This window comes from Rhinoderma darwinii, chromosome 5 (genome assembly GCF_050947455.1).
Source record: "Rhinoderma darwinii isolate aRhiDar2 chromosome 5, aRhiDar2.hap1, whole genome shotgun sequence".
Lineage (NCBI taxonomy): Eukaryota > Metazoa > Chordata > Amphibia > Anura > Rhinodermatidae > Rhinoderma > Rhinoderma darwinii.
Genome location: NC_134691.1, coordinates 195,969,414 through 196,041,502, shown reverse-complemented (window position 1 = coordinate 196,041,502; position 72,089 = coordinate 195,969,414). Strand labels below are relative to the sequence as shown.

Genomic DNA, 72,089 nt, shown 5'->3' with positions numbered 1-72,089 from the left:
AAATAGGCCGTGTGAACATACCCTTACAGTGCTGAGTGTGTGTGTATATGTATGTAGCAGTGCTGAGTGTGTGTATGTATGTAGCAGTGCTGACTGTGTGTGTAGCAGTGCTGTGTGTGTGTGTGTGTGTGTGTGTGTGTGTGTGTGTGTGTGTGTGTGTGTGTGTGTGTGTGTGTGTAGCAGAGTGGAGTATGCACGGGCGCCGCTGATACTTCATAGCCGCTTATCAGCTGTTTTGAAGAATCAGCGGAGTATGCATACACACCCCCCCCCCCCCCACACACACACACACACACACACAAATCCCCCCAAACATGCAAAATCAAGTGTAATCACGCGTAATCAAGCGTTTTTTTATGCGGTTTTTGGCATGTAAAATGCGCAAAAAAAACGTGTCAAATACTCGCCGTGTGAACCGATCAACTGAAAAGTAATTCACTTCACTTTCATCATTCTAAGGGTATGTTCACACGCAGTGTTTTCAGACGTTTTTCGGACCGTAAACGACCCGAAAGACGGCTTAAAAATCGGAAACAGAACACCTACAAACATCTGCCCATTGGTTTCAATGAGAAATACGGCGTTCTGTTCCGACGAGGCGTTTTTTACGTGGCTGTTTTCCAAAAACGGCACGCAAAAAGACGGCCGCCAAAAAGAAGTGCATGTCACTTCTTGGGACGTGTTTGGAGCCGTTTTTTACTGACTTATAAAGAAAAACAACTCCAAAAACGGGCGTAAAAAACGCTGCCAAATACACATTTGATTAAAAAATGGCTGAAAATCAGGAGCTGTTTTCCATTTGTTTAGTAAGCGTGTGAACACACCCTTAGCATTTTGGTGTGTCCTAAAGCTTCTGCCAGCTGCAGAATCGCACACTGCTTAGCAGTTTGAAGACACCTTTTCCTGGCTTGCAGGAGGGGGGGTGAGATTCAGGTTGCTTTGCGTTATTCACTTTGCTGTAATTCTGGGAAATGCTCCCTCTGGTGGCCAACATAGGAAAACATGTCAAATTATAATTTTATTTTTAATACTAATACATACCATGTGGAAGAAAAAAAAAATACAGCAAAAAAACGTAAAAAATATAATAGAAATAAGTAATTTACTTTAAAAAAAAAAGTTTAATTCGCGACACGTTCCCTTTAATCCTCACTGCCTCTTGGGTGATAAGACTCTGCTCTTTACACACCATAGCTCACAGCGCAGGTGACTTCCCCACGATCCACAGACAGCCTCCCCACATTGGGATTCCTCCTGCATTCGACTCTGCAAGAGAGCTGCCTAATTCTCGTCTCCTCCGTGCCTCCACTCTCAGCTGCTCTCGTATACTTATGCGGGTTGACCCTGGCAAGTAGGCGTGTCGCGCTCCAGAGCTAAATCAGCAGCGGCATTCAAACATGCAGCTTTCCCGCAGCTTCATAGCGCGACGGGTGGGAGAATGACACGACAAGGAGTTAGGTGCACGTCATCACACTAACCCCTCAAAAGGACAACCCTTCTTCAGTTTGAGTTTTACTTTACAACATTTAGAACATTCATGCTCATTTTATTGATCAATAAAATTCCTCTGAAGTGCTACCATGGGGCAAATGAAGCATTACACAGTTCACAGTTCCCATCAAATTCAATGGGCTGGTTGTGTAATGCAAAAACATGCCAGGTCCTCAAGAGAAAGAGAAACATTTTGTAGCTGTTCTCCACTCTGGCTAACAGAGGAGGATACTGAACTGCGGACAGACAACTTTTTTAACATTGTGTTTAACTCAGAAAAATGCTGAGATGTATGTATTATGTATGTATTATGTATGTATAACTGCTCTGACAATAACTCTAAGTCTACTGTAATGTCACTTAAATATGTATATTAGTCTCTTAAACTAACACTTTTATAATTATCACATGTTGGAACTCACTCTGCATTTGCCGCTACTAATGGTTGACTGTTCTAACAGCCTATGCATTATTTTGAAAACCAAGAACTTGCAAAACATCAATCAAGACGCTTTATAAAACACAAACTAAATGTGGAAATGTTACCAAATTCCAAAAAGGATATTGATCCAAAAAGGAAACAACGTTTTTACAATTTAAAAATGATAGTCCAAAATGATTTAATATTTTACACACGACTGTATTGTTTTTTTAAGAAATATCATTGAAATGAATACATAGGGTAATATAGATAGACCTGAAATAATACATATCTATTTTATATGTTGCCGCTTGTATAGAACCGTTGTTTCCCATGTTTTCTTTATGTTTAGGGTATGTGCACACACACTAATTACGTCCGTAATTGACGGACGTATTTCGGCCGCAAGTCCCGGACCGAACACAGTGCAGGGAGCCGGGCTCCTAGCATCATACTTATGTACGATGCTAGGAGTCCCTGCCTCGCTGCAGGACCACTGTCCCGTACTGTAATCATGTTTTCAGTACGGGACAGTAGTTCCACGGAGAGGCAGGGACTCCTAGCATCGTACATAAGTATGATGCTAGGAGCCCGGCTCCTGCACTGTGTTCGGTCCACTACTTGCGGCCGAAATACGTCCGTCATTTACGGACGTAATTAGTGTGTGTGCACATACCCTAACTCTAAGATACTATTCTAATACAGTAAGGGTCAGTTCACACAGTCTTTAAGTGTCGATTTTGACTTGGAAACTACATCGTAATCAGTGCCATAAAACGTCAGAAATCACACCCCATTTTTCTTTTTTGCCATGGTCTCTGCTTCTGACCTCCCATTGGAAACAATGGGAGGCAGAAAAAAAACCTTGTTTCTCAGCATTTTTTACAGCATTTTTGTCCGTGGTCCTTGCATTAGATTCAATGACTGCATACAAAAAAAAACATTGCAAAAAAACTTGCGAAAATCAGTTCAAAATTCCTGAAGGAATCCTGAGGCAGATTTTATCTGCCACCAAAAAACTTTGTGTGAACAGGGCCTTATGCTGCCAAACCCATTAACAAAATTGTATTTATGTGCATGCTATAAGCATAAAGGATAAATGATATATATGTAATTGAAAAAATGTTGCTTGAGACTTTTGCGTTTGTTTTGCAGGCATTCTGCCCTCTCAGATCAGTAGTTACACAGATCTTTTAAGCTGCTTTATTTGTTTTGTATTTCATGTTAGCAGTAACTTTATTTGTTAGCTGTAACTTTCCTATGTAAAGTCCGTTAAAGAAAGCACATTCCTTATAGGTACCATGTATAAATTATAATTCTATAGCAGTAATGTTCTATATGCCAAGTCAAGCAACCACAGTTCACAGAATATACCAGGCAGTTCAACTAATGTATACACCAAAGAATAGGTAACTCCTAGCTAAATGTAAAGATATAAAGCTTGATAAAGCTATAAAAGAGGGATCAGTAACAATAAAACATTCTGCAATAATCAAAGGGATTATTAAATCCATTGCCTTTTACTAATAAACTTCCACATATATGTATAGTCTGAATACTACCAATGCAGTGCATTTAAGTAACCATTCTTTGAATTAGAAATTCTACCAGCCAGCACACCAAATACTATGTAATGCAGAACAACAAATACATACATGGGAGAATAGAATAAAAGACTTTAAAGGATACTTACCAATCGATGCTTTAGGTAGCAGGACAAATTCTATGTAGTCAACACATATTGCAGTCCGAAGCTCCTAGTTTAGCATAGTAGGATAAATTGTTTGATGGAAGGTTTAGCTCTTTGTGATATTTCATTGTGCCTTTCATTCCTACCATCAAGAGAATTCAGTCTCATTTAGCAACTTATTTCAGTTACTTCTTGCTAAATTAAAGTAATAAGACCACTGACGCAACAAAATGGTTATCTGCTGTAAACTGTCTACATGTTGTTGAGAATCCGCTGTATGGGTAGCTGATTTGCCATCCTCATTCCTCTTCTTCCTGTCTGATTTCTTTCTATCCATGCATTGAAGTGATATTGGTGTAGTACTATACTATACATTATTGCCCTCTAGTGGTCACTCTTAAGAGTATCATGAGCATTACAGTAAATTCAGGACCATGGAAAGCGTCATTTTGGTGTATAATGCATTATATAATAGACATACAATCTGTTGTAAAGACTTTACTAAAAGAGGTTGTCCACCTTTTGACAACTGATGACCTATCCACCGGCTAGGTCATCAGTATATCATCAATGCGGGTCCGACACCAGCCTGCGGGCACCGGATGTTATGGCACATAATGCTATGTACGGAGGCCGGAAGCAGCTGGCTCCTTATATAGTATAGCAGCCGTCCTGCAGAACTGCAGGTCCGCTCCTATTCACTTGAATAGGAGCAGAGCTGCACTACTGCAGCTCGGCCGCTCTACCGTGGCCAGGGCTAAGTGCTTCCGGCATGTATGTCCGGTGCACGGAGGCACCGGACCAGCTGATCTGTGCAGGGTTCGGGTGTCGGACCGCCAGAGATCATGTACTGATGACCTATCCGGTGGATAGGCCATCAGTTGTCAGAAGGTGAAAAACCCCTTTTAAGGTGCGATAGGTATAATACTGTGTTTGTGAAAGTCTGAATTTACTTACGTAATTCTTCTTTCCTGTGACCGAGCAGAAGCACATACATATGGGGTTAATTCCCCCTGCTATGAATTTGGAACAGGACAGAAGTTGTCAAACTAACCTAATCTGTTTTTATGAAGAGGTGAGCAGAAGTCTAGACAGAGGGGCCGCTGTGGATTTAGTGTTTTTGGACTTTGCAAAGGCATTTGACACTGTCCCCCATAGACGCCTAATGGGTAAATTAAGGACTATAGGTTTAGAAAATATAGTTTGTAATTGGATTGAGAATTGGCTCAAGGACCGTATCCAGAGAGTTGTGGTCAATGATTCCTTCTCTGAATGGTCACCGGTTATAAGTGGTGTACCCCAGGGTTCAGTGCTGGGACCACTATTATTCAACTTATTTATTAATGATATAGAGGAAGGGATTAATAGCACTATTTCTATTTTTGCAGATGACACCAAGCTATGTAATATAGTTCAGACTATGGAAGATGTTCATGAATTACAGGCAGATTTAAACAAACTAAGTGTTTGGGCGTCCACTTGGCAAATGAAGTTTAATGTAGATAAATGTAAAGTTATGCATCTTGGTACCAACAACCTGCATGCATCATATGTCCTAGGGGGCGCTACACTGGCAGATTCACTTGTTGAGAAGGATCTGGGTGTACTTGTAAATCATAAACTCAATAACAGCATGCAGTGTCAATCAGCTGCTTCAAAGGCCAGCAGGATATTGTCGTGTATTAAAAGAGGCATGGACTCGCGGGACAGGGATGTAATAATGCCACTTTACAAAGCATTAGTGAGGCCTCATCTAGAATATGCAGTTCAGTTCTGGGCTCCAGTTCATAGAAAGGATGCCCTGGAGTTGGAAAAAATACAAAGAAGAGCAACGAAGCTAATAAGGGGCATGGAGAATCTAAGTTATGAGGAAAGATTGAAAGAATTAAACCTATTTAGCCTTGAAAAAAGAAGACTAAGGGGGGACATGATTAACTTATATAAATATATTAATGGCACATACAAAAAATATGGTGAAATCCTGTTCCTTGTAAAACCCCCTCAAAAAACAAGGGGGCACTCCCTCCGTCTGGAGAAAAAAAGGTTCAAGCTGCAGAGGCGACAAGGCTTCTTTACAGTGAGAACTGTGAATTTATGGAATAGCCTACCGCAGGAGCTGGTCACAGCAGGGACAGTAGATGGCTTTAAAAAAGGGTTAGATAATTTCCTAGAACAAAAAAATATTAGCTCCTATGTGTAGAAATTTTTCCTTCCCTTTTCCCTTCCCTTGGTTGAACTTGATGGACATGTGTCTTTTTTCAGCCGTACTAACTATGTAACTATGTGCCATGATTAAACTAATCAGATCCTATAAAAAGACCAGACAAGTACATACATATGGAGAAGTAATAAGACATCTCAAGGATAGGATAACACATTGTAAATCTGAACGTCCAAAATTAGCTTCCTCTGAAATTGCATAATCAATTATCTAATGTTTAATGAACGAATGCGGAGACCTCCACGAAGCAGCTTTGCAGATGCTGGAGATTGGTACCTGAGCCCTCTCCATCCAGGATGCGGCTGTGGCTCTGGTAAAGTGAACTTTGACCCCCTGCAACCTGTTTTTTCATTACATGTAGCAATAATTTCTCTAGCAATTGAAAGCTTAGACGCTCTGGTACCTCTCCTTAAGCCGCCACATGTGATAAAGAGATTATTCGATTTTCTGAACCCCTGGGTTCTGGATAAAAAAATGCTGAGATATCTCCCAACATCAAAGGTCTGCATTCTTTGGCACTCAAGGCGGACTCCATGAGGAATGTAGGCAACGTGATTTCCTGGTTGATATTCTCAAAGAACGGTGTCTTTGGAGTAAAAGATGGTACTGTCCTAAGAACCACTCTTTCTGCTGAGATAGACACATACGGTTCTTTTGAGGCTATCGCTTGTATCCCGCTGACCCTTTTATCTGATCTGACATCAACTAGAAAAGCCACTTCATATGATAGCATAGCAATATTTGCCTCCTAGAGAGGCTGAAATGGCTCCCAGAATAGTTGGATGAGATCCAAAAGGAAGATCCCAGCTTGAAAAGTGATTTAATTTTCTTGGCCTGCTCTTTTTAATGGCTATCAGAAATCTTATTATAAGAGGTTAGCTTGCACAAAAAATTTCAACAAAGGCTGAGATTGTGAAGATCTGTACCTTAAAAGTATTAGACTTGAGTCTTCTGCCTACCACATACTGGAGGAACTGCAAGATAGTTTGCAGGGTCTACTTCTCCAGGGAAAGACACTTGGCCAAGCACCATCTTCTGAAAATGGCTAGAATTCAGGCGTAAGTTGTTTAGTAACAGGACTTCTGGACTGCATAAGGGTATAGATGACCAAATCTCCATGCAGTCAATTTGAACGCTCTGAGAATTTGTGACACCAGTTCCGATCTGAGTAGTAACTTCTAGTCAGGGGCGGATTACAATGAGGGCAATATGGTCAAATGCCCTGGGCCCGAGGCTGGAAGGGGGCCCAGTTCGCCCCGGTTCTCCCTTACCGGCTGTTAAAATTACAGCCGGTTCAGAGAACCGGAGTGAAGTGGGACCGCTCACCCAACCAGTGGCTATACACTACACTACGCACTACACAATAAAAAAGTTACTATAGTAACGGGAGCCGCGGCCCGTTACTATAGTAACGGGAGCCGCGGCCCCAATACTATAGTAATTACAGTACTTACCTTCCTGTTTCCGGTGAACAGCACATGACGTCACCACCATCCTGAGTCAGGACATCCGCCGCGGCTGAAGAGCAGGGTAAGTTTGATACCCCTTCTGCTTGAAGCTGATGGCTTGGGGTCCGACTCCCAGGACTCCCGCCAGTCACCTGTTTTCAAGGGGACGCAGCGCTCGTACGAGAGCTGGTGCTTCCCCTTCATTCCGGTCACTTGCTCACACTGAATCCGTGTGGGCGATTCACAGTGTAAGCGAGTAAGTGAAATGAAGGGGAAGCAGCTGGCGTACGAGTGCTGTGGCCCCTTCAAAACAGGTGATTGGGGCTATTGATGGCCTATCCTGAGTATAGGCCATCAATGTTTAGGGACTGGACAATCCCTTTAAGCCTAGAGGGCCCATGCAGGCTTAGAGGGCCCATGAGACAGGATCACAGATTGTGTGATGTTGTCTGCTGGGCCCTGTATCTAAGCCAATCACATGGTAGGCTTAGATACAAGGCCCATGTGTGATCCTGTCTGTTAGGCCCAGTGTCTAAGCATCTTACATAAGCACATGGTAGGCTTAGATACAGGGTCCCACAGACAGTATTACACATGGGCCCTGTATCTAAGCCTACCACACGTGTTACTAATCGTTTTTTGTGTGTTTTCTTACAGGTTTGGTCGTTGGACTACGTCGGATTCCAGGACTACTTCGATGATGGCGTTTTTATTATCAATAAAATGGTTAATGAGGGTTGTCTCGGTGGTTTTTATTTCAATAAAATATTTTTTCTATGTCTTTGTTTGTTTTTTAAACTTTATTACTACCGCCTTAGTAATGGACGCCGGCTGATTGACAGCGTCCATTACTAAGGCAAGGCTTAGCTTTAGCCAGTACAGAGGCTAACACTAACCCCCATTATTACCCCGGTACCCACCGCCACCAGGGGTGCTGGGAAGAGCCGGGTACGATCCAGTACCTGACCATCTGTAGTGATGGTCGGGCAATGGGGCGGCCGCAAGCTGGTATTATTAGGCTGGGAAAGGCCAAAAACTGTTGCACTTCCCCCCTGGTAATGTTAACCTGCTGCTGCTGGCTGGTTATGAAAAATGGAGGGGACCCCGCCAGATACAACAGCAGCAGCCTAGCATTACCAGGGGGGGAAGGGTCACTGTTTTTGGCCTTTCCCAGGCTGATATTACCAGCCTGCGGCTGACCCAGTACCCGACCATCACTACAGATGGTCGGGTATTGGTTCGTACCCGGCTCTTCCCAGTACCACTGGTGGCGGTGGGTACCAGGGTAATGGGGGTTAGTGTTAGCCTCTCTGCCTGCTAACATTAAGCCTCGCCTTAGTAATGGATGTTGTCAATCAGCCAGCAGCTATTAATAAGGCGGTAAAAGTAAAGTCTAAAAAAATACAAGGACATAGAAAAAATATTTTATTGAAATAAAAAAACAAACACAACCCTCATTAACCATTTTATTGAGAATAAAAACGCTGTCATTGAAATAGTCCTCGAATCCGACGTAGTCCAACAACCGAACCTGTAAAATAACACATACACACAAAAATAATCAGTAACACATAAAAAAGCAAAACAATTCTTATACTTACTTTTTCTGGGTCCAGCGCTGGAACCACAATGTCAGCGAGCTGGTCCCTATATCTATTCCTATCATGTGTGATACTGTCTGTTGAGCTACCGTATCTAATTCTATTATGTGTGATACTGTGCTCAGCCACTGTATCTAATCCTATCCATAGTAGAAAAAAGAGAGGGTTGAATCCAGCGTAGATTTAAGTAAAACGGAAACTGGTTCCAAGTTTAATTCAATCGAGTTAAAACAGGATCAGAAAAATATTGTCCTGGAGTGTAGGGAGAGATATCGATTGTAGGAAGCCTACGCGTTTCAGACGTCTCCTGCGTCCTTAGTCATCAGCCATGACTAAGGACGCAGGAGACGTCTGAAACGCGTAGGCTTCCTACAATCGATATCTCTCCCTACTCTCCAGGACAATATTTTTCTGATCCTGTTTTAACTCGACTGAATTAAACTTGGAACCAGTTTCCGTTTTACTTAAATCTACGCTGGATCCAACCCTCTCTTTTTTCTACTATTCACCCATCGTGTGCCGACACGAGGATCCGTGCGGAGTTATCAGTGCAAGTCTATACTCAAGGTGAGCTGGAGGTTTCCTCTATCTTTTTTCTATAATCCTATCCATAGTTTGTAGGGTCTCAGTGCTATAGATATGCTGTCTCCTATACACACACACACACACACACACACACACACATATTCAGGGGCACAGTGTATAGTACTATTATATTCAGGAACACAGTGTATAGTGCTATTATATTCAGGAGTACAGTATATAACACTATTATATTCAGGGGCGCAGTGTATAGTACTATTATATTCAGGGGAACAGTGTATAGTACTATTATATTCAGGAGCACAGTGTATAGTACTATTATATTCAGGAGTACAGTGTATAGTACTATTATATTCAGGAGCGTAGTGTATAGTAATATTATATTCAGGAGTGCAGTGTACAGTACAATTAGATTCAGTAGTACAGTGTATAGTACTATTATATTCAGGGGTACAGTGTGTAGTACTATTATATTCAGGAGTACAGTGTATAGTACTATAATATTCATTGTATGATACTATTATAGTTAGAAGCATAGAGTGTGGCATCATGAGAATTTTATCTTCGTTTACAGGTGCGGAAATGTTGGAATAGTGAGGAGCCAAAGACATCTGAGCTGCAAACTGCAGAAATGGGCCGTGCCCGGGAGAAGTCATCATAGAGGTTTGGACCGGATGGAGAAGAAAAGAGAAAAAGAACGAAAAACAATCTGAGGCGTCACCGGTGAGTCACTCAATATAAATGTTTATTCTACCTGTGACTGATCAGTACTGTAGTTACTGTATGATCTGCAGCAAGATGACGGATGGTAGCATTCTCTTTGTTAAACAGCAACTCCCAGCATATCCTAACCATTGTTCAGGCTATACTGGGAGCTGTCGTTTTATGATGTACAAATTTATATGACAGGGGTTTAACTGAATTTGCAAATGATCTCTGTACTGAACTGTATTTGTTCTGGTGCTGTATATATGTACTGAGCTTGATTCTGGTGGTGTGTGTGTGTGTGTGTGTGTGTGTGTGTGTGTGTGTGTACTTATATATATGTACTGAGCTTGGTTCTGGCGTTGTATATATGTACTGAGCTTGGTTCTAGTGCTGTATATATGTACTGAGCTTGGTTCTAGTGCTGTATATACATACTGAGCTTGTTTCTGGTGCTGTATTTATGTACTGAGCTTGGCTCTAGTGCTATATATATGTACTGAGCTTGGTTCTGGTGTTGTATATATGTACTGAGCTTGGTTCTGGGGCTGTATATATGTGCTGAGCTTGGTTCTGGGTCTGTATATATTTACCTTCTCTTAAGGTAAAAGTATATGTTAAATCTACTTTTACCTTAAGAGAAGGTAAATATATACAGTAAAAACTAAATCCAAAAAACCATGGAGGAATCTCAGTTTTTTTCCAATTCACCCATTATATGGTACTTTACATGGTGCCAATAAAAACTATAACTCCTCCCGCAAAAAAATAATCCTTCACACACCACTCCTTTGACGTAAAAATAAAAAAGTTATAAAGCTCCTGACCACTTCAGTGTCTCAAAGTATTCTGCTTTCTTTCTTCTATATGGCTCGTTCTGCTTTTACAGCTAAATTAAAACCGTGCCAGGTCTGTGGCCGCCTAAACAGAAATCTGCAAATATATACGGTACAGCGTCTTCGGAGTTCGCAGGGGGAGGGGCCCAGACCTGAAAAAGTGCCCGGGGCCCATAGTACCCTTAATCCGCCCCTAGCTTCTAGTAATTTCCCTGCTCATCCTTAAAGGGGTTGTCCGGGAATACATTTTATTTCAATTTTAACTTAATTAGTCATATTTAATAACATTTCCAATATAGTGTCTGCTTACCTGTGCCAGCGTTACCGTGTTCCGATCTGCTGTCACGTGACCGCACCCAGGGTAAATTTTTTATTTCCTGTGAGGTACCATGTCTTTGCTCAGCCAGCACTTCCGGCTGAGAAAGGCACGGCGTGTCATCAACTACATTTACAGGCAGTGGGCCAGGCGGATGTTTCATGAGCTCCTCAGAACTCCGCCTTCACTGGTCCCGCCGCCTGTAGATGTAGTTGATGACGCGCCATGTCTTTACACAGCAGGAAGTGCTGGCTGAGCAAAGACACGGAGCGTCATTAATCTTAGTACACGCCCCCTCCTTCTATCTCGTTGTCCACGCCTCTTCAGCCCTCTTCACACTCGTAGATCCCGCACTGCATGGCCGACTTGTCTCTTCCCTAACACGCCCCCTTCTCCTTTTATCTTGTCCTCCATGCTCCCTCCTCCTCCTCTATTGTCCTCCTAACGCTAATGGCCTTTTTTTTTATCTATTAGCCTAATTAGTGTCTGCAACAACATTTGTTAATTGAATAAAGTGTTCAAACTGTTTTCATCTATCTGTTGGACTGGTTTATTTCTCTACAAACCACAGCACTACATTATACTTTGCTCAACACAAACCATTCATGTAAGTATAAATGGATGTGCCCTATCTCTCTTTATACTGTATTGTGTGTAACAAGATGTCTGAAATAGTTGGACTGGGCAGAATTACATTTATCAGTCAGTGAAAGGGGTAGGGGAGGGAGATGGGTGCCTGTAATTAGATCAGGGATAGATGGAGGCACAAAGGATAATGATGATTATTAGTGTGTAAGACAGTGTGGAGGGAGCTGGGTGCCTATAATAAGAGCAGGGAATCACACTGTGAACATAGAGGGGTGTGGTAGTATGCAAATAGCTGAGATGCTTTGGAGGAAGGGGGATGTAAGCTGTCGCCTCAGATGCAGCAGGAGATCATGGGTATGGTGGGTTAAAAGACAGGAAACAGCCAGGACCAGAAGCAAGGGATGTAAACCAACAGAAACAGCAGCAGTGACGATTTAGATCAAACTGAAACTGGTTAGAAGGTTAATAGGGTGTATTAGGGAAGCCAAACCAAGGTTGGGGGACAGATTTTAGAAAAAAATAATTCTGGACAACCCCTTTAAAGGAGTAAGGGAAACCAGGCTCTATCAGGCAGGAGCCGTATGAACACTATGATTAAGGATTTGTCTTGTCTGACCTATGCATCAGCACTGGTGGAAATACATACATTAGGTTGAAATTTCATTGAATGGAAAAAGTGCCCAGGACATACGGATTGTTGTAACGGAACAGCAGCCAGACCTTTTGTACTTTTACAATGTTCCTTGTGGCAACAGGTCTATCTTCTGGCAGAACCCAGCTGTCTACCAGCTGAGAAAAGATCTCAGGATGTAATGACCACTTTCCTGGGGTCCTCTGGAAACGACTGAGGTGATCTGCCCAAACATTCGAACTGCCCTTAATGTGAACAGCCGTGATTTCCTCCACATATGCCTCCTCCCAATTCTGGATCTGTGCTACTTTTTCAAGAAGGGCTTGAGATCTTGTTGCACCTTGCCGATTTACGTATGTCACTATGGTGTTGTTGTAAAACTACCTGGACACACCTGCATTGAATACCTGATCTCTATAATTTTACAAAATCTTCCGAACGGTTTGAGAAAATTGGAGTGTACACTCATGCAGGCTCTGCTTTGGGTACATCTTGGATAACCTAGTTCAGAACAAACTCTCCTACCGCATCCAAGAGAGCTTTCCTTCTTATCGGTTGCGAGGAGCCTCTTGGCTGATGCTGAGGTCAGAATGAAGTTGCCTCTGGGCAGGTAACGAAGTATATACAATAGTTACACTCTATTAGTGCTAGAACGCACTTGTCTTAGATTTGGGCTTGTCATTGATGGAAGAAAATGAAAAGTCTTCCACCTATAGACCTGCGGCAATAGAAGTCATGTTTGCTAGTAGAGGAAGCAGGAAGTTTGCCTTTGCCCTGAGACGTGTACTTCACATGTTTTTGGCCTTGGGAAGGACCAGGGGCCTTGATTTCAAACTGAGAAAGGAAAATTAGGAGGAATAGATCCTCTCCTTGGATTTATCCATCTATATGTCTGTTTTTTATCAGACAAGTTCGGTCGTCCAATTGGAAACCAAAACGCTAACTGGCTAAAATTTCCTGGCACAAAGCGTGTTTTTGGATGCACTATCCACTTGCCATAGCTATAACCACATGGCCCTATGGCCAGCAGTAGAAAAATCCATAAATTTAGCCACTAATTTTGCCCACTAATCCGCGGCATCACCGAGAAAATCCAGTGCTAGGTAGAGAGATCTAAATGACCTTGCCAAATCATCCCAGTGGACTCAATCGAGAATATCATATTGCAACTTCAGGAGTCAAATCCTAATGGGCCTTAGACACTTTGGAAGAGGCAATCGCCACCCTGACTTGATCCAACTGTATAGGCGTGTTGAAAGCCAGATCCACTTCTCTGTCCATAGCATCCTTCAAGCTGGTGCTATCGTCCGAAAGGACCAGCTTAATGAGTTATTGGATGTTTTCCAGAGGGAAAAGAGAGGTTTTAAGGTCGTCCTCCTCCTCAAAAGAGGCGGCTTTATTGACAACTCTAAGGTTCTGTCAAGCTGCTCCTGCCTCTGCTGCACCTCCGAGCACAAGACCTTTGGCCCTCATATCCATCCGGCAGGTCCAAAACACAATAAGATGGCTGATATATCTTCTTGTTGGAGCTTCTAGAGAGAAAAAGTTCTCTTGGCCTGCTGCACACTTGGTTACTGCAGTACAAATCTACCTTCATATTTCACTGTAAATTCACTGCGAATCCATAACAGAAATTAACAGGTCAACCTCGGCTGAAAAATTCTGCAGCATGTAGAGGAGATTGGTTGAAATCCTATCTACATGGCTGATACTGTATTCTGCTAAAGGTTTGCTATCGGAAAATCTGTGCGGATGTCAGCTAACACAATACGTGCAGATGGCAGCATTCAGACTCCTGGCTAGAAAGTTGAGGAAAGAGAAGTGCAAACACTTGCCTTAAAAACAATAGAGGTAGGACGAAAAGTCTGCTTAACCTGAAATATACATGTCAGCAGCTCCACACTCAGAAAGACACGAGCAAGAGCACACAGTATGGGGATAGCTTCCTTCTAAAGCAGAAGCCCCACATACCCCGGGGAGTCAAATCTAAACAAATATACATGCAAGTAAACATGGCAGGAGACAGAACACCCAGCGTAGTGCGCCAAGCATCAGGCCACTTCTCTTTCAGCGGGGCAAAGGATTAATTCCATAAGGTCTGAGTTACAGCTGCAGCGGCTGCAATTGCAAACGCTGATTCCACAAACTAACGCTAAGGGCAAAACAGAAACCAGCGCTAGCCAAAGAAAGCCACAAAAATCTAGGGAACAATGGGAGAGAGGGCATCTGAACCTAGCCTGGCCATGTAGGAATAAAACAACAGTGGTAGAAGGATGATCTGGTCTTTTTGTAGGATCTGATTCGTTCATTTGTGGCACCTGTTCCTAACTCACAGCATGGTGAATTAACCCAATATGTATGGTTGCTTCAAGGACAAACTGGAATACTTATTGGGGTTTATTTTTTTAAGGGCCTGTGCACATCAGCGTTCGGGTTCCATTCAACCTTTCCGTCAGAGGAACCAATGAATGGAAAGTCGAACGGAAACTGTTGCTTCTGTTTGCATTACCATTGATTTCAATGGTAATACTTCAGTTTCAGTAGGTTTCAGTTTGTTTCCGTACCGTAAAGTTTCTATTTTTTTCACAGAAACCATAGCACAGTCGACAGCACTGTTTCCGTGAAAAAAACTGGCGGGAAGGTTAAAAGGTACCGATGAAGGGAACCTGAACGCTGATGTGAACAGGCCCTAAATAGATCACAACTAGTTCTGTTTCATTATTTCATTATTTGTGTTATTTTACTTAAAAAAATATATATTAAAGGAGTTTTTCAGTCCCTAAAAATTGATGGCCTAGCCTCAAGATAGGCCATCAATAGCTCAACGCTCGGGGTCTGAGTCACGGGACCCCCGCCAATCTGCTGTTTTGAAGGGGGTGCTTCCCCTTAATTTCTACTTGCTCACTGTTTATCGTCGACACAGATGTAGCGGCGATTCACAGATATTGCAGCCTTCTTCTCCGACTCACTTCAATGAGAGATTGCTGAATTATTGTGAATCGCCGCTACTTGTGTGTCAACGATTCACAGTCAGCAAGTAAAAATAAAGGAACCGGGTGTCAGACCCTTAGCGATCAGCTATTGACGGCCTATCCTGAGGATAGTCCATCAATTTTTAGGGACTGGAAAACCCCTTTAAGTGATTATGTTTTACCATTTTAGTGCATTGTTTTTTTAAGAAAAATATAACATAGTAAAGGTGGAATTCAAAATATACCTTATTGAAAATTCATAGAGTTCCCAACGTCTAAAAAAAAAAAAGTGTGCCAGGAAATCAACACTACACAAACAAAAGCACAGGGCAACAGTAATCCATGATTGGTATTGCACCATACAAAAGTATAATATAATTCTTACCACATAAGGAAACACGGATTACAAATAGCAGCTACATAAGTACAGCATAGCTTCAAAAAGTAATCAATCAAATATAATGACCATATGTATAACAATGAACATCACAAAGCAAAAATACCCATATTGTGTTTACCGCAAAGCATAACAGGGGAGGTAACACTGGAGAACTGTTTCCCGGCTCCGACCTGTCTTTCACCCACCCTGAACGGCTTAGTGTAGGCTCTCGCAACAGTGTGTGACCTGATGATTAAATAGCATGTTACAGCCAATCAAGATAGTCCCGTAGTTAGCATTATGGTCTGCCGTATCGTGCATGTCCTTGGAGCTGCAAAGACCTGGAAGGTCCAAAATGCCAGGAATGCTGGGAATGCGCTCAAGAACCTGCCCAAAATAACAATTAGTAATGTTGAAAAAGAAACATATTGTTGCGACTGCGAACCACGGCCGCTCCCCATCAGCTGATGGCCGAGACCGCAGCCTACTGGCCGTGTGCCAGCAATTCCCTCCCTGGAGACACGAGCTAGCGTGGCCTTCCCGCCCCGGACTGAGCATTAGGGTGCGCGTGCGCTCGTCCCTGGTCTTAAAGGGCCAGCGCGCACACTTACTAAAGTTTCCCTAACCTATCCTTAGTTGTATCCTGTATACCCAGTGATCCCGTGCCCTGATACCAGTTGTCACGATGCGGGGTGTGGACCCACTGGGCCGTACCGCATAGCGGGATGGCAGCTGGCCAAACAGGTATGGTACAGAGTCTATAGTCCAGAAATCTTACCTGTGGCAATGTAGACAGTAGCAAGGCAGGATCGGCTGGGACCAGTCGGCAGGTAGACGTCAGGCGTGGAGTAGCAATGCAGGTGTGGAAATGCAGCACAGCACGACAACAGCTCAGCACTGCAGTAGATCAGGATAGTACTAGATAGCACGGGATATAGGATACAGGTACGGGGAACACTGGGAAGCTGGAAGACACTAAGGAAGCCATTTGCAAGACAGACTTTGGGAAACAACAACAACGCTCAGGCGAGGATTAGAAGGGCGGTGGCCTTCTTATAGTCCAGGAAATCATGCGAGTTGATGATGATGATATTCATGCGCGCGCTGGCCCTTTAAGAGTGGACACGAGCACGCACACCCTCCGGGAGACAGTCTCAATACCCGGAAGTGAGTGCCGGCGCCTCACAGGGGGACAACGCAGCACAGCAGCAGGATGTCCATGGCCGCAGTCGTCGAGGGTTAAGTTAGAACGACGGACCACGTCCATAGACATTACAGTATCCCCCCTCTTACGCCCCCTTTTCTTGGGGCCAGAGCAGGAGAGAAACTTCCTCATGAGGACAGGGGCATCAATGTTCTCCTCTGACTCCCAAGACCTCTCTTCTGGACAGAATCCCCTCCAATCCACCAAATAAAATAAATTGGTGGCTAGAATCTCCCTTACCTCGAAAGTCCCTGACGAGCCGCCAGGAGCCACTGCGGAAATAGGAGTCCTAGAGTAGAGGTTCAGGACCACGGGCTTCAGCAAGGAGACATGGAAGGATTTAGGGATCTTGAGGGTAGGAGGCCGCTGCAGTTTGTAAGAGACCGAGTTAATTTTAGCAGGATCTTGAAGGGTCCGAGTAACCTGGGAGCAAATTTGCAAGATGGCAGCCTCAGCCGGGTATTCTTTGAGGACAACCAGACCTTCGTGCCTGGAAGCAACTGAGGAGGATCCCGTCTTCTAGTATCTGCTTTTTTCTTCGTGCGGTCAACTGCCAGAAGAATAGAAGATCGGGACTGTTGCCATATTTGCAAAAAGTCCCTGAAGTTCGAGTCAGCTGCAGGCACCTGGGACATAGTAGAGATGGGAAAAGGTATTCGAGGATGTTGGCCGGAGACTATGAAGAACGGGCTGGAGGTGGTGGACTAGTATGGTTATTATAGGAGAATTCTGCCCACGGGAGCAGCTGCACCCAGTCATCATGTCGCCTGGAAACAAAGTAACGTAGATAGTTCTCCATAATTTGGTTAATACTCTCAACTTGCTGATTGGACTGGGGATGACAGGCCAAAGAGAAGTCCAACTTTACACCAAGGAGGCCGCAGAGTGCTCTCCAAAACTTTGAGGTGAACTGGACCCCTCGATCCGAGACAATATACAGAGGCAAGCCGTGCAGACGAAAGATGTGTTGTATGAAGAGGTCGGCCAGTCGAGCAGCAGAAGGCAGGCCAGTCAGGTGAACAAAATTAGCCATTTTAGAGAATCGATCCACCACCACCCAGATCACATTGCATCCCGCAGAGAGAGGCAGATCTATGACAAAGTCCATAGCAAAACCGCCAGGGGGCATCGGGCACACGCAGTGGTTGGAGCAGACCGGCTGATCTGGAGTGGGCAACTTTGTTTGCTGCACACACCGTACAGGAGGAGACAAAGTCCATGACGTCTTTGGGCAGCGTGGGCCACCTGAACTGATGGGCGATTAGATCTCGGCTCTTACGGGCTCCCGCGTGACCTGCCAGCTTGGAACTGTGACCCCGGACACACAAAAGTTCTTCCAGGAGGAATGTCACTAACCTACAGAGGGTTCACAGAGAAGATGCAGGAAGGATCAATAATGTTCTGTGGGGACTCCACAGTGTCCTCAGTTTCAAACAACCTAGACAAGGCATCGGCCCTCACATTCTTGTCGGTAGTGGAGTTCGAACCGGAACCGAGCAAAGAACAACGACCACCTAGCTTGACGAGGGTTCAACCGTTGAGCCGTCTGTAAATAGGTCAGATTCTTGTGATCCGTGAAGACCAGGATAGGATGGACTGCGCCTTCCAGTAGATGTCTCCACTCCTGCAGGGCCAGCTTGATTGCCAGTAACTCCCGATCCCCAATCAAGTAGTTGCGCTCTGCGGAAGAAAACAGTTTGGAATAGTAGCCACATACCAGAGTCTTGCCTATAGAACCTCTCTGGAACAACAGTGCACCTGCACCAACAGAGGAAGCGTCCACCTCTAAAGAAAACTGTAGGGACACATCAGGATGGTGAAGAATAGAGGCTGACGTAAAGGCTTTTTTTAAGGTCTCAAATGTGGCTTCAGCCTCGAGTCCACATTTTGGCACTCATACCCTTTTTTGTGAGGGTAGACATGGGGGCTGTCAATGACGAGAAGTTGGGAATAAACAGCCGGTAGAAGTTGGCGAATCCCAGGAAGCGTTGTATGGCCCTTAAGCCTTGGGGGCGTGGCCACTCCAGGACAGCTTTTACCTTCTCAGGGTCCATCTTGAGGCCCTGATCGGAGATGATATAGCCCAGGAAGGGAAGAGATCTTTTTTCAAACATGCACTTCTTCAGCTTGGCATAAAGAGGATTCCCCCTTAAACGAAGCAACACCTGGCAGACATGACTTTGATGAGTTGCCGGATGTGGGGAAAAAATTGAAATGTCATCGACATACACCACAACACAGATATAGAGGAGATCACGAAAAATGTAATTGACAAATAATTGAAACACAGCGGGGGCGTTACACAGGCCGAAGGGCATAACTAGGTATTCATAGTGCCCCTCACGTGTATTAAATGCGGTCTTCCACTCATCACCCTGACGAATCCGAATCAGAGTGTAAACCCCCCGCATGTCCAGTTTAGAAAAAAAAATTGACCCCCGTATGCGATCAAACAGTTCCGAAATCAAAGGCAATGGGTGCCTGTTCTTCACCGTGATCCGATTGAGGCCCCGGTAGCCAATGAAGGGTCAGAGGGATCCATCCTTCTTTTTGACAAAGAAGAACCCAGCTCCGGCCGGGGATGAGGACTTACGAATGAAGCCCCCTCTCCACATTCTCATTGATGTTGGTCGACATAGACTGAGGCTCTAGCAGGAAGATAGGGTATACTCTACCGCGAGGAGCAGATGGATCAGGTACCAAGTCGATCGGACAATCATATGCTCGATGTGGCGGCAAGGTCTCCGTTTCCCTTTTATTGTACACATCAGAGAACATAGAGAAACAAGAAGGCAACCGTGCCAATGACTGATGTTACTATACTGGTAACTGTAGTCTCCATACTAAAGGTGTAAACACTGTGCAAACACAGAAAGATACGAGCAATTACTAAAAGTGTGTAATACTAGTATGAATGAAAATAATGTACAAATAAATGACTAATGTTAAACAAAGTTTCATGACAAAGAGGTAGGTAAGGAAAAAAATGTGTCTTGATAAAATTTGATCATATGAACTGTAAAAAAAAGTGAATCAAACAATATATTATATATATATATATATATATATATATATATATATATAACATTAGCGCATATAAATCTAGATACAATATTTCATATGATTATAAGTATAATGCAAGAAAGGGGGAAAGAAGAAGGATAAGAATAACAGCATGATAAACCAACAAAAGATTCCTGCATAAAAACACAAAACTCAAAAGTTACTTTACTTTTTCTAATCTCCGGTAGTTTCTTAACTTCAACAACAACTTCATATACCAAACCTATGAATATAATTATATGAAGTCACACACAAAATTTTAGAAACATGTCTAATAAAATTAAAGGATTACACCTAAAATCCCAAGTCTCATTAAGGCCTTTAGGAAACATGGTTTTAAGTATTAAGATCCACCTACAATCAGTATGTGCAAGCTTTCTCATGATGTGATCTCCAAGGATCCCCAACACTTAAGTGCATTCGAAAAGTCTTCAGACCCTTTCACTTTTTTCACATTTTGTTATCTTGAGGCCTTGGGCAAAAATATTTTAAAAAAAATCAACATTTTCCCCATCATTCTGCACTCAATACCCCATAATGACAAAGTGCAAACAAATTTTAGAAATTTCAAATGGACATAAGTATTCAGACCTTTTACTATGACACTTGAACTTTAGCTCTTGGGGCCTCCTATTCCTCTATATAATCTTTGAAATGTTTCTACACCTTGATTGGAGTCCACCTGTGGTAAACTCCTTTAATTGAACATGATTTGGAAAGACACACCCCTGTCTATATAAGGTCTCACAGCTGACAATGCATAGCAGAGCAAAAACCAAGCCAAGAGGAGGAAAGAACTGCCTGTAGAGCTCAGAGGCAGGATTGTGTTTAGGACAAAGGAAGAAAAATGCATGCAGTGTTCTGGTCACGGCGCCTTGCTGGTAAGTAGTAGACGTAGCTTTTTACTGGTCCCTTCATCAAAACATATAGTTTGCACATGGATAGTACACCATTTAATACAATAAAAAAACGGCAAAGACAGGGAAGAGGCCGTTACACTTTATAAAAGAAAAACAAAAAAAACGGGGGGAGTGAACATGTTCTGACATCATAAAATGCTTTGTGTAAAATCTTTGTCTTAGATTAATGTTGATGGAAGGATAATTGGTATCGTATTCCACAATTTGTGTTCAGCTTATTTATTGTTTGTAAAGTATTTGTTGTATTGTCTGTTTCACGATTTGTATTTATCAGGATTCCATTCGCTGTTCTGGCTTCCCTGGTTGCAATAGAGATGATCCTGAGAGGTCATTATATAAGTTGCCTTTGATAGGAAATAGGCCTGACTAGAACCCAAAGGCAATTAATTTTATTTTTTAATTTTTTTTCTCTTTTCCTTTAAGATTGTAAAACTTTTCTGGAGAAGAAGAAATCTCTACATTGTGGCATGTAGTATTGTGGAACTGTTTATGATAGCAGTTAGGCTCCGCCCACTAGCTCAGAGGCAACTAAGAATTAGAAATAGAGCCTGCAGAGGGGAAACCATGCTCTCTCCAGCAGACTGTCTAGGACCGGTGCCGTCGCCTGTGTTTAGGTACAGATCTGTAGAAGTGTCCAAAAAATTTTTCTGCTGCACGGAAAGTTTCCAAGAACACAGTGGCCTCCATAACTCTAAATAGAAGAAGTTTGGAACAAACAGGACTCTTCCTAGAGCTGTCCGCCCTACCAAACTCGGGGGAGAAGGGCCTTGGAAAGAGAGGTGACCAAGAACCCAATGGTCACTCTGGCTGAGTTCCAAAGATCCTTTATGCAGATGGAAAAAACCTCCAGAAGGTCAGCCATCACTGCAGCACTTCACCAATCTGGGCTTTATGGCAGAGTGGCCAGAAAGAAGCCTCTCCTCAGTAAAAGACACATGAAAGCCCACCTGGAGTTTGAAAAAAAGCACCTAAAGGACTCTCAGACTGTGAGAAACAAGATTCTGTGGTCTGATGAAACCAAGATTGACATTTTTGGCCTCAATTCTAAGCGCCATGTCTGAAAGAAACCAGGCACTGCTCATCACCTGCCCAATACCATCCCTCCAGTGAAGCATGGTGGTGCCAGCTGTAGCATCCCTGGTCGTGGACTGTTGGGTTTACTCACCCCCGGCGGCCGCAGCCATGGATCTGTGAGCACTGGCTCGCATCTCCTTCCCAGGAGACGCCAGCGCTCACTTACGCTCTGGTCCGCTGTGTCCCGTAGGGTGCGTGCGCATGGACGTGCCCGGCCTTAAAGGGCTAGAGTGCCCACAAATGGAGTCATCAACTGCCCATGATTCCCTGGACTATAAAAAAGGGCCCTGCCCTTCTAATCCTTGCCTGAGCATTGTTAGTGTATCCCACGTCAGTCTTGAAAATGGTCTCTTAGTGTTATCCCATTCCTGTTGTTACCCGTGCCCTGCTACCTGTATCCAGTGCTGTGTTCCTGAGCTTATTAGTGTTGGAGTCGTGTCCTACTGCACTCGCTGTCATCTGCCACGTCCAGTGTCGTCTGCCACGTCCAGTGTCATCTACCACTTCCCGTGTTATCCGCCATGACTGGCTAAACCTGCTGCACCCACCTCCATCCGTGCTGAAGCCTCAGTCACTGTCTGGACTATCTCAGGTACCCGAGAGCTACGTACTGTTATAGACTCTTGCATAGACCGTGACTAGGCCAGCTGCCTCTCCGCTACGGCGGAGCGGCCTAGTGGGTCCACATACCGTGTGATTGTGACAGCAGCCTCATTCTGTGGGGGTGTTTTTCAGCGTGTGGGACAGGGAGACTGGTTAGGGTTGAGGGAAAGATGAATGGAGCAAAGTACAGAGATATTCTTAATGAAAACCTGATCCAGAGTGCTCTGAACCTCAGACTGGGCCGAAGGTTCACCTTCCAACAAGGTAATGACCCTAAGCACACAGCCAAGACAACACAGGAGTGGCTTAGGGACAACTCTGTGAATGTCCTTGAGTGGCCCGGCCAGAGCCCTGACTTGAACTCAATCGAACATCTCTGGAGAGACCTGAAAATGGCTGTCCACCAATGGTCTCCAACCAAACTAACAGAGCTTGAGAGGATCTGCAGAGAAGAATGGCAGAAAATCCTCAAATCCAGGAGTGTATACCTTGTGGCATCATACCCAAGAAGACTAGAGGCTGTTATCGCTGCCAAAGGTGCTTCAACTATGTACAGAGTAAAGGGTCTGAATACTTAGGTCAATGCAATGTTTTAGTTTTTCCTTTTTAATAAAGTAGCAAAGATTACTAATATTCTATTTTCACTTTGCCATTATGGGGTATTGAGTGTAGAATGATTTTTTTTTTATTTTAGTACAAGGCCTCAACATAACAAAATGTGACAAAATTGAAAGGGTTTGAAGACTTTCCGAATGCATTGTACATGATCTATTTAATACCTTGGAATTGCAACTATTTTATGAAACCATTGAAAAATGTTGTGGGATTTGACTGAGTTTGTTAATAACCTCAATGTCCTGAGCATTCATATCTCTCAAACATGTTCACGAACTCTGACACATAATTCCCTCAAGGTAAATCCAATTAAAATTTTAATGCAGGGAGATGTCGCATTATAAATGACGCTGCTTGTGGAACAATTAATATGATGGGTAATCTTGTATTCTGTCCATCCATCTGAATCAATAAAATTTATGCTGCGTTCATTGTTCTCACTGTGGGCCCCGTGTACCTAATGGTCTTGAAGATGATGTGATGATCAGAAAACTGCCTATGCACAACAAAGTCCCATAAATGTATTCATCAAAATGCTGTTCCCAATGGATAGTCAGATATACAGTACATCTTGTCAAAAGTGGGTCAAAAAGTAGAAAGGGCCAAAACTTTTTCAATGCTAGTTTTATGTTAGAGAATGGAATTTCGCAAGAATCAATGGGATTTGCATTATGTTAAGAAAGCAAAAAACCGGTAGCGAAAAATGATCAGCCTTCTTGGTACTTAAAGAACCCTTTTCGATGGTCCAATTACCATATTTAGCGTCCACGGCCGCGGACCATCGGGATTACTCACCCCCTGACGGCTGCAGCCATGGATCAGTGAGCGCTGGCCCGCATGTCCTCCCTAGGAGAAGTCAGCGCTCACTTCTGGTCCGTTCTGCTGTGTCCCGTAGACAATAATCACCTATTAGCCCATGATCACCCTGGACTATAAGAAGGGCCCTGCCCCTTTACTCCTTGCCTGAGCGTTTCTGACCTGGCTGTGTCCATTTGTAAGTATGGTCTTTTTCGGTGTTTTTGTATATGTCCCCTTGTTTTTATCTGTTTTGTCTGTGCATCAGGAACATTCAGTTCCAGTTAAGGAGTTAGGGACTCGCAAGTCTGGGGATCCTTGTCGTGGATTGCGAGCTTGCGTCCTTTTGGCCAAAATGATCACTAATACCCCAGGTATTTTTCATTATTACGTATATTCGCTTCTCTTGAACACAGCCGGGTCTTTGATGCTGGGAGACCATGGTGTGTTGATGTTTGGCATAGCAAGCAGGGTAGCCCGCTCTATGAACTATCAAGGCGTCACAAATAGGCTTCTACCTGGCTATACACGTTTTGCCTCATGACGTACACACTATCCCTCCATGTTTCACACACTTGCACTTCATTATCCATTTATTTCTATTGAGGCACTTCACTCATTACTGCCCCCTATATTTCACTTATAGTATTACACTTGCACACACACTATTCATTTATTATTTCTTACTACACATCCCATGCACCACAAACACCACTCCCCTCAAGACTAGTGGGAGTGGCTATTATTATTTAAAGCACCTGCTCACTCTCCTTCATCAGCGTTTCTGTCCTGGCTGTGTCCATTTGTAAGTATGGCCTTTTTCGGTGTTTTTCCAATTACCATATGTAGCGTCCACGGCCGCGGACCATCGGGATTACTCACCCCCTGACGGCCGCAGCCATGGATCTGTGAGCGCTGGCCCGCATGTCCTCCCTAGGAGACGTCAGCGCTCACTTCTGGTCCGTTCTGCTGTGTCCCGTAGGGTGCGCGCGCACACGCACGTGCCCAGTTTTGAAGGGCCAGCGTGCGCACATGAAAATAATCACCTATTAGCCCATGATCACCCTGGACTATAAGAAGGGCCCTGCCTCTTTACTCCTTGCCTGAGCGTTGTTGTGTTTACCCATGTTAGTCTTGCAAATGGTCCCTTAGTGTTACCCTGTTTCCAATGTTCCCGTACCTGCTACCTGTATCCTGTATCCCGTGCTACCTTTGTTCCTGTGCCTTAGAAAGTTGGAGTCGTGTTGTGCCACCGGTCACGCCTGCTGCGTTACACCATGCCTGGTGTCTGCTGCCAAAGTCCCACCTGAGCCTAGCCGTTGCTACTGTTTGAACTACTACAGGTACCAGACTATGGAAGATGTTCGTGAATTTCAAGCAGATTTAAACAAACTGATTGTTTGGGCGTCCACTTGGAAAATTAAGTTTAATGTAGATAAATGTAAAGTTATGCATCTGGGTACCAATAACCTGCATGCATCATATGTCCTAGGGGGAGCTACACTGGGGGAGTCACTTGTTGAGAAGGATCTCGGTGTACTTGTAAATCATAAACTAAATAACAGCATGCAATGTCAATCAGCTGCTTCAAAGGCCAGCAAGATATTGTCGTGTATTAAAAGAGGCATGGACTCGAGGGACAGGGATGTAATATTACCACTTTACAAAGCATTAGTGAGGCCTCATCTAGAATATGCAGTCCAGTTCTGGGCTCCAGTTCATAGAAAGGATGCCCTGTAGTTGGAAAAAATACAAAGAAGAGCGACAAAGCTAATAAGGGGCATGGAGAATCTAAGTTATGAGGAAAGATTAAAAGAACTAAACCTATTTAGCCTTGAAAAAAGACGACTAAGGGGGGACATGATTAACTTATATAAATATATGAATGGCACATACAAAAAATATGGTGAAATCCTGTTCCATGTAAAACCCCCTCAAAAAACAAGGGGGCAATCCCTCCGTCTGGAAAAAGAAAGGTTCAACCTGCAGAGGCGACAAGCCTTCTTTACTGTGAGAACGGTGAATTTATGGAATAGACTACCACAGGAGCTGGTCACAGCAGGGACAGTAGATGGCTTTAAAAAAGGCTTAGATCATTTCCTAGAAGAGAAAAATATTAGCTCCTATGTGTAGAAATGTTTTACTTCCCCTTTCCCATCCCTTGCTTGAACTTGATGGACATGTGTCTTTTTTTTTCAACCGTACAAACTATGTAACTATGTAATACCTTTGTGCTTGGACTATATATACACTGACTTGGTACAATGTTTGGCCAGCTGCTATCCCGCTACGGCAGTACGGCCCAGTGGGTCCACATACCCACAGATCCTGACCCCATAACCAAATAATTTCAATTGTTTTCTTATTTTCTGGAATCCTATTTCAAATAAAGTGTTCATGGAAGAAGATAATCATGAATGTGTTTCTGACTGTGTGTTCAAATCTTTTAGGCCTGTTGCTGGGAAAGTACTGGAGGAGTATATTTCTGACCTGAATAGTAAAGACAAGTGATATGAAAAAAACTGAAAAGTTGGGTTTCCCAGCAAAACTTAATTTGCTTAGGCTATTTGTTAAGTGTTTTCCAGGCCTGGATTTCTATGGAATGGCAGGTAGGATTGGTAGAGGGGCTTGCCATTCCCTCCCCACTCCATTACAAGGTTTCCCCTAGCCCAAATCAGTACAAGTGCGCTCACTGGGCTATTTAGGGCTGTAGTGCATGCAGTCCAGTGTCCACAAGGATAGTGTGGAAAGCCTGATCCAAGAAACACTGGTATCTGGCACCAAGACTTCAAGAGTTGTCAGTTGCAAGGTGAGGCCTCCATGGATCAGTTTTTCCAGCACATCCCACAGAGGCCATTCCATTAGGGAATATGGTTGCCATGAAGGGGTATACTTGGACTGCAACAATTTTTAGGTAGGTGGTAAGTCAGAGTAACAGCCACATGAATGCAAGAACCGAAGGATGCACAGGAGAACATTGCCCAGAGAATCAAGCAGCCTCCGCCGGTTTGCCTTCTTCCCATAGTGCATCCTGGTTCCATCTCTTCCCCAGGTAAGCAACGCACACGCACCCAGTCGTTCACAAGATGTAAAAGAAAACATGATTCATCAGACCAGGCCACCTTCTTCCATTGATCCACGGTCCAGGTCTGCTGCTCATGTGCTCCTCGTAGGCGCTTTCAGCGTCGACATGGGTCAACGTGGGCACTCTGACCGCTCTGCGACTACTCTGCCCCGAACACAGAAGGCTGCGATACACTGTGTGTTCTGACACCTTTCTATCATAGCCGGCCTCAATTATATCAGCAATTTGTGCTCCAGCAGCTCTTCTATGGGATCGGACCAGATGGGCTAGCCCTAACTTCCCATGCCCATCAATGGTCCTTCGGTGCTCATGACCATGTCACCGGTTCACCAGCTTCCTTTCTTGGACCACTTTTGGTAGGAACCAAACATTGTCGTAGAAGGTGTTAACAGCGGGTGTAAGCAGGGCCGGCCTTAGGGGTGTGCGAATTGTGCGGCAGCACAGGGCGCATCACTCCTAAGTAAAGGGGGCGCCGTCACTGACAAACATGCTGCCTAATGCTTCCGCAGATTACTCCCTCTGCAGCCCCTATTCCCTCCTACAACATAATCTTCTCTATGGTGGCACCATATCCCGTCTCCTCTGCCTGCCTGTGGACTGCTGTGAATACAAACTACGTCCTCTCTCTCTCTAGTCTGAAGCAGTCGGGATAGAGAAGAGTGGAGTGGGGAGAGTTCACAGCCTGAGTGACTGCACAGAGGAAGCTCTTTTTTTAGTCCTCTCCTGTATCCCCCTCCTCTGCTGTGTGCCATTTCTCTCCTGTGTGCCCTTGCTTCACTCTCCTGTGTCCCCCTTCTCTCCAGTGCTGGGTCCCCCTATTCTTCCTGAAGGAATTTTGAGGCAGATTTTGACCTGCCGGCATGACTCAAATAAGTAGAATAGTGTACCCTTATATGAATCCTACTTTTTTAGTAAAGCAGACACCGAAACAAAGTTGGATTTTAATGGCCACAGCAGCCGTTTATTATTTGTAATAATAATAATTTATTAATAACAAATTAAAATAACCTTGAATTCGCACAAAGGAATTCTTCATATAAATAAATAACAAACCGCAACCCTATCAGGTTCATAACATTAACATTTAACAAACCCAATGACAAACAGAATGACAGGGGCAAGTCCTTAAAGCCACCGATATTTTATTTACTGGTCATCTACCCACCAATACCTTAACCGCAGTCATAGCCCGGCTCGGGGCACCAATTACCTTTTGCAGATGGCCTCCACAATATATCCAAGCCTTCAAAAGGGCTAATGCCCTAAGAAGCCGTCTTCCAACGAATTGGGGGGTGCATCACGTGATGCATCCCCCCACCACTTTTTACGACCTACTTCAAGGATTCCCCGCCATAGCCTTGACCGCCTCAAGCCTGTGAGCTCCTACACACACCCATCACTCGTTCAATTCCATCCATTAAAGCCAGACTCCACATATCTATTCCCACATCGTTCAGGTACACTCCATTCTCTCTCCAAAATATTTCTGTCCCAGACTCCCAACACCGTCGTTGCATGCCACAAAACTAGATATGGCCCGGTTGGTCTTAATACGGGCCCTATTGACCCTTTCTACGGAGCGAGCCATACGCCAACTCTTCCTCGGGACCATCTCTTACCAAACCGTCACCAGATTGGGATGTAATAACCACAAGCAAAGTAGGTCATGCTTGACATACCGCACAAGTTCCTGAAAAGGGTGCAAGCCCAAATCATTACCCCCGATGTGCAGTACCAGTACGTCTGGTGCCCTGTCTAACAGCACGTAATTATGAAATTCAGGTAACACCCAACTCCAGGTCATTCGACAAAAACCCATCCAATGCAGGACCACGGTGTCCCAAGGAATCTGGAGCTGACGACCGTCCGGCCGTATACGTCCGCCCGAAGGGCACCCCAGTACACATATGAATGCCCCATAATCCACACCATACAGGTGTTTCTGGCTGCAATAAAAAAGTAAAATAAATACACGCGCACCAATATACACAAGCAGAAATCAAAACACATCACGGGCGGAACACACACACACCCAGAACACTGTTACACAAAGACACAGATCATAGCATATGAAGGTGAACATAAGAACGGAAAAGTGCAGATTCCCATCTCCCTATATGCCACACACGCGCTTCACCTAATCCCCACCTCACCGCTTCTGTCGCAGCCCCAATACGAGACGAGTGGGCCGAGTATTGCTCTGCACGCATGTGACATGCCACCAGACATTTCTTAAAGACGGAGACAAACTGAAATTGCGACAAAAGCGTACCGTCCTCATTTCTAAGCAATGGGAAATCCGACAGGCCAACTCTCGCTAAAAACTCCCTTAGGCAAAAAAACAGACAAACTAAGTTCCCGGGTATCGCAAACAATACTGCCCCTGCCAGTTTGATCAGTTTTTGAGCGACGGAGAACTATCTCCACACTATCCGCATATAAATTCACATTGTACTGCATCAACCCACCTGGTCTAGATGAACTAGGTGAAAACAATTTCCAAATCGGGAAAGCCCCAAACAAAGCCAGCGAGAAAGACAAACGAAACAGCTTGCTCTCATAAGGCAAACGGACACATCAGCCACACGACATTACCCATTCAACACAACAACTGGAATGACACTCGACGCCTCTGGTCCCTCAGAACGACACCCCGTCTCATTCCCCGCAGTGCCTGGCCCACCAGGAAATGCTTTGTGACGTCCACAAGCCCCCAGAGTTTAAAACCGAAAGTAATGGCCGCCACAAAATGATTGACCTTTTCGACCGTACAACCAGCAGAGAAAGATTCCCCCAACCAAAACAATAATGAAATCATCCTGTCATCATCAGATATAACATCACCAAAAGATCTCTCCCAATCCTCCTATTGACGGCATCCAGCAGATTACGCCGCCCACGTCAAGCTGGTCAGCGACCGTTCCATCAGGGCACCTGCCGTCCAGATACCAGCTCCAAAAGATGTTGGGGCAGTCCACAACAGTTTACTCTGTGTCCGGAACCAGCTGCCGAAAACGATCCCACTGTGAGCGAGAAAGCACGTCAGCAACCCAATTTTTCTCCCCTGAAACATGTACCGCAACAACCCACATGTTCAACTTCAGACAGGCTTGCACTAACTCACACAACAAATGGACTACAGGAGGGGAAGATGCAGAAACGTTCATTATTGCCATCACCACGTTCAGATTATCGCAATGGAAGCAAACTTTCTTGTCCCTGATCCTGTTGCCTCAAATGGTAACTGATACCGAGATGGGAAACAGCTCGAGCAGGGCCAATTTGCGCGTAACACTCCACCCAAGAAACCGGCCAAGGACCTTCGCACCATTGTCCCTTAAAAAAGCTCCAAAACCCATCGCCCTCGACGCATCTGTAAACAACTCAAGATCAAAACTCTTCAACGCCCGAGACATCCAGAGTGAGCATACATTATACATAGCCAGAAAATGAAGCCAAACTCGCAAATCATCCCGATGATCGGCAACTAAACGAACAAAGTGATGTGGTTCACGAACCTCCGACGTCGCTGCTGCCAAACAACGCAATATACCCTGCCCATCGGCATGATGCGGCAAGCAAAATTCAGTTTTCCTAGCTGGGACTGTAACTCCCGCAAAGTGATTTTTCAAAGATGACAACTTCAAAACGCAAAGCAGAAAGCTTGTCGTCAGGCAATCTGCACACCATGGCCTCCGAGTCGATCGTAATACCCAAAAAACAAATAGACATTGCCGTGCCTTCAGTTTTTTCTGAGGCCAATGTGGCAGCAAAATCCTGCGAAACTCGTGTAACCGTTCCCAGCAGGTTCGTACAAACTCTGGAACCCCACGGGACCAACGCTCAAAAAATCGTCGAGATAGTGGATGACCAAATCCACCCTAGCAACAACCCTAACTACCCATTCCAAAAACGAACTAAAAACCTCAAAGTACACACAAGAAATAGAACAGTCCATAGGTAGGCAACGATCAACATAATAACCCCCATCCCAGTAACATCCCAACAGCCGCTGGCTGTCCGGGTGCACCGGCAGTAATCGGAAGGCCGCCTCGATGTCAGTCCTCGCCATCTGGGACCCTTTCCCGTAAGTATGCACCAACGCCACCGCAGCATCAAACGACATATAGACGGCAGAGAACAATTCTGGGTCTATACCGTCATTAACAGACGTCCATTTTGGAAACAACAAATGGTGTATGAGGTGGCACTTGTTAAACTCCTGTTTTGGGGCCCACCCTCAGGGGATAAAAAACCAAACCCGGCACACGTACTGTCGGTAAAGGGCCCACCATTCTTCTCAAGGCAACCTTCTTCTTAAGTTTCTCCGACACCACCCCAGCATGCTGATATGCAGACCGAAAGTTGCGCTGGGTAAAAGGGACCACATGAGGAGGGGGTGGAATAATAAAACCTGAGCCAAAACCCTAGCCAATCAACCAGGCCCCAGTCCTATCAGGGTATCTACTTAGAAAGGGGGCCATCCTTGTGAGCATCACCGGAGTCACCCCCATGACCAGAGGAACTGACGGATCCGCTCTGCCGCCTCCCTTTTTTGAGACATTTTGAAGCCCCGTGAGACAGACCGTTGCAGTGGACACAGACGTGCTTAAATTTGTAAGTGGCTGCAAATTTACATTGCCCGTCGTTAAGCTGCCAACACGTTCCAAGCTTGGAGCCCGAGGCCTGACCTAAATTACTGGAATTCCCCGATATGTTCCCGCTCCCGGGAAAGGACTGGCCAGGTTTAAACGTTACAGTCACCTTTAACCACAATGCTATATCCTTATGGTCCCACCGAATGTTAGGCCGCTTTCCGCTGACGAAATTGCTCGTCATACCGGAGCCAAGCCTGACACCCATAAGCCCTGTGCGCCTCCCCCACCACGTCCAAATAACAAAATAGAGCTGAGCAATTGTCCGGAACTTTTTTCCCAATAACACTCACCAATATAGCAAAAGCCTGCACCAATTAACGAATGTTTTTGGGATCAACCTGTACCTGCGTTTTTCCTTCGCTTCCTTTTTGGTTTCATCACGCTTAACTTTATCTAAATTGAAAATCTCCAGTAGAAGGAGGCAAAAAATATCAACGTATTCATCCTCCCAAATATGCTCCCTAACTTCTTGTTTCAGATGGGCTCCTAATGGGCCCTCGAAACACAAGTACAACTCCCTGCACGCGCGATCATCCAAGCGCAGTCAATCTACTTTGACTCCGTCTGCACCGATACCGCCACAGCTTCCGCCGATCCACAGAGTGTCACCACACTGGTAGCAATAACCGGGGTGCTAACAGCGGAACCCGCCCAAACCGTGAATGGCGACTGTAGCTCCTTGTGAGCCGCCCCACTAACTCCTTTAATCACCCCACTAATTCAGCCAAATTATCCCGACCCACGTTCGCTTGTGACATGGGTACCCCGGATCCCATCGCGCTCACCCCCAACATGACTAATTCCGAACCGATACCCGACATCAATTAAGCAGGAAAAGATAAAGTAGGAGTCAACTCACCAGGCTGCCCAGGCACTGTGATACCATCAGGCGGAGCATTATGTCCACGTGTAGAGTCCCTCAGCTCACCATCTTCCAAAGCTCCGCTCCCGGCATTGCGCTGTCCGCACGGGGAATTCCATCTCCTGGACGGGAACCTGGAAGAAGTTGTCTCAGCATCCTGATGGCAAATATCCAGGTCTCTCATCCTCTGGCCGGAGGAACTAGCTACCCACTGCTCGTTGCCTGGCACCCACACAACTGACCGCATCCTGCGTTCTCCATCTTCACCGCCGCTATACGGCATCCCAGTGTCCACGACCCGCAGACCAGCCGGCCCTCTGGCTGGATCATCACCATGCATGGCCGCCATACCACTTTCACCATGACTGGAAAAGGGAGGGGGTGACCGGAAGTGAAGGCCGCATCCCTGTGGTAGCCGCCGGGTGCCGCCGCGTTCTGGGATTCCTCCCAAGACCGGACCGAGAAGCAGCGGCGGCCCACCCAGAATCCCGGCCTGGAGGGTCCACAGTCGGGCTCCTCCTGTGGCGCCGCGCCCGCAGGATCACTTCCAGACTCAGCCGGAATGGCAGGCGCGAGCGCCTCGTGCTACACGTTGCATCGGAAGTGCAGGCCTCATCTGGAGTAACCGGGGAGACGGGCTCGCTTCACCCAAAACCCGTCACCCTGGAATGCCGGGCACGTACCTCCGATGGCTTCGGGAGTGAGGGAGGTGTTGCAGAAGTGCGCACCGTGCCCATACCATGGACCACCGCCAAATCCGGGATAGGAAGAGCAGTCTGGCCTGCAATCAGTGCTGCTACCTGGACTCCTAGCCATCCACGTCCCCTGGATTCAGCAGCGGCTCTCAACTGCTGCAGAAGATCTTCCTCGGATGCCATCGGTGAGTAGTGGAGGATGGACATGTTCTTGATTCAGCGTCCTGGCGAAGAGAGGGAGAGACAGCAGGGAAGAAGGTACAGACCCTAAACACCCCACCCCTTATCCTACTAGCCCTCCTATTATATCCCTATCTTGTACTCCCATAGACCAACCAACTCGCTACCCCTCCCATCTATTTTAGTCATGGATGCTTCCCCTTATTTTATTTTTTGTCTGCAGTGCGGCCTCTTCTGAAATTTGCCGCGTTTTTCGGCCACAGCCATTGAGCTTCGTGGGAAAACACTGCTGTGAAAACCGCTTTCTCTGTCTCCCACTGTCAATGTCAATGGGAGGTCACAGACGAAACGCCCGAAGAAAGGGCATGTCGCTTCCGCAAACGCCTCCCGTCAATGGGAGGCGATTTCAGGTGTTTTTTGGAGCTGTTTCCGACACGGTTTCCACGTCAAAAACAGAGCCAAAATACTCTGTGTGAACTAGCCCTTAGACTCTGTCCCCTTTAGAGCTGGACTCATTAACCCCTTAATGACCAGATCACTTTTTAGAAACATTACGCCGGCTGATAACTGGCTTAAAGGGGTTATCTGGGGACCAAAAATTGCATTGCATTAATATTTTTATGTGAAAAGAAGTCACTTACTAATTTACTTTAATTTAAAATTCGGTACTAAATCATACAGTTCAAACCCGGCGAATTGTTCCTGGAAGTTCTGTATCTTTTCTAATATTGATGACGCAACGACACAGTCCCACGTGACTGATGGCTTGCTTCCTGTGCTGTTCGTGTCGGCGTGTTATCAAGCTCATGACCGCAAAGGGCTGTCACATTGCCTATTGCTGCAGTCCCCGAGCATAGCATCAGCTAGCTCTTTGCTCGGGACTCCAGAACTGCTCCCGACGCCACTGTCCATATTTGGGGTCGTGTCGGCTTGTCATCAATATTAGAAAAGCTACAGGACTTCCAGGAACAATTCACCAGGTCTGAACTGCACGAATTAGTACCAAATTTTAAATTAAAGTACATTAGTGACTGATTTTCACATAAAAATATTAATGCAATGCAATTTTTGCTCCCCGGATAGCCCCTTTAAAGGCGAGTTTATGTGGAACAATTCTTCAAGCCACCAGCAAATGATCGGTGACTTAAAGGGGTTGTCCAGTCATAAGAAACTGATAGCCTATCCTCCGGTTAGGCCATCAATATCCAATTGGTGGGGGTGTGACTCCCGCCAATCAGCTGTTTAGAAGGTGTGCGGCACTCGTGCTAGTGATGCTTCCCCTTCATTCCTTATCTGCTCAAACTGCGAATCGCCGACAAACTTGTAGTGGTAGTTCACAGTGTCGTGGAAATCCATCGCTCAAAATATATTAGACTGAAATTTATACGAGTCCCAACAGACTCTCAAGGCCAGACTCCATTAGTCAGAATCCTAATTAGGATATTTCACCGATATATATCGAGAGACGAGAAGAAAACACACAGACACGCTGAAATGTTCAAAATTCTCATCTGAAGGATTTATTACCAAACTCAAACTGTTAAACTGAAATTCAGAAGGGGTGTCGGCTTGAGGTTAACCAATCAGAGACAATGTAACAGTATTTGTTATTCAGTAAAAAGCATACAATAAAATACATCCCAGATACATCATTATAATTCTTCACACATTATGTTTACAAGTGTCTTATCTCTCTTTTGGACAGAATGTCCTCGTGGAGATGGGGGAGACCTTCCCTCACGCATACTTGCCATCCCCCCATCTCACTCCCTATCCAACTTCACATGGGAACCAAGGTCAAAGATAAAACATACGAAATCAACATTACTTGTATTAAAGGAACAATGACTTTCCTATTCACTACAAAAGAACCAAGATGGGAACTCCAGACAAGATGGGAACTCCAGACAAGACGCTGCTGCACGAAACTAAATCATTTAAACATTATCATCACTTTCACATATTACATATCTTAGTAATTCGGCATCCTGCTTGATAATTCACAATGTAATTTCATACAGAGAATATAAGCAAATAAATCATCCTTCACAAACCTCCCTTTTTCTCATATTAAATTACAGAAATTATATATTATGATTATGAAACTCAAACAATATATCAATAGGGCCACAACTAATATGATGCCATCACCAATGTCCGGTTAGGGTATGGGGTCCCACCAGTGTATTGACAAGTCATGTACATCATCGTCCTCTTCTTCTCCTGTCTTCTGATTAGAACACTTGATACTGCTGACGGATTCACTCAGGTCTTTGGTCTTTACTTGGAACTTTGCTGATGTCATCAGGACTTGATTTGGTCCTTTTCATCTGTCAGACACCGTCTCTTTTAGTTTACGTCACCGGGCTATACACAACACCTCATGCTGTGAGCCTGGTGTGAGATCCCACGTAGGCGGATTAGTGGGGTGTTATTGTGACCCCACAAACCCTCCGCTAATCTGTCTTCTTTCTCCGGTAAGTTACTTGTCTGGGCGGCTGCTTGGAATTGTGACACTGCCGTCAGTTCATGACAAACGCGTTGTACTGGCTCCGGCTGCGCCTGCCGCACCTCAGTAATGGAGTTCATCGTATTAAAAATCTTTTACATCATGTTTAATGGCACTTGCTGGGGAACCCCAACCCTTGTCAATTGTTACTAATCTGGTGATAACATCTACGTACTATAAAAATTGTTCTAAGTACATACAATAACAATGTCAGGCCCTTAAACTAAATCAAACAAACACCTTTTATATAAGAAAAACTTCTCTGTTCCAACGGACAGGGCACCTAGAAGATGTGTAATTATTGGGTACATTTCATTTGCACTTGGTGTCACGTTTTCCAGCAGGATTTGTACCTTGATCTGAGCTGATTGTCTGGAACATTTCCAGCTCACCAAAATATACACAGATTCCACATGTTTATCTGACAAATGTTGCAAACCAATTTTTCTTACTCTAATTTGTATTGCATGGGAAGGCCTCTCAAAGTCTGTTCTCTTTGTGGGAGGCGGGTATGATAAGGTTGGCACCGGTCTGCCAGGACTGTTCTGTAGGCAAATCAAACAGCTCTAACAGAATTTAGCAGCAACAGCTGTAAAGCCTGGGACATACCAATTAGATCTTACCAAATCGATCCTTGCAGTCTTGGGGCCTATGTGAGGTCATACACCATCAATGCAAAAGCCATCAAGAGTGCTTTGGGTCTTACCGGTTCACGTTCCCTTATCCGTCCACATTCTGTTAGAATCTGGTTCTCACGCCTTCCGCTCCCAGTTGGACTCTTCCTGTGGAGAACAAGCTTTTTCATTGTATAAACATTAATTGATCTTAATCAAATAATTAATTTGAAGAAAAACATTAACAAATAACATCTTTACATCAAACGTTCACATTGAGCAATAACTAGAAATTATACATGCAAACTCATTTTTCTTCTTTATATATATATATATATATATATATATATATATATATATATACATATACAAACACTGCACAGAATTTTCCTTTCACAATAACAACGACAAAAAACAAATAACTAAAAATATTTTCAAATGGGAATATTCCACTTCTGTACCTTTTATCTGACGCATTACTCTAATAGTCCAATGCTAAGGCTGATCCAGAACTTTACATAAAACTTAACTTCAGTATTTAATATTCCCACAACACTTCTTAAATACAATTATTAAACAAACTAACTTTGGGATAACATCTGGAGAACTGCTGATATCTTATTGTACAAACATCAGGTCAATACTTGGGATAACATTGTTCCCCCGTCACTTACACACAACGTCTGCAGTGGGGAAAATACAGGCCGGGCTTCAGGCCCCCCTGAGAATAGGTCTACACATACGAGCACCGCGTCATACACTTCTACCTCGGGTAGTTGTATGTTCTGCAGTCGCTGGGACTGTTAATCTGGCCGGGCTGCACTTTTCACAGGTACCTTTGCTGTTTTACCTATGTCATGCCGTGCGCACATCATGCCGGCTGCTACAAACCTAGTGGTGGCATTATTGTATCCAGGGACAAGCCAATTTACTGACACCTGGCTGCATATACCCTTGTTGTCAGTTCTGTTTTCTCTTGCTCTCTCAATTGGCTTACCCGATGATCCAACAAAGTTCCTACTACCAATGGGCCCATAATTGTGGGCGATGCCAAAAGCGTACCTAGAGTCAGTGTAAATGTCGGCCGTCTTACCTTCTGCCAGGTTACAAGCCTCAGCGAGCACCTCCAACTCCGCTCCTTGAGATGAACAAGAAGGTGAGAGTGGTTTCTGGGTAATTTACCTTGTGCCTCGTATCCTGTTCTACACATGCTGTATATGATAAAGTATGTCTACATTACAAATTTACATTGGAAACCCATGTCACATATAGATAGAACATTTCAAAAGGGTGGAGTTTTATTGTTCCACATTTATCTGATGATCCAGAACACGTGTAAATCCCACCCACCAGGTCCTGTAAATACCTGATTAATACAAAAACAAACAAAATATGTTACTGAAATCTGGCATAAAATAAACAATATTCAAACAATTTTTTTTGTTTTGCCTTCTCCCCATCTAAATCTGTAAAGACTCATCTGTGAGTGACGTCACCTCTGCCTCCTGTGTAAATTGGCTGGAGGGGGATCTGGAACCATCTACACATAAAAACCTCAAAATATAAGTTACTGTCATACACATTTAATCTGGGTTACTCCTTGAAGCTCATACACATTTAATCTGGGTTACTCCTTGAAGCTCATACACATTTAATCTGGGTTACTCCTTGAAGCTCATACACATTTAATCTGGGTTACTCCTTGAAGCTCATACACATTTTGTAGATCTCCTAGAACCAAATTCATTAATTCAAAACAAAATAAAACACAAAACAAAACTACCTGATCAGTCCCTTCAACATTCCCTCCTATTTGGACTCTGCGAAAATAATGTAGCAGGGTTCAAAACTACATATCAACATAATGAAATTAGACACTCTATCGGGGTGGCACTAGTTTAACCCCCTGTAATACACAACAGCCTGGAACAAAAAAAAGATTACTTTCTCCTGACAAAAATACATTTTATCTTTAAAATGACCTGCAACCATTTACCTGTAAAACATCTCACATTTTCAAAAATAACATTTAGGCAGCACCATAGCACGTGCCTCATGTGTGAAAACAAAAACAAAACAATTGTAATTAGTTATTCAATAACACAGAAAATAATATATCTGGTAATATTAATTACTGCAAACCAATAAGCTGTACATAAGAATAGGGAACAGAGGGGGCACATACATGTTCAAGACCCCGTGTCTCACAATATCTGTAGTTTAATACATTTGAATTAACATTAAAACATTCCAACATTAAATCTTATCACATTATAACACATTAATCTGCAGTATAGCTTTTATCTTTTTACAAACAGATCCAGCCGGCTGTAATATTTTTCTCGCTTGGTGTAGTTACAGACGACTGCGCGTGCGCCAAGATAAGACACAAGATAAGACACGTTACATAAAAAAATGAAAAAAAAGTGGAACTGATTTTAACCCCATACACAAAACACTAACATTTTTAGACATTACTGTTAAAAATAGGAAACATACAATATAGTTCTGCTTTTATTGTGGCCATTAGTTTCAAACTTCAGACATGTTACATTACACACATCACACAGATGTCTCATCACATCACACATTACACTCCCCCCGTTCTGACCCACGTTAGTCACTGCAATGTACCGGGCTGCTCCGTTTTCTTCACTCTTCCAATGAAAATTTACACCTGTATTTAAATTGTTCTTTCTCACATCAACTTACTTGTAAACACCTGTAATCACCTGATCACATGCAAACATCCATCTTACGCTGCCAGCCTCTTCAACAATTTTTTTTTCAGTGTGTTATTTTGCCTTCACATACTTTACAATTAAAGCCCCAGCTCCTTTTGCTCATTCTAATGTTGGCAGGGACCAGTGCCCCAAAGCATCTTTGTCCAACTTCCTCCTGACCCCATGGTCGGAGAGCAGTAGGGTGATTTCCGGTAAATCCCCCACCTCCAGGCAAACAGGCCACGTTTGCCGACAGATATCTCAGACCAGTCTATCTCCTAGACTGTCTTACCAATACGATATCAAAAGTCGTTCCTCCAGACATTCTAGCAGTAGGATCCTCTGATCCCTCACTGGATTGAACATCAAGAACAGACAAAATGCTGCCAATCAACAATTACAAGAGCAAATTCTTCAACACAATCGACATTCATGAACCTCCATTGATTCAAGCAGGAGTTGGTAACACTTCACTTATGCAGAACACTTGCTGCCGGGGGGGGGGTGTCTTTCAGTTCATAGAGCCCATGATGTAGCATATATCCCAAACTATTTCCTCTAGCACTTTGCAATGGTTTCACATGCAAATTATATTTGGTAACATATATATATTATCCTCTCCGCTCAGCCGTTCACTCTGTGGGTTGTAGTTTAGGGGCCTGTTATGTATGTTGGTGATAATTTCTTTACGGGCTATGGGTCTGATCCAATACCAATGTCCTTCACTGTAATTACTACTACGACACAGGTGGCACCTGGGGTAAGTGTCAGGGTCATTCATTGAATACAGGATGTTATATTACAACGGTATTCAATCCAGCGGTCTGATGTTATACTACTACAGACTTAATTACTTGGATGTTATTTTACATCAAAGTGTATATGCCGGATTATCATGTGCTAGAAATCAGTCTGTACTGATTCCCACCTTATGCCAGTCTGGCAATGCATACAACTGGTTTATGGACCCTTACACACAATATCACTGTCTGGCAGTGCGTTAGGAAAATATAAATGATTTTTTAATACAGTATTCAAAGTTTTCCCTGTTGCACTGGGTAATGGTATTGAGTGCAAATTTAATATAGACACAATTGCTTCTCCTTGCACTGGATTCTACATTATCAGGACTTAACCATTGAAGCCCCTGTGGTACTACATGATATTACTCACAACTATCCAACTGTCTATGGGTCTGAGCCAATACCAGTCAGTACCTCCCAACTATAATCCCAGACAAACGGGTAACAGAACAATTATTAATCCTAAACAATTTTACACAACTAAATAACAAATAACGCTACAACAAAGCAGCAAGCAGAAGTTTTGTTTTTTCCTCACAGACCAGCCCAAACTCTTTGCATTTCAAATACTTCACATGTGATTTACGACTTCTCTCCACCATGCGCTACGTCACTGCATTCCAAAGGCGGAGGTTTTGCACTTCTCACAATTTTTCCTGGTTAACTATGTAATTGCTGGCAAAAATTCTCTCATGTCTTTCATATCAACAGTTTAAGATCACGTACACACCTGCAATCCTTCATCACACAAAAAGCTTCAACATACCTTTTTGGATCCATCTTGCAACCCACTGACTAAGGAGTCTCGTCCAAAGAAGTGACGTTCTGACAGCTGGATTCCAAGGCTTACGCAATACATGTGTGAATAGTGTAAGAATAAGCTCCTTACCTACCGCGGTTTTTTGTAATTCACAGATGCAAAGCCAGACCTCTCCAGTGACAGCTTATCAGACGTGCAATCTTCCTGGGTTTTATCGGCACCATTACTGTCGTGGAAATCCATCGCTCAAAATATATTAGACTGAAATTTATACGAGTCCCAACAGACTCTCAAGGCCAGACTCCATTAGTCAGAATCCTAATTAGGATATTTCACCGATATATATCGAGAGACGAGAAGAAAACACACAGACACGCTGAAATGTTCAAAATTCTCATCTGAAGGATTTATTACCAAACTCAAACTGTTAAACTGAAATTCAGAAGGGGTGTCGGCTTGAGGTTAACCAATCAGAGACAATGTAACAGTATTTGTTATTCAGTAAAAAGCATACAATAAAATACATCCCAGATACATCATTATAATTCTTCACACATTATGTTTACAAGTGTCTTATCTCTCTTTTGGACAGAATGTCCTCGTGGAGATGGGGGAGACCTTCCCTCACGCATACTTGCCATCCCCCCATCTCACTCCCTATCCAACTTCACATGGGAACCAAGGTCAAAGATAAAACATACGAAATCAACATTACTTGTATTAAAGGAACAATGACTTTCCTATTCACTACAAAAGAACCAAGATGGGAACTCCAGACAAGATGGGAACTCCAGACAAGACGCTGCTGCACGAAACTAAATCATTTAAACATTATCATCACTTTCACATATTACATATCTTAGTAATTCGGCATCCTGCTTGATAATTCACAATGTAATTTCATACAGAGAATATAAGCAAATAAATCATCCTTCACAACAGCATTACAGCTTTTTCCCATTCACTTTAATGGGAGAAGGCTATAGTACTGAGAACTGCCGCTAACGCCTCATGCACACGACCGAGTGCGTCGTCCGAGTCCTGTCAGTGATTCGAGGAAAGATAGGACATGCTCCATCTTTACTCGGATCGGAGACTCTGACCATTTTTCACGGACCCGATTCACCCGCTAAAGTGAATGGGTCCATGAAGACTATCGGGTGGCACTCGGATGCCGTCAAAAACGGCCCAAGTGGCACAACGGTTGTGTGCAAGAGACCTAAAAGTGTGTCAGCGATTCACAGTACCAACAAATAAGGAATGAAGGGGAAGCACAGCACCACGGCCCTTTCAAAACAGCTGATCGGCGGGGGTGATGACAGCTAGACCCCCACCAATCAGATATTTATGGCCTTTCCTGAGGATAGGCCATCAGTTTCTCATTACAGGATAACCCCTTTAAATAAATACACCACACAAATGTATTTAAAGTCTCATTTATTTTGCATTATTGACATTACAGCTGCATTCTATCTCCCATATTGTACGTCATGTAATACATTTCCTAGAGACCTAAGAACGAACACGTCATCAGTCACATCCAGAGTCTGGTGTCCTAGCTGCGGCACAGGCAGGAAGTTGCGCTGGTCACGTGACGTGCGCTCTAGCATCGAGCGAGGTCAGCTGCAGAGGACTAGCTGCTCCTTCTCTGAATACTATGACGGACAACTTCCTTAGAAAAGCGGCTATTGCCGTGAAAGACACGTGTCCCGGCTTGTCTCGGCACCTCATGTGAGTAATGGCGACTATGTATTATTTCACCAGCGCATTATCCGAGAGTAGTGTACGTGACGTTTTATCATCCCGCTTCTTATTGGTTCCCTCAGTGTTACGTCTGCATAAATACTGAACGGGGTTCCACGTGCGTGTGATATGCGGCCGCTTTTCACTGTATATAAACCATGTATAGTAGCTGTGGTATATAAAATAGCTTCCCTCAGGTTTTTCTGAGTAACATGCTGCACCATTTTGCCAATAAAAAACCCCAAAAGAATACACCCAGTGTTAGACTATTCACATTGCTGCCATCCATTCTGTCCAGTTTGTTACTTTTTGCCTGACATAACCGTTTGGTGCACTTTACTTTCCTATACATAAACTAGAAAAGGTGATGGACACCCAGAAGTGCTACATTTTTACAGCAAATTAGCATAAACTCTGCCACTCCTGCAGTCCTGTACTATAAAGCTGGATTCACACGGGCATGTTCGGTCCGTAAAGGACGGAACGTATTTCGGCCGCAAGTCCCGGACCGAACACAGTGCAGGGAGCCGGGCTCCTAGCATCATACTTATGTACGATGCTAGGAGTCCCTGCCTCTCTGTGGAATTACTGTCCCGTACTGAAAACATGATTACAGTACGGGACAGTTGTCCGGCAGCGAGGCAGGGACTCCTAGCATCGTACATAACTATGATGCTAGGAGCCCGGCTCCCTGCTGTGTGTTCGGTCCGGGACTTGCGGCCGAAATACGTTCCATCCTTTACGGACTGAACATGCTGGTGTGAACCCAGCCTTAGTCAATAGGGTCAGTTACATATTGGATCTGTTATAAGTCATGGCTCCGGTAATGACCATTAAACTATTGCAAATAAAGCTTAAATCCATGGCATTGGGTTTATAACAACTAAGCCTTGGATAAACTTATTTTCACGCGGGTCAGATACACTGCAAGAAAGGTCCACAACATATCTGATCCAGAACATAATAAACACATTATTTCTCCTCTACGAGACCTTCCATTTAACATCATTGAATGTGTTTGAGATTGAGAAACCTAAAATGCGCACAATTTCTAATAGTAAACTTTGGCGGTTTCTTTGAAGAATAGAAGCCGTAATGAAGGCACGGGGTGGTCCCATAAAATACTGATCAAAGTTACCTCTGTGTAATTTCATGTACCTCGTGAAGCCGCTGTTTATAAGCTTTATGTTAGGGTATGTGCACACGATGAGAGGCTTTTACGGCTGAAATGACAGACTGTTTTCAGGAGAAAACAGCTGCCTCGTTTCAGACGTAAAAGCTCCTCCTCGTATTATGCGAGGCGTCTGTGACGCTCGTATATCTTGAGCTGCTCTTCATTGAGTTCAATGAAGAACGGCTCAAATTACGTTGCAAAGAAGTGTCCTGCACTTCCTTGTCGAGGCAGCCAATTTACGCGTCGTCGTTTGACAGCTGTCAAACGAAGACGCGTAAATTACAGGTCCTCTGCACAGTACGTCGGCAAACCCATTCAAATGAATGGGCAGATGTTTGCCGACGTATTGTAGCCCTATTTTCAGGCGTAAAACGAGGCATAATACGCCTCGTTTACGTGTGAAAATAGGTCGTGTGACCCCAGCCTAACTGTACATCGTGCACAATTTCCTATTTATCTCCTTTTTTTTTTTTTTTTTTTTTTTTTTTTTAGGTCACTTCGTCCTTTCACCAAAAGTAAGTATATTATAAATTGGTCAAATGTTTCCCGTTAATAAACTTTGTATAGTTAAAGGCTATGTATGTCACGCAGGATCGAACTGTTACCGATCACATCTAAGTTCATAACTTAGATGCGATCGATAACCGGTGGATCCTGCATGTCAGGGTCTCACAAGACCCGTCAGTCCCGCTGGCCTGACGGATTCAGGTTTCAGCGCAAGATACAGATTTCCATGTAGGGCATCTATGGGGTGTTTTGGGGGGTGTTGTTAACGTTTTGGCACCACGTGACTTCTTAAAACTTGACATGGTGCCTAAAATGTATTCTAGTAAAAAGGAGACCCCAAAATCCACAAAGTGCTCCTGCATTTAATTGGTAACTATTTTGTGTGGTATAACGATCTGTCTTACAAGCAGATACATTAAAATTTTGAAAAATGCTAATTTAAAAAAATAAATAATAATTCTAGACATATCGTTTTTTGTCACAAATAAACACTGAATGCATTGTCCAAATTTTACCACTAATATAAAGTACGATGGGTCACGACAAAACAATTTCAGAATCACTTTGATAAGTTAAAGCCTTCCAAAGTTGTTACCACAAAGTGACACATGTCAGATTTGAAAAATGAGACGGCCAGGAAGGTCAAAAGTGGCCGCAGCGGGAAGGGGTTAAGTGCAAAAGCCTCTTAGACAGTGCAAACAGTAAGGCTATGTTCACACGGAGTATTTTGGGGGAGGAATATCTGCCTCAAAATTCCGTTTGGAAGTTTGAGGCAGATATTCCTCTCCCTGCACGCCGATTATCGCGCCGTTTTTCGCCCGCGACCATTGAGCGCCGCGGGCATAAAACAGCGAGAAATATGCTTTCTCCTGCCTCCCATTGAAGTCAATGGGAGGTCAGAGGCGGAAGCGCCCGAAGATAGGGCATGTCGCTTTTTCCCGCGAGGCAGTTTTACTGCTCGCGGGAAAAAGACGCCGACGCCTCCCATTAAAATCAATGGGAGGCGTTCTCGGGCCTTTTTTGCTGAGTTTTGCGACGCGGTTTCCGCGTCAAAAAACTGGGCAGAATACCCCGTGTGAACATAGCCTAATTGTAGATCTAAAAAACCTGCCGCACTAACAAATTGCCATGATCAACAGCAGTGTTGTTTTTGTAGTATTGCATGTAAGAACTGCTTTAACAGCTTAGGCCTTGTTCACATCTGCAATGGGGTCCCGTTCTGACGTTCCGTCTAAGCTTTCTGTCGACTACGCTATTGCTTCCGGCAAAACGACGGGTCCGGTGCACAATAGAGACAAACGGAAACCATGGGCACCGGATCCGTCACCATTGAAATGGAATCCTCTGGTTTCCGTCTGTGTCTGTTCAGGGTCCCGTTCTGACGGAAAGCTCAGACGGAACGTCAGAACGGGACCCCAACGCAGATGTGAACGACGCCTTATCTGCTAGACCTACAGTTTGAGAGTTTTAGACCTACATACTTTCTAAACTGAAAGTAGGAACCCCGATGTTTGCGGTCAGGGGAAAAGAGGGATTGGGTATGGCTGATCCTTTGTTTCCTGTGGAAATAAACAGTTCATCACACTTTCCCAATTGAAGTAAACACGTATGCACATATTGGCCAAGGAGTCAGACGACCACTCTTTGGCCTAAGTTTTATTTAAAGAGGCTCTGTCACCAGATTTTGCAACCCCTATCTCCTATTGCAGCAGATCGGCGCTGCAATGTAGATAAGAGTAACGTTTTGTTTTTTTTAAAACGAGCATTTTTGGCCAAGTTATGACCATTTTTATATTTATGCAAATGAGGCTTTCTAAAGTCCAACTGGGCGTGTATTGTGTATGTACATCTGGGCGTTTTTACTTGTTTTACTAGCTGGGCGTTGTGAATAGAAGTGTATGATGCTGACGAATCGGCATCGTCCACTTCTCTTCACAACGCCCAGCTTCTGGCAGTGCACAGACACACAGCGTGTTCTCGAGAGATCACGCTGTGACGTCACTCACTTCCTGCCCCAGGTCCTGCATCGTGTCGGACGAGCGAGGACACATCGGCACCAGAGGCTACATTTGATTCTGCAGCAGCATCGGCGTTTGTAGCTACATCGACTTACCTGCAAACGCCGATGCTGCTGCAGAATCAATTGTAGCCTCTGGTGCCGATGTGTCCTCGCTCGTCCGACACGATGCAGGACCTGGGGCAGGAAGTGAGTGACGTCACAGCGTGATCTCTCGAGAACACGCTGTGTGTCTGTGCACTGCCAGAAGCTGGGCGTTGTGAAGAGAAGTGGATGATGCTGATTCGTCAGCATCATACACTTCTATTCACAACGCCCAGCTAGTAAAACAAGTAAAAACGCCCAGATGTACACACACAATACACGCCCACTTGTACTTTAACTTTAAACACGCCCAGTTGTACTTTAGAAAGCCTAATTTGCATAAATATAAAAATGGTCATAACTTGGCCAAAAATGCTCGTTTTAAAAAAAACAAAACGTTACTCTTATCTACATTGCAGCGCCGATCTGCTGCAATACGAGATAGGGGTTGCAAAATCTGGTGACAGAGCCTCTTTAACGTGTCCAACTGAATTGTGTTCATTTTGCGTCCACAAACAGCGGACCATATTTCATGCATTTCAGTTCCGTGTGGCATCAGTGTGCTTTCCGTGTGGCATCAGTTTTTCACGTCCATGTTTCTTCCCTGCAAGCACTTCCTGTTTTGTTTTTTTTCTCTCAGGATTTCTTTAACAACTAATGAGCGTCACGCGACGGACACACGCTGCATGAAAAAAACATGCATGTGTGAATAGCCCCATTAATTTGCATGGGTCCGTGTGCTGTCAGTTATCTCAACGGACAACACACGGACGTAAAATACGATCGTGCGATTAAGGCCTAATGTTCATGGCAAGCATTCGTAAAACCTCGACAAAAGTGCATTGCACAATCAGGACTGGAATTGGAATGATATACAAAACGTAATTGAAAGATGAGATATAATCTTATTTTATTTGCAAAGCATAGTCCTAAATTTCAAAGTCAATAGAGAATAGATATAGAAGAGTAGACGTGTAGCTCATTGGCATAAGCTCACACACGTAAAAATAAATTCATCTAAGTTGAAAACACCCTGGGTATCGTGACAAGCTTATTATAAAGAATAAGATTGGTAACCTTTTGGACAGCTTTGAGAGAGAATTTGTAATTGCATGTTTTTGTTTTTTTCATTGTATACAGCAGTTTATTACGGTTTATGGTAATACTTAATACTATCTGTTGCAGATGTGAAAAGCAAAGAGAAAGGGATTTGTCCATTTTGTTTCCAAATCCGTTTGCCTGATAATCACAAAGTTCGTCTCAAGCCCAAAATGAAAATAACACCACAGATTGAAAATCTGCTAAAGAAAGAGGCCAAATGCCACAGGCTAAATTTGAAGCAAACAAAGCTACTTCGGAAATATAAACTTTCCAGGTGTTCGCTGGTAAGAAATCGATCCAAATTTTGTTTATCCAAAATGGCACATAAGTGTTATTAGCGACACTATTGTTAAATGCCCCATATATCTACATTTACAGAAGGCATTGTTGTCTTGTGAACACTCGCTAGACAACAGTTAGGGTATGTTCACACGGGCTATTTTCGGCAGTTTTTCAGGCCATAAACAGCCAAAAAACAGCCAGAAAATCTGAAGCAGAACGCCTTCAAACATCTGCCCATTGATTGCAATGGGAAAAACGGCGTTCTGTACCGACAGGCCGTTTTTTTAAGCGGCCGTCTGAAAAACGGGCGCGTAAAAAAACGGCAGCGAAAAAGAAGTGTAGGTCACTTCTTGGGACGTTTTTGGAGCCGTTTTTCATAGACTATTAAAAACGGCTCCAAAAACTACCATAAAAAATGCAGCGGAAATCGCGAGTGGCTTAAAATACGTCTGAAAATCAGGAGCTGTTTTCCCTTGAAAACAGCTCCGTATTTTCAGACGTTTTTGAGTTTGCGTGTGAACATACCCTTACACTCCTTGCCCCGCTGGGAGGAGTTTCCTCTCAGCTGACTGTGAGTACTGTACTGATGAGAATGGCCATCAGATTTTTGCCCATGATTTTTAAAACCGCTGATTTTGTTGGTGGTTTGAAATGATAGTGTGTAAATGGGTCTTTACCCAAAGTCTTAACCGCTTTACGACGAAGGACGCGTATATCCGTCCTGTGCAGGAGTTAGTTCCCGCAAAAAGACGGATATATCCGTCCTCTGATCGCATGGGTACTGCCAGTGTACACACGCGATCAGCGGAAGGAGCACGGCTGTTCTACATAGCCTGGCTCCTGCCGCAACCGAAGCGCGCTTCGATTCTGGCAGTTTAACCCATTAAATGCCGATGTCAATAGCGACAGCGACATCTAATGTGTTTGACAGGGAGGGAGCTCCCTCTGTCACCCCATCGCCGCCCCCGCAAAGAAATCGCGGGGCGCCGTCAGGTTTCCATGGCAGCAGGGGGTCTAACAAAGGCCCCCAGGTCTGCCTTCAGCAAATGCCTGTTACACTGACAGGCAATAATGCTTTGGTATACGAGGTATACCAAAGCATTATATATGCGATCAGCAAATCGCATAGTGAAGTCCCATGGTGGGACTAAAAAAAAAATGTAAAGCAGTTAAATAAATTTCATGGAAAAAAAAAATTACAGTCAACATAAAATAAAACTAAAAAGTGGTTTTATTTAGTAAAAGTGTCAAAACAACTAACACATACACCTATATGGTATCCCCACGATTGTAACGACTTGAACAATAAAATTAACACATTAATTAAACTGCCGGATGAACAGCGTCCAAAAAAAACGCAAAAAACAATGGCAAAATTCTCTTTTCTCCCATTCCCCCCCCCATAAAAAATTGAATTCAAGTTAAGCTCTAAGTCCTATGTACCCCCAAATAGTACTAATGAAAACTACACATTGGCCCGCAAAAATCAAGCCCACATATGGCCACATTGACGGAAAAATAAAAAAGTTACGTCTCTTTTATTACACAAACGTAGGAAAACATATAAAACCTTTACATATTTGGTATCCCCTTAATCGTGCTGACCCATAGAATAAAGTTAACATGTTATTTACGCTGCATAGTAAACGGCGTAAATTTATAACGTGAAAATCAATGCTGGAATAGCTGCTTATTTTCAATTCTCTCCTAAAATAAAGTTAAGAAAAGTTAATTGATATATTATAAGCATCTAAAAATGGTATAATTACAAAATACAACTCGTCCGCAAAAAACAAGCCCTTATACGGCTATCTCGTCGGAATAAAAAAAAAGTTACGACTCTTGGAATGCGACCGTGAAAAAACAATAATCCTTGGTCACTAACGTGCAAAATCGCCTGGCCATTAAGGAGTTAAACCCTGTATGTATATATAGCCTTAAAACCACCTGTCTAATTTTGTGTCGGTCTCCCCCATGCTGCCAAAACAGCTCTGACCCATCAAAGCATGGACTTCACAAGACCTTTAACCCCTTCCCGACGTTTGTCATATGGATACGTCATGGAAAGCTAGTGCTTCCCGAATTTTTCCATAACCGTACGACCAAATGGTGGGCACAGGCTCAGAAGCTGAGTCGGTGCCACCATTCCCGGGTGTCGGCTGCGTGTTATAGCTGACACCCTGTGGTAATGGCGAGGACTGAAGTTTGCTCCGATCCCTGCCATTAACCCCTTAAATGCAGCGATCAAAAGCGATCGCTGCATTCAAGGTGTTTGCAGCTCATCGGCACTCCGGCAATGAAATTGCCGGGATGCCGGTGGCTAGAAAGGCAACCGGAGGCCTAACACTGGCCTCCCGGTATGCCTAGTACGGAAGACTTTCATGCCCCGACCGGAGGCGGGGTCTAAAAGGCTTCCGTAGCCGCCGGCAAGATGGCGCCGGCTCAGGAGTCATCAGCGGTGGATGTCAGCTGTATGTTACAGCTGACATCCATCGGTAATGGGAAGAACCGGAGCTATCTCCGATTCCTTCCATTAACCCGTTAGATGCAGCAATCGAAAGCGATCGCTGCATCTTAGTGGTTGGCAGCACATCGGCAGCTCTGCCCTGCAATCGCAGGACTGCCGACTGCTACTATATCAACATGACGCCTAACAATGGCCTCCTGCTTTGCCATTACGGAAGCCGATTATGCCTAATCGAGGTGAAGCCTAATTGGCTTGCTGTCAGTGAATCACTGACAGATCTAATACATTGCACTACATAGGTAGTGCAATGTATTAGAAAAATAATCTGATAGTTGGACCTTCAAGTCCCCTAGTCGGACTAAAGAAAAGTGAAAAAAAAAGTATAAAAATAATAGTAAAATAAAAGTTTGCCCTTTTTCCCTTATCAAGTCCTTTTATTGTTGGAAAAAATAAATAAACCATACATATTTGGTATCTCCGCGACCATAACGGCCTGAACTATAAAAATCTTATGTTATTTATTGCACGGGGTGAACGGCGTAAAAAAAAATCCGTAAAAACCAATGCCAGAATTTCAGTTTTTCGGTCACTTTGCCCTACAAAAATTGGAATAAAGAGTGATCAAAAGTCGCATGTATTTAAAAATGGTACCAATACTAACTAGAGCTTGTCCTGCAAAAAAACAGCTCCATCGACGAAAAATTTAAAAAGTTATGGTTCTCAGAACATGGCGACAGAAAAAAATACATTCTTTTTACAAAATAAATTTTATTGTGCAAAAAGTTGTAAAACATAAAAAAGTGCTATAAATTGGGTATCGCCGGAATCTTACTGACCCGCAGAATAAAGTTAACATGTAGTTTATAACGCGTGGTAAACGCTGTATAAAAATAAATGAAAAAACTATGCCGGAATTGCTGTTTTTGGTCACCTTGTCTCCCAAAAAATAGGATAAAAAGTGATCAAAAATTTGCATGCTCCCCAAAATGATACCAATAATAACTACAGCTCGTCCTGCAAAAACCAGTGCTCATATCACTACGTCTATGAAAAAAATAATTAGTTATGGCTCCAATAAGTCAGGAAAGAAAAAATATGCAGTTGTGCAGGCCCGAGGGGAACATTTCTTCTGTTTCAAGAGGCAATTTATCAAGGACCTAAAATTAGGGAACCAGGAAGGGGATGGCCCAAACATATCCGCTGGAAGCGAGGGTGTCCGTATTATACCAGGTCTACACTTTCCCAGCAAAATTCACCAAACTGCAAATGTGCGAAGTGTGGACCAGAAGAGGATAAGAAAGGACGCCATATATCAGTGCGACACTGGCCTGTGCAGAAAGGATTGCTTCACAGCATAACACACATCTATGGATTATTTTATTGTTTTTTTTACCCCATTATTATACCACCTGATATACTCTACCCAGCTTACATATGCCCCCACATTATACATTATAAACTAAAATACCAGTAATACCCAAACAAAACTACTACCAAGCAAATTCCACGCTCCAAAAGGCGCTACCTCCCTTCTGAACCCTACAGCGTGCCCAAACAGCTGTTTACTTCCACATATATGGCATCGCCATACCTGGGAGAACCCCTCTAACAATTTTCGGGGTGTGTCTCCAGTGGGACAAGCTCGGCATGACAGATTTGTCACTGAAATGGCATATCTAGGGAAAAATTTTAATTGTTACTTTGCACCATCTACAGCGCAATCATTTATGGGAAAGACCTGTGGGGTGAAAATGCTCATTACATGCCCTTAATAAATGCCTTGACGGGTGTAGTTTCCAAAATGGTGTCACTTGTCAGGGGTTTCTGTTATTATTTCACATCAGAGCCTCTGCAATTGTGAACCAATACTTTGTAAGTCGCCAAATTAGGCATCAACTTCGCATGGTACTCTTTCACTCCTGAGCCCTGTCGAATGTCCAGGCAAAAGATTAGTGCCACATGTAGGGTGTTTCTAAAACCGGGAAACACAGCATAATAATTAGAGAGCTGTCTTGTTATGGTGGCACAAGCTGGGCACCACATATTGTCCTATCTATGCAAAAAAAATATCCCATTTTTACTCTGCAACATCGAGTGCACACAAATTTCTTCAAAATACCTGCGGGGTTAACATGCTCACTACACCCCCTAGGTGAATACCTTAAAGGGAATGTGTTGCCAGAAAAACATGTTTTTTTTTTAAAAATTAAACATTTAGTGTGTGGGTGATTAAACATTGTTCAAATTTTTTTTATTTTTTTCACGAGTCAGGAAATAGTCAGGAAATATTATAAATTAATTCTAATTTATAATACTACCCATTTTTGGTCACTAGATGGAGCTATTCCCAAAATTGCAGCATTGCAACATTGGGTTAAAAGCCCTCGCTCTAGTGAGCTCTCAGCATCCCCCCCTCCTTTATCCTGGCTAGTGCCGGGATAAACGAGGGGTTTGAACGGTGTAACCTCCTACACTGTGTGTCGCCATTTTTTGAGCTAACTCACAGTGTAGTAGGTTTACATACAGTAGTAAACACACACAAACACGAACATACATTGAAATCTCTTACCTGCTCCTGCCGCCGCGGCTCCCTCCGGCCCGTCCGCTCCGTTTGCTGCCGCTGGTCCAAGTGCACAAATCCGGAAGCCGCGACCGGAAGTAGTAATATTACTGTCCGGCCGCGACTTCCGGTCCACAGGAAAATGGCGCCGGACGGCGCCAATTTCGAATTGGACTGTGTGGGAGCGGCGCATGCGCAGTTCCCACACAGACGCCGTACACTGAAGTCAATGGGACGGGAGCCGTTCGCAGTCCCTATGGGACTGTGGCTGCCGTATTCCATGTCTGTATGTGTCGTTAATCGACACAGACAGAAATGGAACAAAAAATGGCAGCCCCCATAGGGAAGAAAAAGTGTAAAAATAATAAAAAGTAAAACACAAACACACAAATAAATATAAACGTTTTTAATAAAGCACTAACATCTTGAACATATTAAATTTTTTTTGGGTGATGACACTGTTCCTTTAAGGGGTGTAGTTTCCAAAATGGGGTCACTTCTGGGGAGTTTCCACTGTTTTGGTCCCACAGGGGCTTTGCAAATGCGAAATAGCGCCCAGAAACCAATCCAGCAAAATATGCAGTGCCAAAAGCCAAATAGAGCCCTGCCGTGTGTCCAAACAGCAGTTTATGACCACAAATGGGGTAGTGCTGTACTCTAGAGAAGTTGCTTTACAATGTTGGTGTTCTTTTTTTCCTTCTTTGGTTGAGAAAATGAAAAATTTTGAGCTAAAGCTACGTCTTATTGAAGAAAAGGGATTGTTTTTATTTTCACTGCCCTACTCTAATAAAATCTCACTACACCCCTAGGTGAATTCCTCAAGGGGTGTAGTTTCCTAAATGGAGTCACTTTTTGGGCTTTGCAAATGCGACATGAACTCTGCAAACCAATTCTGCTAAATTTGATCTTCAAAAGCCAAATGGTGCTCTTTCCCTTCTGAGCCCTGCCGTGTATCCAAACAGCCGTTAATGTGCACATGTGGGGTATTGTTTTATTCGGGAGAAATTGCTTTGCAAATATATTGCAGTGCTTTTTTTCCTTTAGTCCTTGTGGAAATGAGAAAAAATTAGCTAAACCTACATTTTCTTTGAAAAAAATGTAGATATTCATGGCCTACTTCCAATAATTTCTGCAAAAAACCTGATTGGTCAAAATGCTCAGTATCCCCCTAGATAATTTCCTTGAGGGGTGTAGTGTCCCAAATGGGGTCACTTTTGGTGGAGTTCCACTGTTTTGGCACCGCAAGACCTCTTCAAACCTGACATGGTGCCTAAAATATATCCTAATAAAATGGAGGCCCCAAAATCCACTAGGTGCTCCTTTGCTTCTGAGGTCTCTGTTTCAGTCCATTAGGACCACATGTGGAATATTTCCTAAAACTGCAGAACCTGGGCAATAAATATTGAGTTTTTTTTCTCTGGTCAAACCTTCTGTGTTACAAAAAAAAGGATTAAATATGAATTTCTGCAAAAAAAAATAAAAAATCTGTAATTTTCCCTTCTACTTTGCTTTAATTCCTGTGAAATGTCTAAAGGGTTAAGAAACTTTTTAAATGCTGTTTTGAACACTGAGGGGTGAAGTTTTTAAAATGGGGTGACTTATTGGGGGTTTCTAAAATATAAGGCCCTCAAAGACTCTTCACAACTGAACTGGTTCCTAAAAAGAAGAGCCTTATGAAATTTTCTTGAAAATGTGAGAAATTGCTGCTAAAGTTCTAAGCCTTGTGATATCCTAGAAAAATAAAAGAATGTTCAAAAAACGATGCCAATCTAATGTAGACATGTAGGGGATGTTAATTAGCAACAATTTTGTGTTGTATAACTGCCTGTCTTACAAGCAGATACATTTAAATTTAGAAAAATGCTAATTTGTGCAATTTTTCTCAATTTTGGTGTTTTTCCACAAATAAATACTGAATGTATCGAGTAAATTTTCCCATTAACATAAAGTCCAATGTGTCACAAGAAAACCGTCTCAGAATCGCTTGGATAGGTAAAAGCATTCCGAAGTTATTACCACAAAGTGAAACCTGTCAGTTTTGAAAAATGAGGCTCCGTCAGGAAGGTCAAACGTGGACAAAGCCGGAAGGGGTTAAAGGTGTCCTGTGGTATCTGGCACCAAAACATTAGCAGATCAAGTCCTGTAAGTTGCAAGGTGGGGCCTCCATGGATTGGATTTGTTTTTTTAAGCACATCACACAGATGCTCGATCGAAGGCCAAGTCAACACCTTGAAGGTTTTGTCGTTTTCCTCAAACCATTCCTGAACAATTTTTGCAGGGTGCGTTTTCCTTCTGAAAGGGAATACTGCTGCCATGAAGGGGGCAACTTGATCTGCAACAATGTTTAGGTAAATGTTACATGTCAAAGTGACATCCACATGAATGCTGGAACTACCCAGCAGAACAATGCCCAGAGCATCACACTGCCTTTGCCTGCTTGCCTTTTTCCCATAGTGCATCCTGGTGACATTTGTTCCCTAAGATACACACGCACCTACTTTCCACATGATATAAAAGAAAACACGATTCATCAGACTAGGCCACCTTCTTCCATAGCTCCGTTAGCCAGTTTTATTGCTCACGGGCCCACTGTCAGCGGTGGACAAGGGGTCAGTATGAGCACTCTGGCTGGTCTGTGGTTATGTAGCCCCAAACGCAGCAGGCTGCGATGCACTTACTATTGTAAACAGCATGAACGTTTTAAAGGGAATGTGTCGCCAGAAATGTTTTTTGTTTTTTTTTAGTTAAACAATTATTATTTGAGTGATTACACACTGTTTTAATTTTTTCACAAGTCAGGAAATATTATAAATTGGATTCTAATTTATAACATTTCCATGTGCTGGGCACTAGAGGGAGCAGTTCCCAAAATTGCAGCATGGTCAATGTGGTAAAGCAACCTCATTGCTTTATGCTGCAATTTTGGGGTAGACACACTCTCTCTAGTGTCCTCACACAATCCCCCCTCCCTTATTCTGGCTAGTGCCAGGAGAAGGAGGGGGTTTGGATCGTCAAACCTCCTACACTGTGTGCCGCCATTTTCTGAGCGACTGCACAGTGTAGGAGAATTAGATACAGTGCTCAGCAGACCGTATAACACAAACATACACGAACATAACTTACCTGCTCTTGCCGCCTCCGCTCCTATTCCTTGCGCCTTCGTTTCCTTGAATATATGGCCGGAGGCCGTCATCTTACTGTCTGGCAGCGGCTTCCGGTCCACATGAAAATGGCGCTGGATTTCGCTCTGCCAAAGACCTTCCTTTTGGTCTGTGTAGGAGCGGCGCATGCGCCGTTCCCACACAGACGGCGTACGCTGCAGTGAATGGGACGGCTCCCGTTCGAATTCTCTATGGGGATGTATGTGCTGTATTCGATCTCTGTATGTGTCGTTAATCGACATATACAGAGGTGAAAAAAAAAATGGCAGCCCCCATAGAGAAGTAAAAGTAAGAAAAAAGTAAATTAAAATTTATTTTAATATTGTACTAAAAGCGATTTGATAAAAAAAAAAATTAATGACACCTTCCCTTTAAGCAATTTGTGCTCTTTGGTGGGAACCTTGGGAGCCCATGACCCTGTCACAGACTCACCGGTTGTTGTTCGTTGGACCACTTTTGGTAGGTACTAACCAATGCATACCCGGAACACCCCCAAAGGCCTTCTGTTCTAGAGATGCACTTACCCAGTCATCTAGCCTGCAATATTAGGCCCTTGTCAAAGTCACTCGGAGCCTTACACATGACAGTTTTTTTTTTCTTCCAACACATCAACTTCAAGAACTAATTGTTCACTTACTGCCTAATATATCCCAACCCTTGTCAGATTCCATTGTAACCAGATAATCAATGTTATTCACTTCACCAGTCAGTGGTTTTAAAGTTATGGCTGAACAGAAGGGCATGTGGCCTTTGTTATCTGTAATCCGAAATGGCAGCTTTATTGTAGCATTCAATATGGGTCCCAGCACTCTGACCCACTGATACTATATCTTTTTGTTAATAAGATTGGATTCCCCCTTAAGGAACGTTTCACTTTATTCTCTTTTGAGGTGCTTTTTTGGTGTAGACCTTGTGATCGCAATGGGGTCACTTTACGCCTTGATCTCCATGCAGGTTCAAATCAGGTAGGGGGGTGCGAGCTCGGAGAAGCAACAGATACACTGAGACGTTTCTCAAGGTAAAAATCCTTCTAATTTATTGAATTACAAACGTTCCTTCTTATAGCATCAGACGAACAAAGAACATTCCATAACATATCATCTGTATATTCAAGCCTTACATCTTCCTTTCCCATAAAGCTCATTGGTGGAGCACCAGGTATTCCCTTGTGTTTCCTTTATGCTTAGGGGGGGTGGTCAAGTGATTGACCACCATCTGTTTGCAATTTTCAAGGGACGGCAGAGCATCTGCAAACTATTTCTTCTCTTAACCTTTCTAAAATACCCATTCTATTGTAACACATGTTTCTCCTTTATAACATTTCACTCCTTATGGTCCCAAATACATTATATATATATATGTATATTTATACCATAACAACCTCATGTAGCATAAATCCTCGTCAGACGGGATTAATGGGACCCCAGCTCCCATTAAGTGTGCTGCAGGCTGGAAAGCAGAGGGTTTCTGGGACCCTCACCTATCTCTAGAACGGGGCCCCCTAAACACATTTCTACCTTTCTTTGTTTCTGCTGCCTCCTGGGCCACTTCCTGATTACATAGTCGGAAATTATGAAACCAGCGTAGCTCGCTGTGCTACGCTGTTTTCGTAACTCCCATATAAGTGAATGGCCATTACGGAAACAGCATACCTCACATGCTACGCTGTTTCCGTAACTACCATTCACTTCTATGGGAGTTACGAAAACAGCGTAGCTCAGCGAGCTATGCTATTTTTCTGAGTACATGGTCAGAAATTACGAAGTGGCCTGGGAGGCAGTGGGAACCGAGAAATGTAGAACAGGGTTTAGGAAGCCCCGTTCTAGAGAAAGAGGTGGAACCCGCATCTCTCCGATATTTATGGCATATCCTGTGGATATTCCATAAATGTCCCTGATGGGCAAACCCCTTTAAGTTTTATGTCTTCAATGAGTTCATTTTAGTCTGTCTAATTTCCTGTCTTTACATTCATGTGTTGATCATAACTTTCTTTAAAAAAAAATTATTGGTTGAAATCTAATGGTAGGGATCAATATATATCTGTATAACAGTGTTGCACTTGGCATCTTTGCTAATGCAGTGCTCAGATGCTGTAGTTTCATAAAATTTGCTCCAGAGCTGGTAGTCTCTCCAGTGAGAAGCACAATACCCAATAGCTGGTAATCACTACAATGGTGGAACGAGCACTAATTCTATGGGTATTTCTCTAGTGACTGTAGTGGGGGACTGCCATCATTGTTAAAATTCAAATAGAATTTAGTGGTAAAGGATTAAATGGATTGGCCACTTTAAAGGGGTTTTCCTATCTTGGACGTTTATGGCCTATCCACAGGATATGCCATAAATGTCCGACAGATAAGGGTCCCACTTCTGGGGCCTGCACCTATCTCTAGAACGGGGCACCCCTAAACCCTGTTCTACTTTGCTCGGCTCCCACTGCCTCCCGGCCACTTTCTGATTAGGTGGTTGGGAGTTAAAGAAACCGTTTGGCACGGTGAGCTACACTGTTTACGGAACTCAGAAGCTATGTAAACAGCGTAGTTCGCCCTGCTATGCTTTTTCAATAGCTTTGATTCACTTCCATGAGAGTTGTGGAAACCGTGGCCAGGAGGCAGCAGGAGCCGAGCAAGGTAGATGGGACCCTCATCTATCCGATGTTTATGGGATATGTAGATTGCGGAGTTCCCTGAAAGCCTATCCAGCCTATTATCCGGAAGTTTGTCTGCGGCTACGGTATTACATCGGGGATAGGGGAGTAATGCTAAAATGTGATTTACTTAAGAGAAAGTAACATTTGTGGAACATTTTTTTTACAACAAAAAAAATCATTACTTAACCGCTTCCCGACCGCCCACTGTATATTCACGTCGGCAGTTGCTGGGCTCTGTGCAGTGCCGACGTGAATTCACGGTGGGTGTTAAAAGCACGATCCGGGTGTCTCAGAGTAGCGCTGACACCCGGATCGCGCTGTTATCACCTGCCTCTGGTCCTGGAGATATGATCGGGACCTGATTAGTTCAGGTCCCGGTCATGTGATCGCAGGGAAAGTGTGTTGTAGCAACGAACTGGAAAGTTTGTTTCTATAACAAACTGGAAAGTTTGTTGCTACAACAAACTTTCCCGGGGACCGATTGCGGGTGCTGCAGTCGGTTATAAGGCAGAACCGGGGGCCATATAACGGCCCCCGGGTCTGCCATGCAAGGCAGCCTATGAGAACCAGCCAGAGGCAGGTCCTCATAAGCTTCCTGTCAGTGTGACTCCCAGCGTCACACTGACAGTTTATAATACGTTACACTACCTAGGTAGTGTAATGTATTATAGCAGCGATCAGTGCTGCCAGTCTTCAAGTAAAAAGTACAAAATAAAGTAATAAAAATGTTTTATAAAAGTGTAAAAACAAGTTATAAAAGTTACCAAAACAAAAAATGCTTTTTTTCCTATAAGTATTTAAATGTTAAAAAAAAGTACACATATTTGGTATCACCGCGTTCATAACGACCCAAACTATAATATAATTTTTCCCGGACGGTGAACACCGCAAAAAAAATAATTAAAAAACAATGTCAGAATCACTATTTTTTGGTCATCAACCCTCCAATAATATAGAATAAAATGTGATCAAAAAGTCGCATGTACCCCAAAATAATACCAATAAAAACTACAACCCGTCCCGCAAAAAACAAGCCCTTACACCGCTTTTTTGACGGAAAAATAAAAAATTATGGCTCTCAGAATATGGCGACACAAAAAATAAATCATTTTATAGAAAAGTGATTTTATTGCGCAATCGCCACAAAACATACAAAACCTATATACATATGGTATCACCGTAATCGTACCGACCCGCAGAATAAAGTAAAATGTCATTTATACCGCACGGTGAACACTAAAAAAAAAATACAAAAAACATTGTCAGAATTTGTTTCTTTGTCACTTAGCTTGCCAAAAAAAATCTAATAAGTGATAAAAAAAATCACATGTACCCTAAAATGGTACCAATGAAAAGTACAGATTGTCCCGCAAGAAATAAGCCCTCACACGGCTCCGTTGGAGAAAAAATGAAATAGTTCTGTCTCTCAGAATATGGCGATGCAAAATGTGCAGAGTGTTCCAAAAGCAGATGAGATCGGGCGACCATTTATCAGTGCGACACCTGCCACATATCTGGATTATTATTTATTTACCCCATTATTATACCCTCTTATTATGTCCTGATGTTCTCCGCACAGGTTACATATGCCCCCACATCATAACTGAAATACCAGCAAAACCCCAAACAGAACAGTTACCAAGCAAAATCTGCGCTCCAAAAGCCAAATGGCGTTCCCTCCCTTCTGAGCCCCACAGCGTGCCCAAACACCAGCTTACGTCCACATATATGATATTTTATATCTGGGAGAACCCTCTCAACATTGTATGAGGTATTTGTCTTCTGTGGCACAAACTGGGCACAACTTATTGTGCATTAAAATGGCATATCTGCGCATTAACGCCTTCGCGCACCACGACTTAATAGCATGTCGTGGTGCGAGGGGTTATATATGGAGCGGGCTCACGCGCTGCGCCCGCTCCATATTCTGCAGGTGTCAGCTGTGTATTACAGCTGACACCCGGGACTAACGGACAGGAACAGCGATCGCGGGACTTTTGGGAGGTTTCCACTGTTTTGGTACCTCAGGGGCTTTGCATATGTGACATGACACCCGAAAACCATTCCAGATAAATTTGAGCTCCAAAAGCCAAATATTGTTCCTTCCCTTCTGAGTCCTGCCGTGTGTCCAAACAGCAGTTTATTACCACATATGGTGTATTGCTGAAATCAGGACAAATTGCTTTACAAATTTTGGGGTGATTTTTCTACTTTATTCATTGTAAAAATTAAACATTTCTATGTTTTTTTCAGAAAAAAGTAGATTTTCATGGCCTAATTCCACTAAATTCAGCAAAAAACCTGTGGGGTCAAAATGCTAACTATACCCCTAGAAAAATTCCTTGAGGGGTGTAGTCTTCAAAATGGGGTCAGTTTTGGGGGGATTCCACTGTTTTGCTCCCTCCAGGGCGTTGCAAACACGACATGGCACTGAAAACCAATCCAGCAAAATCTGCACTTCAAAATCCAAATGGCGCTCCTTCCCTTCTGAGCTCTGCCGTGGGTCCAAACAGCAGTTTAGTACCACATATGGGGTATTGGCGTAATCGGGAGAAGTAGCTTTACAAGTTTTGGGGTGCTTTTTAATCTTTATTCCTTGCAAATATTATTTTTTTTTTTATATTTTTTCAGAAAAAAAGTAGATTTTCACTTTCACAGACATACTCCAATAAATATAGCAAAAGACCTGTGGGGTCAAGATGCTAACTATACCCCTAGATAAATTCCTTGAGGTGTGTAGTTTCCAAAACCGTCTCACTTTTGGGGCATTTCCACTGTTTTGGCACCACAAGACCTCTTCAAACCTGACATGGTGTCTAAAATATATTCTAAAAAAAAGGAGGCCCCAAAATCCACTAGGTGCTCCTTTGCTTCTGAGGCAGGTGTTTCAGTAAATTAGTGCACTAGGGCCACATGTGGGATATTTCTAAAAACTGCAGAATCTGGGCAATAAATATTGAGTTGCATTTCTCGGGTAAACCCTTCTGTGTTACAGAAAAAAATGTATTACAAATGAATTTCAGCAAAAAAAAAGAAAATTTGTAAATTTCAACTGTACTTTTGCTTTAATTCCTGTGAAGCGCCTAAAGGGTTAAGAAACTTTCTGAATGCTGTTTTGAATACTTTGAGGGGTGCAGTTTTTAATATTGGGTGATTTATGGGGTCTATCTAGTACATAAGGCCCTCAAAGCCACTTCAGAACTGAACTGGCCCCTGTAAAAATAGCCTTTTGAAATTTTCTTGAAAATGTGAGAAATTGCTGCTAAAGTTCTAAGCCGTGTAACGTCCTAGAAAAATAAAATAATGTTCAAAAAACAATGCAAATATAAAGTAGACATATGTAATATGTAAAATCGTAACTATTTTGTGTGGTATTACTATCTGTTTTACAAGCAGATACATTTAAAATGAGAAATCATAATTTTTGCAAATTTTCTCTAAATTTTGATGGTTTTCACAAATAAGCAATGAATTTATTGATCAAATTTTTCCACTAACATAAAGTACAATATGTCACGAGAAAACAATCTCAGACTCGCTTGGATAGGCAAAAGCATTCCAGAGTTATTAACACATAAATTGACATGTCAGATTTGAGAAAATGGGGCTGGTCATGAAGGTCAAAATGAGCTCGGTCTTGAAAGGGTTAAAGTATAACGCCTAATGCACACGACCGTGTGTGCTGCCCGAGTCTGGTCCGTGATCCGTGGAAAGATAGGACATGTCCTATCTTACCATGGATCTAAGACTGGTTCTTTTCCACGGACCTGATTCACCCACTAAAGTGAATGGGTCCTTGAAAGCTATCGGGTGCCACTGGGATGCTGTGAAGAAACGCCCGAGTGGCACTCGGTCTTGTTCAACTGCCATAAAAGTGTATGAGGACAGAGAACTGTCCAAAGGGATAGAGGCTGAGGTGTAAGCGCAGTGGCAAAGTATAAAGAAAACCAGAGGGAAGGTCAAATGCGGAGGGACAGTAAGGTAAGAACTTGACATGTACCAGGAGCCCACTTGTTCATTCAATGCGTGCTGTAAGATGGTTTAATAAATATGAAGTCTAATATTCAGAATATTAGCCTGTCTGGGATTAAACTTGTTAGTTTTTGTAGTTTTGTGTACAATAAACCTACATCTTTGACTTTTATTATAAATATATGTGCTTGTTTACTGTTTATCCTTTTATGTAACTTGTAAAATGATAGATTCATCAATTCAATCCATTTTCATTAAACTGACAGCCGGATAATGGGATTTCCTTTTGTGTTGCCATGTGTAGGGTTTGCAGATTTCAAGGGCATATGTGGCTTGAGGGAAGATTGTTTTGTTTGTTTTTTTCCATTTGCCAGCCAAGCAGTCATTACAATTTAGAATAATGGCCTAATAGTGTTGACCATGGATTAAATGTATTTAGTTCCGTTATATCACATTTCGCACTTGCATGTAGCCGCACGTATGTCGACACATAGAGACAGGTCTATGGCTATGGCTATGACTGTGACCTAGAACTCGTGAGAACTGTAATGCAAATTAACTATCACAGTAGATGTATATGCACATATTCAGTGGCGATTTTTTTTATTTTACATTTTTGTATTAATTTTCCAATTGGTACAGTTACATAGTTAGTACGGCTGAAAAAAGACACATGTCCATCAAGTTCAACCAAGGGACGGGAAAAGGGAAGGAAAAATTTCTACACATAGGAGCTAATATTTTTTTGTTCTAGGAAATTATCTAACCCTTTTTTAAAGCCATCTACTGTCCCTGCTGTGACCAGCTCCTGCGGTAGGCTATTCCATAGATTCACAGTTCTCACGGTAAAGAAGCCTTGTCGCCTCTGCAGCTTGAACCTTTTTGTCTCCAGACGGAGGGAGTGCCCCCTTGTTTTTTGAGGGGGTTTTACAAGGAACAGGATTTCACCATATTTTTTGTATGTGCCATTAATATATTTATAGAAGTTAATCATGTCCCCCCTTAGTCGTCTTTTTTTCAAGGCTAAATAGGTTTAATTCTTTCAATCTTTCCTCATAACTTAAATTCTCCATGCCCCTAATTAGCTTCGTTGCTCTTCTTTGTATTTTTTCCAACTCCAGGGCATCCTTTCTATGAACTGGAGCCCAGAACTGGACTGCATATTCTAGATGAGGCCTCACTAATGCTTTGTAAAGTGGTAATATTACATCCCTGTCCCGCGAGTCCATGCCTCTTTTAATACACGACAATATCCTGCTGGCCTTTGAAGCAGCTGATTGACACTGCATGCTGTTATTGAGTTTATGATTTACAACAACACCCAGATCCTTCTCAACAAGTGAATCTGCCAGTGTAGCTCCCCCTAGGACATATGATGCATGCAGGTTGTTGGTACCCAGATGCATAACTTTACATTTATCTACATTAAACTTCATCTGTCAAGTGGACGCCCAAACACTTAGTTTGTTTAAATCTGCCTGCAATTCATGAACATCTTCCATAGACTGAACTATATTACATAGCTTGGTGTCATCTGCAAAAATAGAAATAGTGCTATTAATCCCATCTTCTATATCATTAATAAATAAGTTGAATAATAGTGGTCCCAGTACTGAACCCTGGGGTACACCACTTATTACCGGGGACCATTCAGAGTAGGAATCATTGACCACAACTCTCTGGATACGGTCATTGAGCCAATTCTCAATCCAATTACAAACTATATATTCTAAACCTATAGTCCTTAATTTACCCATTAGGCGTCTATGGGGGACAGTGTCAAATGCCTTTGCAAAGTCCAAAAACACTAAATCCACAGCAGCCCCTCTGTCTAGACTTCTGCTCACCTCTTCATAAAAACAGATTAGGTTAGTTTGACAACTTCTGTCCTTAGTAAAACCGTGCTGGCTGTCACTTATAATGCTATTTATTGTCACATAATCCTGTATATAGTCCCTCAATAGCCCCTCAAACATTTTCCTCACGATGGATGTTAAGCTTACTGGTCTATAATTACCCGGGGAAGACCTAGAGCCCTTTTTGAAAATAGGCACCACATTTGCGCTGCGCCAGTCCCTTGGTGTATGTTGCCTTTTTTTTAAATATATTTGGCTTCGAATAGGGAAACTTTTTACTACTGAATATTGTTAGTTAAAAAAAAAAGAAACTTCAAACTATGTACATATGGGCGCGACAAACCTGTACCTATAATATGCTACCTTTAACAAGGGCTGTGTTTTTAGGTGACCGATTCACTTTCAGAACAGAAAAGTTGCAGAATATATCACACTACAATTGCTAACTAGATTTCTAGGTCTTGTGCGATGTGGTTTTGAATAATAGCATTGAGAATAATGGGTAAAATAATTAACATTATAGAGATCCCATTATACTATATTATAATCTCCTGCCTGTAAATCAGTTTGGAGGGAGAACATTTAATTTGTTCTGTGACAATAGTATTATATTTAGGACGTGATTGCCTAAGGGATACGGGAGCAGACATCCGCACATGAGGCTATCCCGTTATTGACGCAACAGGGTTTACATCAATAGTCCTATATAAATCCGTGTCTGTTTTCAGAAAATCACACTGCACACTGGACTGATATCTGGTTTTCTTTCTATACAGAATGGCAGCTTTTGCCTCGGTATTGCCACTTTTTTTCCCCAATATAGCATAACTATAATATTTTTCTGTTCCTAAATGCACAGTATGTTAATGGTGATATTTGTCATATTGTACAGGTGATTTAGTCATTCCGATTTTAAGTAATCGGGTAGAGTTTGACTGAATGATTGTCATGTGGATGTTTCATTATAAGTTAACTTCATGGTTATAATTCTGATAATTGTTTTAGGTGGTTACATGCAATACTTGCAAAATGGTTTCAAAGCATCCTGGTGAAAGCAGAATTGTTATTGCCAACATTCCTGGTACTCCCAAGACAAAGAGGAATTTTGGATCTCCCGACTTAAGAAAGCCTGGATCCAACCGAAAAGTCAACCTCTCTTACAGCGAAGAGAAGCTCAGTTCAAAAACCCGAAGCCCTGTACTAACACCCAGGTATAACATATTTTCTACATATGTGCCTTATTGTTATGTTTTTCTATACAATCTCTTTTACATTATAGCTGGCTATATTATCATTTATAGACTTATATATAGAGTCGATTTAAAGTACAGCTTCGCTTTTCATGAACGTTTTATGTGTATATAGAAAGCATGTTTCTCAGCAATTCTGTAAAGCTAAATTCAAACATAGCGTTACTCTTATTTTTTTCAGGCCATTTTTTTGCTGCCCAATAATACATTAAAGGCTTAATTAAGGGCACCTTTTGTTTTCGTAAAAAAAAAAAAGAAAAAGTGTTTAGTGCAACTTTGTAATTTTTGTTTCTATTAAAAAATGTTTTTACTTTTTGATACACCGCTTCTATGTATCCTGGACACACAGAACTGCTTGACGGATTCGGGTTTCATTGTGAGATACAGCTTCTATGTATCCAGGATACATGTAATCTTTATCTCAAAAAGTCCCATTTATTTTTATTTTTTTTAAATAAAAACAAATGACAAAGTTGCACTAAACACTATATAGTACATTGTTATAGTAAAAAAAAATTAATAAATAAGTCTTCAATGACCAGCCTATTTTAAACCTTAATGATCAAGCTATTTTTTACGTTTTTCCATCGTTGCATTCCAAGAGCTATAACTTTTTTATTTTTGCGTCGACATAGCTGTATAATGTCTTGTTTTTTGCGGGAAAACTTGTGTTTTTTAATAGCACCATTTTGGGGTACATATAATTTATTGATTTACTTTTATAAATTTTTATTTGGAGGGTAATAGAAAAAACCCAGCAATTTCTATACACTTTTTTTGCGTCCTAAATTTACGCCGTTTACTCTGTGGTATAAATAATACAATAACTTTATTTAGCAGGTTGCTACGACTGCAACGATACCAAATTCATAAAGATTTTGTGTGTTTTACTACTTTTACACAGTAAAAACACTTTTTTTTTTTCTTCTTCCAAATGATTTGTTTTTGTGTCGCAATATTTGAAGTGCCATAACTTTTTTTTTTTTTTTTCCCCCGCTAATGCAGCTGTATGAGGGCTGATTTTTTGTGGGATGACTTGTCATTTTTATTGGTACCGTTTTGGAGTGCATGCAACTTTTTGATCACTTTTATTTTTTAAGACCAGACTCGCCAAGCGGGTTAAATAATGTAATAACTTTATAGTTGGGGTCGTTACGGATGCAAATATGTGTAACTTATGTGTAAATATGTGTAACTTTTTTTTCCCTTTTTTAATAATAAAACGTTTTTTGTTTTTTTTCACTCTTTGTATTTCATTTATTTTATTTCATTTATTTTTTTTTTTTTTATTTCATTAAACTTTTTTACCAGTCCCACTAGGGGACTTCACTAAGCGATCGTCCGATCGCTATTATAATACACTGCAATACTTCTGTATTGCAGTGTATTATGCCTGTCCGTGTAAAAGGCCAGAGGCATGGCCTAGCAGGCATTTACTAGAGGCAGACCTGGGGGCCTTTATTAGGCACCACGGCTGCCATAGAAGACACAGACACCCTGTGATCACACGCAGGGTGCCGGTGGAGGGTGAGAGGGAGCTCCCTCCCTCTCTCCAAAACCGTTCCGATGCGGCGCTCGTTCGAGCAGGGATTTAACGGCTCCCTGCTCTATTTATTCCAATGCAAAGTCGTAAAAAGACTACTGCATCGGAATAAAGCCTATTAGTGGCCGCTGTAAAAACACTATGGGGCGGTCACTAACAGGTTAAAGTCTATCGGAAATTGTACATTGTTGCCCTCTGAAATTCATATCAAATATTTGTCATTGCAGTTCGCTAAAAGCAGCTACTAAATAAATTTCTGCATATAAAAGTAAAACGATCAGGACTCGTGCACACAACCGAGTGCCACTGGCATAGCATCCGAGTGGCACCTGATAGTTTTCATAGTTTTTCATTCACTTCAGTGCGTGAATCGGGTCTGTTTTGACTCTACGATCCCTGAAAAGATAGAACATGTCCTATCTTTCCACGTGACTCGGGCGGCAAACACGGTGGTGTACAAGAGCCCTTAAGCCTGTTCAGCATACATGACAGCAAGCTACTGTTTGCGCATTATACGCAATACAGAAAAAAATTCCCTTAATCGGACATTTGTCTGGTTGACCTCATTGTCCAGCATGTTTTATATAGCTGCCTAATGTTGTTCAGTTATATTATAATGACCTTATTGGAAGCTGACAATAGAGATCGGTAACACCATAACAATTGGAAAGGGTCAGCGGTTTGTGCTCACAGCATCAAGGTGAGGTCCAATTGAACTATGGAATTAATTGATACATCAAGCAATCAACCTTTCTACTCAATTGATAGCTTCAAATACATTTGCTGGAAAAAAGTTATCTGTTACTATTCATTAGTCTCTGTCGTTTTCCCAGAGGAAACGCCTAAAAATAAATTTTATTTACCTCTTTATGATGGCATATAATGTTTGAGTTGTGTTTTTTATCACTTTATATACACTTAATTGTTATACACATAAATTTTTGCAGGTTATGTGCCTCTGCCCAGTCTTCACCATCCACAATCAAGAAGTCCACAATCAAGAAGGGCAAATTCCATTTTTTAAGGTTAAAAATGCTGCTAAGTCAAGAGAAAAAAGAACCAAATAAAAGTAAAGATTTGAAGAATTTCCTAACATCTCTTTCATGATGGATGCAATGAATGTGTCTTGGGACTCATTGAACATATAGAAAGATATAAACACTGCTTAAACATGATCTTAAGGATCATCATTGTTTTCCATAAATAATGATGTACAACCACAACATATATTTTTGTTGGATGCAAATTTTCATGTTTGATGCATTGCTACATGTTAAATTCACTTTGATACATACAATTGTATGCATACTGAAGTAAAAACAAGAGCATGTCATGAAATTGTATACTATTATTTTTTTTCTTTTTGTGCTTTAAATAGAAGAGTTGTACTAAGTCTGGTCATTTTATTTCCTAAGTTCATGTGAAGATAAATATGATTTTACTCAAAAGTAGATAATTGACGTATTCGATTTCTTCATAAAAAGGTTCCGCAAAGTATGGACCATATTGATCCGATTCTCTTATAGATGATCTAGGAGTTTTGCATTAATCAGTAGTACATGTGAAGATATAAATTTTTGGAAGATATTTTATTAATTAAGTGACATTTTCCTTGCCTACTAACAGCCCAAGGTTTTTATTTCCCTGCCTGAAGGCTGCCTGTGAATTATTTTTATTTTTTTTAAACCTCCTTAGTCTCCAGAAAATCCATCTAAATTAATACAGTAAATATTTGAAAGGATGGAGGGGGTTGTAGTTGCAGCTTTAGGGTCCTATTAGGTTGGGTTCACACAGAGTTTTTTGCAGGCGGAAAATCTTCCTCAAAATTCCATTTGCAATTTTGTGGCGGATTTTGCTCTACCTGCATGCCGATTTTTGCCCGCGGTTATTGAGCACCATGGGGCAAAAAAACGCAGCGAAATACGCTTTCTCTGCCTCCCATTGATGTCAATGGGAGGTCAGAGGCGTAAACACCCGAAGATAGGCTTCCGCCTCCCGTTGAAATAATTTCCGGCCGTTTTTTTGTCGCGTTTGTCGACGCTGTTTCCGTGTCAAACTCGTAAAAAAACTCAGTGTGAACTCCCCCTTAGATGGGCAGATTTTCTTTCATGAACTAGCAACGAGCTATGATTTTTTGCTTTTAGGTTGGGCTTGGAAAGATAGTCTATTACACATGACAATAATTGCTAAAGATTTTAGCTGTTCATTCGTTACTGCGATCGCCCATACAGCAATTACACACACAGATTATTGAGCTTGTACTGCAGTTTGAGTGAAAAGGGCTGATCTGCTGACGATTGAAAGATTTCTGATTAGACGAGGAGATGTGGCAGCGATAAACGAAAATCTTTCCCCCACGTAGATGTGACCGATCTACAGAAACCCAACAATTTATCGTTGGATTGTTACACCAGGCGATTCTCTCCTACGTTTGAACGATTATACGAAAATTCATAGGATAATCGCTCCGTCTAATAGGGCCTTTACTCTCTGAGATGGCTTGCTGTGATAGGGGAGGGGGAGCAGTGCTGGCTCAGAGTACTGACCACAGCACTAGTATTACACCCGGGAAAGCCTGTCCACTCAGCAGGCATAGAGAGAGAAGAATACGGTACATATTTTTCAAAAGGCATGACTTTCAAAATACATTTTTATGCTAGTAGAATAATGCTGATCTCTTTATTTCTTATGTTCATGTGAAGATAAATATGATTTTACTCAAAACTAGATGATTGACGTATTAGATTTCTAGACAGAGGAATTACTAAAGCCATGGTATGGTGGGATGAAAGGAACCAAAAAGACTTTAGTACCTGACCCCTCATACTATTCTAAAATAAGTAATAAACCCCTTCTATTATAAAAAAAATAAAATAACACTGCCCAAATAAAACTTGAAAAGCTGCTGTTGCAAGTAGCAAAATAATAGTAGAAATTTTACCAGAACATTTCATTAGGAATTTTTTTTTTTTTAAACTATAGTGCAATGTTAGACTGCTAGACTATAACATTACATTGCCCTCAACCTTTTCCTTTATTGAACAAATTCATCATAAAAATAAATATCTGGTTCCATCTCCCTATGACAGTGGTTGTTGGGAGGGGCAACCTATTCAAAATGATTCTCGTGCCCTAGTTACTATATACAATACATAACGCCCCCATCTGGACCCCTGTTGCCTTTTTAGATTCCTCTGGAAAAAGCAAGGGGAAAAAGACTCAGGGGGTCTAGCCATCCCCCAATGCTTGACTGTATATTGCCTCAATGGCAACATCTTGAGTTCACTGCATTAAAGTACGCAGCGTCCTTGAACCTGCAGGGAATTCTGTCTGGAAAACCGCACCAAATTGTGGTTCGGATTTTCAGACCGAATCTCCGCTGCGGAAAACTGCTTGAAAAAAAACACCAGGCTAATACTTACCCCCCCAAGCGTTGTCATAGCCTGTGATTGGCTGCAGCAGTCACAAGGGATGAAGCCTCATCCCATGAGGCTGGGCTGGACAGAGAACAGAGGGACGTGCCACTATGACAATGCCCAGGGTTAAGTATTGGCTTTTTAAACTAAATTAGTTTTTTGGGGGAAAAAAAAAAAAAGGTGTTTTTATTTTTCTGATTTGCGATTTTTGAGGCTGGATTGCAGCTTTTCTGCCGCAAAATCGCAACATTTGCGTTTTGTTGCATGATTTACCTCCCCAAAGAGCAGCCATTCCGCAGCATGAATTGACATGCTACGGATTAAAAAAAACGCACCACAGGTCAATCTATGAATGCTTTCTGCAGCGTGTGGATGAGATTTGTTCAAATCTTATCCACTTTGCTTCAGATTTTCCTCAGTAAAAGCTGTTGTGGAAAATGTGCAGCTATCCTCCCTTTGTGAACATACCCTAAGGGTTAGGGGTCGAGAGAGAAAATATAGGAAGCACAGGATGGTTCTTTTCTTAGTTGTCACACTGGGATTTCCTTTAAGGTTTGTTGGAGGCTGTTCTAATGGCCAATCTTCAGGTCCAGCACTAGCAGAGTTTGGGATAGATGCAAAAGTCTCCAGGATGTTGCCGGGATCACCACATATAACCCTAATTGGCACGAACCTAAATTCCCTATTGAAGTTCTATTGAAGTATTTTGCACTTAAAAATAGTGAGACCCTTGAGAGCTTTGCACAGCTATAGTCTGATTTTGATTTACCTCACAGGTTTTTCTACTAATATGTACAGATCAGAAATGCACATACGTTCCAACTTAAATGAATAAATCTGACTGTAGAAAACAAATTTGTTATTGATATGGTAGCTGGTATGGGAGTGACAAAAGGCTTAATTTGGCCCATCTATAAACCATTATATCAAGCAAGAAGTAAAGAGGAAGCAAATGTAGGGACCTTATGAAATTAAATAATAAAGAACAATGGAATGATATTCTAGGACTTACCCTGTTCACACAGTGGAATTAAATTCTGCCTCCCATTCATTTCAATGGGAGTCGGACGCTTCTTTTTCCTGCGTGAACTGACCCTTAAGGTGGTTTAACACGGGCAGATATTTGCCCATATTCAGCACTTATTAACGAGTGCCGTTCAACAATACAGCTTGTTGATCGTGCCTAAATGCTCCATTCAAATGGAGCAATGATCAGGATTATGGGGACGAACACTCGTTACCACGATCGTTCGACCCCATACATTTACATAATGTCGGCAGAAAATCTCCCTGTTTATACT

At 42.7% G+C, this 72,089-nt stretch overlaps 1 protein-coding gene across 1 annotated transcript; it reads left to right on the top strand.

The window, feature by feature from the left end:
- The first annotated feature begins 42,561 nt into the window (after positions 1-42,561).
- RMP24 (ribonuclease MRP subunit p24) lies at positions 42,562-68,764 on the top strand. Its single transcript, XM_075828505.1, has 5 exons — positions 42,562-42,736; positions 44,415-44,437; positions 47,716-47,915; positions 65,585-65,790; positions 68,320-68,764. The coding sequence occupies exons 1-5, from the start codon at positions 42,663-42,665 to the stop codon at positions 68,477-68,479; spliced, it is 663 nt and encodes a 220-aa protein (XP_075684620.1). The 5' UTR covers positions 42,562-42,662; the 3' UTR covers positions 68,480-68,764.
- Positions 68,765-72,089: the final 3,325 nt, after the last annotated feature.

Bases quoted from the DNA above. Each gene is read 5' to 3' on its own strand.
- RMP24 (XM_075828505.1), top strand. From the start codon at position 42,663: ATGACGGACAACTTCCTTAGAAAAGCGGCTATTGCCGTGAAAGACACG. The intron at 42,737-44,414 runs GTGAGTAATGGC...TTTTTTTTTTAG, and splicing joins GGCTTGTCTCGGCACCTCAT to GTCACTTCGTCCTTTCACCA. The intron at 65,791-68,319 runs GTATAACATATT...AAATTTTTGCAG, and splicing joins AGCCCTGTACTAACACCCAG to GTTATGTGCCTCTGCCCAGT.